The 72,089-nt window shown below is 37.5% G+C and overlaps 1 pseudogene; it reads right to left on the bottom strand.

Moving 5' to 3' along the window:
• Positions 1 to 18,486: 18,486 nt before the first annotated feature.
• Positions 18,487 to 23,887, bottom strand: LOC133073011 (large ribosomal subunit protein eL6-like; annotated as a pseudogene).
• Positions 23,888 to 72,089: the final 48,202 nt, after the last annotated feature.

The following is a 72,089-nucleotide window of genomic DNA, read 5'->3' on the forward strand; positions in this document are numbered from 1 at the left end:
CACTGTACACTTTACTTGCATGTCTGGTGTGCCACAGTCCATGAGGTTGCACAATCAGACACGACTCAGTGACTGAACAATGTTTATCTGCTATTCTCAAAGGAAATCCTATTTTTCTTTGTATAACACTGAACTGGCATACTAGAATAGCTATCCATATTTCTGGTTTACCAGAAGGTATAGTTGAATGGGCTTCCGTGGTGGCTCAGATAGTAAAGAATCTGCCTGCAATGATCCCTGGGTTTGATCCCTGAAGATCCCCTGGATGAGGGCACGGCAACCAACTCCAATTTTCTTGCCTGGAGAATCCCCATGGACAGAGGAGCCTGATGGGCTACAGTCCACGGGGTCGCAGAGTCGGACATGACCAGGTGACTAAGCACAGCACATGGCATAGTTGCAGGAATGAGTCACTTGCATCACACAGGAGGGCATGGCAACGCACTCCAGTATTCTTGCATGAAGAATCCCATGCATGATTCTATTTACATAGAATAGATACATATTTAAGGCCCTTTATGCTCGAGGTTCAACATATACTTTCATGAATTTTCCAGGGTTGTTAACTTTGAACTCTCATGTTGAAGAACTGAAGTTATGATCATCTATCTATATAATGTATTTATTAGTGCATTTTCAGTTACAAGTAACAGAAACTCAAATGAGACAGGGTTATGCAATCAATCAAAATATTGGCTCATTTTACTAAAGTGCAGAAGTAAAGTTGGCTACAACTGGTGTGAAGAAATGCTATTAGGAACCTATATCACTCCATTTCTTAGCTTTCCTTTTCTCTGTGTTGACTTCATCAAGCTCTCTCCATCTGGTAGCAAGATGGACCCATTCGCTACAGGCTAGGTTTCCTCCACTTTGTTGTTTCTGTCACTTAGTTGTGTTCGACTCTTTGTGACCTCATGAGCTGCAGCACACCAGGCTTCCCTGTCCTTCATCATTTCCCAGAGCTTGCTCAAACTCATGTCCATTGAGTCGGTGATGCCATCCGACCATCTCATTCTTTGTTGTCCACTTCTCCTCCTGCCTTCAATCTTTCCCAGCATTAGGGTCTTTCTTACTGAGTCGGCTCTTAGCACCAGGTGGTCAAACTACTGGAGCTTCAGCATCAGTTGTTCCAGTGAATATTCAGGGCTGATTTCCTTTAGGATTGACTGGTTTGATTTTCTTGCAGTTCAAGACACTCTCAAGAGTCTTCTCCAACACCACAGTTCAAAAGCATCAATTCTTTGGCACTCAGCTTTCTTTATGGTCCACCTCTCATATCCATACATGACTACTGGAAAAAACGTATCTTTAACTATACGGGACATTTGTGGGCAAAGTAATGTCTCTGCTTTTTAATATGCTGTCTGGGTTTGTCAGAGCTTTTCTTCCAAGGAGCAAGTGTCTTTTAATTTCATGGCTACAGTCACCATCTTCAGTGATTTTGGAGCCCAAGAAAATAATCTCAGTGTTTCCATTGTTTCCCCACCTATTTGCCATAAAGTGATAGGAACGGATGCCATGATCTTAGTTTTCTGAATCTTGGTTTTAAGCCAGCTTTTTCACTCTCCTTTTTCACCTGCACCAAGAGGCTTCCTCTTTGCTTTTTGCCATAAGGGTGGTGTCATCTGCATATCTGAGGTTATTGATATTTCTCCTGGCAATCCTGATTCCAGCTTGTGCTTCATTCATCCTTCAGTTCAGTTCAGTTCAGTCGCTCAGTCGTGTCTAACTCTTTGCGACCCCATGAATCGCAGCACGCCAGGCCTCCCAGTCCATCACCAACTCCCGGAGTTTACTCAAACTCATGCCCATCAAGTCGGTGATGCCATTCAGCCATCTCATCCTCTGTCATCCCCTTCTCCTTCTGCCCCCGATCCCTCCCAGCATCGGGGTCTTTTCCAATGAGTCAACTCTTCGCATGAGGTGGCCAAAGTATTGGAGTTTCAGCTTCAGCATCAGTCCTTCCAATGAACCCCCAGGACTGATCTCCTTTAGGATGGACTGCTTGGATCTCCTTGCAGTCCAAGGGACTCTCAAGAGTCTTCTCCAACAACACAGTTCAAAAGCATCAATTCTTCATTAGCAAACCCCAAATGAGAAACAGCTCTTCATTCCTAATAATACCTAGAGCTTAGACTAAAAGTAGGGACATGTGGCTCCCCAAAATAAAGTCAAGATGTTGTTACACCAAAAGAAAGGGATATGGATACCAGGTAGGCAGAAATGTAATGACTGTCTGTTATGCCTATATTCTAACTTCTTGTGGAATTAGTCAGAAATCAGGGTAATTAAATTATATATGAATTATTCACAGTTCATTGAGGTTTTTTTTCTTTCAAATACTATTAAAAGTTCCTTTTTTTAACCTAGAAAATAATTGGGTATTTTAGTTCGTAAAAATTTACCATTAAAATGAAATGGTAAAAAAAATAAATAAATAAAATGAAATGGTATTACTGATATAGCTCCATTTTTCAGTTATTAACAGTGACTCAAAGATGAGGTATTCTCATTTAAGGCATAAATATATGAAATGTAGGTTTGTTAAATATGAATATTTATGAGTATAAGCAATAAACTGCTGGCTAGACAGTAAATCTGAACCTAATCCCCCACCCAAATTACTTGAAAAACATAAATTTTCAAAATTATTTCAAAAGTTGAATAATCCTTTGGTTAAGTAATCTCAGTTCTGTGTGCTTTTGGTTATATACAATACAGAAAAAAGATCAGTAAATACAAAGTCAGAATGTTTTTGTTTCAATAAAAAACTTTAGCATATTAAAACCATGCAATCCCAGGCAAGTAACTTCTTTCAAAAGTCACACTATAGCCCAAAGGATATTTATGTGAAAAGTAGTTCTAAAACTTACAGAAGTCAACATAGATTTATAAAACAAAGGGTTATCTCCATAATACATTTATAATTCTGCTCCTCACAGATAATTCTTATTTAGCTAGTGTTCTTTTGTCATTATTCAGTTACTTTGTTCTGATTAATTTATTTCTGTTTATGTCTTACAAGCCCATTACAACTGTTTTATTATGGAACTTGTACATACACAAAGTAGAAAATGCCCTCTATATAATGCTATGGTTTGTCCTTTTTGAATGCAAAAAGAATGAGATGGTAGTAACAAGTATGATGAGGGAAGCTATTATTTTTGTAACTTATTTAGAAGATAACTATATGTGAGGTTTAATTTCTTATTTAAGCTACATTTGAATGAATCAAACTATATTATTTTAAATACCAATGGTTACATTTCTATCATTTTATATGAAATAAACAATTTTTCAGGCAAGATTTTAAATTATGCAAGATAATTCTTTAGTTAAATATGAAAAATAAGTTCTTGGAAATTAAAAGATCTCACATGAACGCATCTATTTAACTAAAAATAATGACATTGCCAACACATCTTGACATCCAACAATATACTGACTCTAAAATCAGAATAATTATACCTGCAGGTAGACAGGTAGAGTTAACATAGAAAAGTAGATCTCTTGTTGGATCTCTTTGGCTTTGTGCCATGACACATCTGTACATTATCTTCTAATTCAAAATTTGGAAGATATGCTGCTATCAACACTTTCACAAGACAATGTGTGAATATTTCTATGCTCATTTTTTAAAGAATATATGGCTTAATTATTATGCTTTATTTTCTTAAGAGTTTTACTTTCTTGTTTTCAAAAAAGATGTATTTGTTTAAGTATGATATGTGTTTATATGTTATTTATTATCTCTGATTTTGAATATCCAATTGGAAATAGACACTCTCTGTAGAAGAATAATTCATAACATTATTTTCATCATGAAAAAAACTCACTTTAATTTGTATTGTGAATAATTTTACAGAGCTGGAGTCCCTGGAGCTTCAAGTCTATTTGGACATCTGCTTAATTCCTCTGCTTAATAACAAGGCATGATGAAACAGTTGCACTATCAAAAAAAAAAAGATCAGTAGTGTAATATTCTTGGTTGCATTGCCTTCTGTTTCCCACCTTCTAGACTTGCATAGAAATCTAACAAAAAACAGAAACAAGAAACTGAAATGCAGGATCATAAAGTACCTTCTGCATTATCTGGCCATTTGTTTAGCTGTATCTTTAAAATGTCAAACATCTGGATAAAATGAAAAAGGTTCGGCCTATGATCTCAGTCTTTCTTTTCTCTTAAGCTAAGGTTATGCAATACCTATCTTTAGGTACACCTCATGAATGGAGTACTACCATTAATATTTATTTAGTTGAGTTATTACTCATTTTATGGGAGAATTTCAATAAAAGTTGGGTTTCAAAACAAATAACATTTATGGAGTTCTATTCTGTACCAGGTATTCTATATGCCTCAATTTATAAATTTTCATTTGAACATCATAACAAACCAATGTAGTTGCTATTATAACCATTTTTATCTTCTAGATCATTGTCTTTTTAGACAATCTTCTGATTGTCTCAGGCACCAAGCTGGTGAATTAAGTTTAGGGAATTAAACTTCAGGAATCTGAAGTTTATCCAATTAAAGTTGGAATCAACTTTAAAACTAGCATTCTTTTTATTATACTACATTTAATATAATAAGTAATAGCAATCAGGCATATTAGATATAAGCAGCAATTATATGCCATACAGTTTTCCTATCTGTCATAATCCCATAAGATTATTTCTGTTTTTTCCAGATATGTAAATTGATGATCAAAAAACCTATGCAGTTAGTTGCCCATTGTCACCCAGCAGGTAAGGAGTGAAACTCAGATTCAAATTCAAGCCATGTACCTGACTTCAACAATTAAATTCTCCCTAAGATAGCATGCTGACTTTCAATTGTAAGGAAAACTTGAAAAAACTACAGTCAATCTATGTGAGATGATTAGATGATAATTTAGGAGTTATCATTTTAAAGTCACCATTAAAGACTTCTTTTCCATTGTTTCACATATGTGAGGTGCTAATTTAAGAGGCTTTTTTGGTTAATAGAAAATTAATAAATATTATTAGTTAATTGAAATTTTCATTTTACTTAAGCCTGAATATTTGACACTATGCACTGTATTTTGAAAATTATCGCAGGGTATATACAGTTTTTTACATAATCAAATTAATAAAAGGCGTTATAATTGATTCAGTCAGCAAAAGAAGAATAAACAGACAAATATAAGAAAAAAACAGAAAAATACATAGAATTCAATTTTGTGAAGTGATCTAGTCTATAAGCAAGTTGGTACACAATCTCATAAATAAATTGATGCAAACTACTCTACGTATATACATACTCACATAAACATGTTGGAATGGGCAGGAAGTTCAAAGAAATAGTCTCGGAATCCCTAGGCAATAGAGACTTTTAATAGAGATATTTTAAAATCAATTTTATTCTGAGATAATTTATATAAAATATGATACACTCATTTTAAGTGCACTGTTCAATAAGTTTTGACAAATCCATAAACCTGTGTGACCACCACCACAATGAAGATAAAGAAATTTGTATTATTCAAAATTTCGCTGGTATCCCTATTAAGTTAATTCTACTTTCTCAGTCCTAGTTAACCACTTTATATCACCTCGGATTAGTTCTGCCTATTCTAGAACTTCACATACATGAAATCATACACTATGTGCAATTTTTTTGTCTGTCTTTTTCTCACTATTACACTTTTAAGACTTACCCATATAGTTGCAAATATCAATAGTCTATTCCTTTTTATTGCTGATTAATATTCCCCTTGGTAGCTCAGACTGTAATGCATCTGCCTACAATGCGGGAGACCCAGGTTCGATCCCTGGGTCGGGAAGATTCCCCTGGAGAAGGAAATAGCAACCCACTCCAGTATTCATGCCTGGAAATTCCCATGGACTGAGGAGCCTGAGGGCTACAGTCCATGGGGCCGCAAAGAGTCAGACACGACTGAGCGACTTCACTTACTTACTTATGTATTATCACAAATAGTCTATCCATTCACAAGTTAATAGACATTTGGATTATTTTCAGTTTTTGAATACTATAAATAAAGTTGATATTAACATTAAATATAGGTAGATTTTCATTTCTCTTGGTAAATACCTAAGAAATTAATTATAGGGTTACGTAAGTGTATGCAAACTATACCTGCAACACTCAAACTGTTCTCCAAATAGTTTGTACCCTTCTATACTATACCAGCGGTATATAAGAATTTCAGTTGCACCATATGTCAGTCTTTTTAAATTTTAGTCATTTCAGCAAGTATGTAGTGATTTACATTGTTGTTCTAATTTGCATTCGGGCAACAGTTTTGAAGAGGACTAGACTAGCAACTGAGAATCCTAGTTAAAATGATTGGCAGTAGAATCTCCAAAAATACAAGTAGCTCATGCAGGTCAATATCAGAAAAGCAAACAACCTGGTCAAAAAGTAGGCAGAAGACCTAAGCAGAAATTTCTCCAAAGATATACAGATGGCTAAGAAACATGAAAATATACTCAACATTGCTTATTATTAGAGAAATGCAAATCAAAACCACAATGAGGTATCACCACACACTGGTCAGAATGGCCATTATCAAAAAAATTTATGAACAATAAATGTTGGAGAGAGTGTGAAGAAATGGGAACCTTCTTGCATTATTGGTGGGAATGTATATTGATACAGCTACTATGGAGAACAGTATAGAGATTTCTTTAAAAAATTAGGAATAAAACTACCATGCTGCTGCTGCTGCTAAGTCTCTTCAGTCGTGTCTGACTTTGTGTGACCCCATAGACAGCAGCCCACCAGTCTCCACCGTCCTGGGGATTCTCCAGGCAAGAACACTGGAGTGGGTTGCCATTTCCTTCTCCAATGCATGAAAGTGAAGTCGCTCAGTCGTGTCTGACTCTTCGCGACCCCATGGACTGCAGCCTACCAGGCTCCTCCGTCCGTGGGATTTTCCAGGCAAGAGTACTGGAGTGGGGGTGCCACTGCCTTCTCCAAAACTACCATATGACCCAACAATCCCACTAATGATCATATACCCTGAGGAAACTAGAATTGAAAAAGACACTTGTACCATAATGTTCACTGCAGCACTATTTACAGTTGCTCAGACATGGAAGCTACTTAGATGCCCATCGACTATGAATGGATAAAGAAGTTGTTGTACATACATACAATGAAATATTCAGTTCAGTTCAGTTCAGTCACTCAGTCGTGTCCGGCTCTCTGTGACCCCATGAACCTCAGCACACCAGGCCTCCCCCTGTTCATCACCAACTCCTAGAGTCCACCCAGACCCATGTTCATCAAGTCAGTGATGCCATCCAACCAATCTCATCCTCTGTCATCCCCTTCTCCTCCTGCCCACAATCCTTCCCAGCATCAGGGTCTTTTCAAATGAGTCAGCTCTTTGCATCAGGTGGCCAAAGTACTGGAGTTTCAGCTTCAGCATCAGTCCTTCCAATGAACACCCAGGACTGATCTCCTTTAGGATGGACTGGTTGGATCTCCTTGCAGTCCAAGGGATGCTCAAGAGTCTTATCCAACACCACAGTTCAAATGCATCAATTCTTCGGTGCTCAGCTTTCTTTATAGTCCAATTCTCACATCCATACACGACCACTGGAACAACCATAGCCTTGATTAGACGGACCTTTGTTGGCAAAGTAATGTCTCTGCTTTTTAATATGCTGTCTAGGTTGGTCATAACTTTCCTTCCAAGGAGTAAGCGTCTTTTAATTCCATGGCTGAAATCACCATCTGCAGTAATTTTGGAGCCCCCAAAATAAACAGTCAGCCACTGTTTCCACTATTTCCCCGTCTATTTCCTATGAAGTGATGGGACCAGATGCCGTGATCTTAGTTTTCTGAATGTGGAGCTTTAAGCCAACTTTTTCACTCTTTTCTTTCACTTTCATCAAGAGGCTTTTTAGCTCTTCTTCACTCTCTGCCATAAGGATGGTGTCATTTGCATATCTGAGGTTATTGATATTTCTACCAGCAATCTTGATTCCAGCTTGTGCTTTCTCCAGCCCAGCGTTTCTCATGAGGTACTCTGCATATAAGTTAAATAAGCAGGGTGACAATATACAGCCTTGACGTACTCCTTTTCCTATTTGGAACCAGTGTGTTGTTCCATGTCCAGTTCTAATTGTTGCCTCCTGACCTGCATACAGGTTTCTCAAGAGGCAGGTCAGGCGGTCTGGTATCCCCATCTTTCAGAATTTTCCACAGTTTATTGTGATCCACACAGTCAAAGGCTTTGGCATAGTCAATAATGCGGAAGTAGATGTTTTCCTGGAGCTCTCTTGCTTTTTTGATGATCCAGTGGATGTTGGCAACTTTATCTCTGGTTCCTCTGCCTTTTCTAAAACCAGCTTGAACATCTGGAAGTTCACGGTTCACATATTGCTGAAGCCTGGCTTGGAGAATTTTGAGCATTACTTTACTAGGGTGTAAGATGAGTGTAATTGTGCGGTAGTTTGAGCATTCTTTGGGATTGCCTTTCTCTGGGATTGAAATGAAAACTGACCTTTTCCGGTCCTGTGGCCACTGCTGAGTTTTCCAAATTTGCTGGCATGTTGAGTGCAGCACTTTCACAGCATCATCTTTCCGGATTTGAAATAGCTCAGCTGGAATTCCATCACCTCCACTAGCTTTGTTCATAGTGATGCTTCCTATGCATCAAGGCCCACTTGACTTCACATTCCAGCATGTCTGGCTCTAGGTGAGTGATCACACCATCGTGGTTATCTGGGTCGTGAAGATCTTTTTTTGTACTCAGCCATAAAAAGGAACACATTTGAGTCAGTTCTAATGAGGTGGATGAACCTAGAACCTATCATACAAAGTGAAGTAAGTCATAAAGAGACAATCAAATATTGTATATTAACACATACACATGGAATGTGGATAGATGGTACTGATAAACCTTTTTGTAGGGCAGCAGTGGAGACGAAGTCATAGAGACCAGACTAGTGGACACATGAGAGAAACAGGGAGGGACAAATTGAAACAGTAACATTGAAGCATATACACTACCATATGTAAAACAGATAGCCACTGGTAATTTTCTGTGTGACACAGGGAGCTCACACCCTGTGCTCCGTGGCAACCTAGAGGGGTGGGGTGTGCTAGGAGGAAGGAGGGAGGTTCAAGAGGGAGGGCACCTATGTATACCTGTGACTGACTGATGTTGATGTATGGCAGAAACTAACACAGTATCCTCCAATTATAAAAAGATTGACAGTAGAGTCACACATAGATCTGAATCCCAGATCTGATACCTACTATGGGCATACCTGGAGATACTGAGGCTTTGGTTCCATACCAAGGCATTAAGGAGAGTACTGCATTAGAACAAGTCACACAAATTTTGTTTTGTTTCAAAAAAGTTATGTCTACTCTATATTATAGTCTATGAAGTGTGTAATAACATTATGCATTAGTTTTACCTTAATTAAAAATACATTATTGCTAAAAAATACTAACCATTATCTGGGCGATTGGTAATCTTTTTGTGATAGTATCATAAAAGATTACTGATCACAGCTCACCATAACAAATATAATAATAATGAAAAAGTTTGAAATCTTAGGAGAATTACTAAAATGTGACACAAACATGATGTGAGCAAATGCTGTTGGAAAAAATGTCGCTATGTATTTGCCTAATGCAGGGCTGCCATGAATCTATTTGTAATAAGAGCAGTATCAATGAACTGTAGTGCAATAAAATGAGGTATGCCTGTATATGCGTGACTGTGAACAAGTCGTCTTAGCTTCTCTATGCCTCGAGTTTCTCCTCTGCAAGCCACAATACAAACAGCGCCTTGCTCTGATTTTGTTTTGAACTTTAAACTTAAAGCACCACACACTGTGCCTGGATCAGAGTGAGCGTTCAATGAAAATTAACTGTTATTATTATTCCTATTTCACAGAATATGTAGGGTTGTACATTTTTTGCTTTATATTGCACTTACTTCTAATGACCATAACAATAATGCTATGCCATTATAGGATCTATCTCACCCAGCATATGAAAGTGCTTTAAAGTAATTTTTAAATAGATAAATCTAATTTCTCCAAAGTTAACCATAATATAAACAAACTTATTCAAGAAAGTATCTTTGCATCTAATTCTATTTTTTTTAATGTTCTGGTGTTTTTTCTAAGTTAGGACTTGATCCCAACAAAATATTCAGATAGCATTACCTTACGTGGCCTCAATCCTAGAAAGTAGTAGTATCAAGTATTTAAAGCAACCTAGAATAGATCACAAGCATTCTGCCTACACTACTCCTTCCTCATCCACAAGCAATCTTCGTAGTTTCAATAACTCCCTAAAATGCCAACTTCCATTTTATCCTGACATCAAGTGGACCAACATGTTCTCTCTTCCCTCGACGGGTCAAATTCCCAGCCCAGCTGCTCCCACCCAGGGTGTAGGCAGTTCACCAGCACTGCCTGCAACCACTCCACTGTGGCCTAGTGACACCACAGTCAACTTCCCTTTCACTCATACTATTGCCTATGCCAAATTTTCCTCAGGTCTGAGAGCGCTGCCAAATCATCTAGCTTTTGCTTCTGTGTGGTCTGAGAGAGTTGGCACAAAGAGAAGTAGTAACTTCCTGTTTGGTTTTCTTTCACAATTAGGAAAGAGGATTAGAAGCAGCCAAGAGAGACTTATTTTTGAAGAAAAGTGTCATTCTGAGAAACATAAAGAGATGCCTTAAAAGTCTGAAAAGTTAAGAGTTTGAACTAATCACTGTTCAGTCATTGACTTACTCAGTGACCCTAATATATATACTTCTTGAATATTTAGCTTTTTATGAACTATTACAGAATACTATTTAAAAATCTTACTATTATTGATGTCTGTTAACATCACATATACAACTAACAAATTTATATAGTGGTGTTGTTTTCCATTTCTCTAATGTAAAAATCGCATGTGAATGTTGTAACCACTATGAGTTTGAAAGCATTAGGTAACGGCATGCCACCATCACCACTATCAATACCCAGAACAAACCACTTTGAGGGCCAGGATAAAGGTACTGGGGAGAGTTACAGTAAGAACGAAATAGAATCCTGGCACAAGGCAGCTGGCATGGATAGTTATCAATGAGAGTCTCCAGGCACAGCAAACAAGTGGAACCCTATTAATCAGTATTGGGAATAAATATAAGGCAAGAACCAGTCAACAACCAGGGTACCTAAGGATAACAATCATACAGATTTATCTGCCCAGTGGATTACGTTGGTCCTGAAAGGTAAAGAGGTCTATCTTACCATTCATGGCTCTAGACATGCCTTGTTTGAGGAAAAAAAAAAAAAAACAGAAACCATTCACCATGCCACAGGGTTCATTTATTCAGCTGCAGTCAATCGTTTTCAACTCTTTGTGACCCCATGGACTGCATGCAGCGTACCCAGTTTCCCTGTCCTTCACCATCTCCTGGAGCTTGCTCAAACTCATGTCCATTGGGTCGGTGATACCATTCAACCATCTCGTCCTCTGTCATCCCCTTCTCCTGCCTTCAATCTTTCCCAGCATGAGGATCTTTCCTAATAAGTCGACTCTTCCCATCAGATGGCCAAACTACTAGAGCTTCAGCATCAGTTGTGCCAATGAACACCCAGGACTGATCTCCTTTAGGATGGACTGCTTGGATCTCCTTGCAGTCCAAGGGACTCTCAAGAGTCTTCTCCAACACCACAGTTCAAAAGCATCAATTCTTTGGTGCTCAGCTTTCTTTATGGTCCAACTCTCACATCCATACATGACTACTGGAAAAACCATAGCTTTGACTATACGGACCTTTGTGGGCAAAGTAAAGTTGCTGCTTTTTAATATGCTGTCTACGTTTGTCAGAGATTTTCTTACAAGGAGCAAGTGTCGTTTAATTTCATGAGTGTACTCACCATCCGCAGTGATTTTGGAGCCCAAGAAAATAAAGTCTGTCACTGTTTCCATTGTTTCCCCATCTATTTGCCATGAAGTGATGGGACTGGATGACATGATCTTAGTACTCCCTTCTTTATGCCTCATTTCTGGTATTTTTTTTTTTTTTTTCTCGCAGGCCCATCCTTACTTATTCTATTTCTAGAAGTGAGAAAGAAGCATATTGGGGTTTACTGTCTCCCCCAGGCTTTTGCTTAAATTAAGTCAAAATCAAAACCTCTTACCTGGAGTTGGACATACTAAAGAACAGGCCTCCCTCATGCTTGGCTACTTCTTCAAGTCTAATAACAGCTTTCTGGACTTCACCTTCCCTACCTACCTAAGCATGTTATATTCCAGACCCTCTGTGTCTAACTAGAACTCAATTATTGACTCCTCCTAAATTCAGTCCTGTGACCATCCATGCATTACACTTACAATCACCCTTGGCTTTTCCTCTATAACCACTCAGGAGACTATGGCTAGAGAAGGTTGATTAGAGAAGAGTCCACCATTGCCATGAAGATGATAAGGAAAAGGCCTCCATGAATAAGCAATATGAAAAAGGCTTCAAGACTGAGCAGATATGAGCTATACGAGATTCCACAAATGAAGTTCTTAGAGTGTTTCCACAGACTATAATGTTGGCATCAGAATTTTCTCACTATGATTCCCACAAGCTCACATGCAGCCTATAGAGACAATAATCTCCTTTGAAAAACTCAGGCCTCAGCTACCCTGACACACAGAGGATAATTTTAAACTTTCAAGGAGGAAACAAAACAAATCAGTTACAAACTATCCTAATCATTTTTAGTTAACTTTCCATATTTTAAGATTTTTATTCCCAGATAAATGAATTGTATCCTAAAAGATCTTACTCAGCTTCACAGCTCTCTTGCCTACTAGACAGATATGAATTTAATAAACATACATTCGAATATCAAAAATGCATATTAGTTTTACAAGCATTATGTGTTCTATCTATTCTAGACATCCCTTATCACAGAAGTCAGAATATATATTTTTATCTTGTATTTAAGATTCTCTCATGGTTTAAATTCTTTCCATTCTCCTTCCAAATATAGTATCTGGTTGCAGAATGAAGGTGACATGTCTGCACAAGTGGAGGTGGAGCATCCAAGCCTCCAGGTGGTATATCACATCCTGCTTGGTCTCTGAGCTGCCCTCTGGTTGTCGCTGCTTCTATAGCGTTGTAACCACGTGGCCACCGAGTATACTTCTGACTTGTGCTGTCCAGCTTGGTCTTTGGCGTGCATCCTGTTACCACTGCAAATGCACATGGACTTGGTTGTAGCCTCCAGTTACAAAGAAATCCTATATTCCCTGCTTTATATGGCTACAGTCATCTTCCTGCTGATTACCAGAATATATAGCACATATAGATGGTCTTGGGGACCTAGGGCTTTTTATTTGTTTTCTCCACACCATTTCAAAGTGAACCTTCACTCAGGCCCACCCTATATGATACGTCCTCAATTACTACTATGTAAATACTCCTGGTATTTCATATGCATGGGACCTCTTTGCAAAATTTTCCACTGTCCTAGGCTATGTCCAGAAAAGCAGGACATCAGATCCTCTGGTCTCTGGCATCCTCAAACTCACTTGGTTGTTGCTAACACCTTCTCTGGGATTCACTCTTAAGGGGAGAATCAGAATACTAGGGCCCAATCTTTGGTTCTTCTCTTCATCTCATTCCCAGGCTATATCTCTCTATATCCACATGAGCTTTCCTCTTCCTATGTGTCAAAACATTTCCTTGCATTGCAACTTTCTTCTCCCAGTCTGTAGTCCCATCATATAAATTGCCTGATCCTCTCCAAGCTGAATATCTGCTTCAGAAGGTTCTGAAAAAATCATTTCCTTCTCAAGCAAATCAGGCATTCTCAACAATCAGAAGTCTTTACTTTCAGACTATTAAAAAAATTCCCACTTTAAAATTCTATGCCAATATAACCCTGATTTTAAGAGGGCTATGCTTTCTCCCATAAAGCCAGGCATGCTATTGATTCAGTGATTTGGAGAACTGGATTCCTAGGAACGGGAACTGACTGAAAACTAAAGCACCCTGATTTGACACCTCAAAACTAGTGTCTCTATAATACTTCCATCTCCCCATTTACCCCTCGATGCTACATATTTACCACCATGTAAACATAATTGCTGGACACACTTGGCCTTCAAGGCAAGGATAAACAATCAAAATCCAGCATCCACAGATGCTCCCTCTCAGTGAATAACTGGCGAAGTTATAGAAGCTGATATCAGAGACACTATCTCATCTAAAGCATATGACCTTGTCTATTACAAGAGCACAGTTTACTAATACCTTAACTGGACAATAACCATAACAGCTAATTACATATAGCACATATGTATTAAAAACAGAATAGTTTTTCTGTTACACGTAGTAGAGTAAAACGAAAATAAAATTCATACTTGAATAATAAGTATATGAAGTAAGAATCTTAAGTATTTATATAAAATATAAATGAACTAATCAAGAAAGAGTTGCTACATAAATCACTGGGAAAACCTCTAAGAATTACATCTTTCTATTGTCAAAGGGCAGTTATGATAGATTTCAGAGCTGCCCCAAGATCAGGACTGAAATGTGTTATCTGATGAACCCTGTGAATCAAGGAAAACTCAAGGCTACCATGTATTGAGTGGATGCTAAGGGCCTTTGGTTGAATCTATATTACCTCATTTAGTTCTCACAACAACTCTGCAAAGGCAGCAGAATTTCATATTTAGAGATGAAGAAATGGGGGCCACAATCACAAGCAGAGGTACAACCGGACTCAATTCTGGCGGTCAACAAATCCCTCAAATTAGGACCAAAGCAAGTTCATGAAATTGCTCCACAGTCTTCCTCTGGGGGCTGAGGAATTAGAAGCAAGTTCCAACACTGCCAAACATAGTACCAATACAAATTACACTTTTACCTCTAAACTTACACTTTAAATTCAGCTTTTGCTTCTTGTTATCTGAGATTTAGCACTGGTTGACTTCTATTCAAGCCAACTGATACTTCAGTCAGTTCATCAATGAATAGACAACTTGTATTTAAAAAGTAGTCTCTTTAGAGAAAGTATCTCAGCAGGACTTGAATAGGTTCTGGAAAGAAGCACTCTCCTTTCAGTAGAATAAATTTACTCCAGGTGACCCCTCTCTTCAGTCCTCACACAATCTTTGAAAGACACAGCAAGAACTAACAACAACAACAAAAAAAAGGTGGAACTTCTCTCCTCTGGTCCTTCTCTCTCATAGCTACGCGCAAGTATACATCTCTGTCTCTTACTTCGCTAAAGTTCCTTTTAAATGCACTGCAGGAGTTTTAGTATAATTTAGAATCTGATTTTTTTTTTTCAAGTGATTTAAAAAGTAGCGCTAGGAAATGTTGCTCTGTGGCATGTTACTATTGAAGATCCAATAGAGAGCAAGGGTAACATCTGCTTTTCATATTTTGCTGTATATATTTTATTCAGTTTTACAATATTCCCTCAGAGGTTGGGGAAGGTCAGGTTTTATTTTCATTTACAGGCTGGAAAGTAGAGTAAAGCTTGGTTAGGTGCTGAATGTCATACCAGAAGCAAGTAAAACACACAGGATAGTAGGATTTAGGCCTCTGTTAAGGGTAAAATACACTAAACCAGAATTTTTCGAAGAATTACTTTTGTAAAAACAGTTCCTTAGTGGGCTCCAAGAGATACTTTTGTAAAAAACAGTTTCTTAGTGTATATATTTGAGCAATCTCCCATACTAAATGTGCCTCCATAGATAAACCATGCATACATTACAGGTTTTGCGAAATCCTGTAATTAAAAACAGTAGCAAAAATTTTGTTTATTTAACTCAACATCATTTCCTGTAGCATCTTTTGTTTGTTAGTTTAGTATTAGCTTATATCGATAAAATACATTTTGGGAAATGCTCCATTAAACCAAAACATCTCTCTTTTACCGTATAATATATGAGAAGGAAATGGCAACCCACTCCAGTATTTTTGCCTGGAGAATCCCATGGACAGAGAAACCTGGTAGGCTACAGTCCATGGGGTCGCAAAGAGTCGGGACACAACTGAGCAACATTTACTTACTTATACGAGCAGAAAACCACTTATCTCAGTCAAGGGCACATCTAAGTTACCACCAAGAAGAGAGAGAGAAAGTGAGGGAGGGAGGGAAGGGAAGAGAGGAAAAAAAGAGGGATACAGGGAGAGAGAGAGGGAGAGTCTCTTACCTGACTTTACTACTTCTGTCAATGGTTATTTTCAACAATATCATGTCTCCCTAGGCCAGCCCCTCTATTCCAATTGGTTTATCTCATTAATTGGATTAAGTTTTTTCTTTTAGTGACAAAAAGAGCTCCTATTAAACAGTAGGCACTACATCAGTCATAAATAGAAATTAAAGCATAGTTCTTATCCTGGAAGAGCTACCTTGTAAAAAGGGCAATGAGCAAGTACAAAACAATATGTCTTGATAAGGTGAGCATGGAGGTGGAATATCCCCGAGGGAAGAGAGGCAAGTCTTGCTGAGAGAGTTAGGACATGGCTTCCTCTTACTTCTTCAGCAGGAAACATTTTAGAAAATAGTGCTTAATGATATAGGTGCTTATTGATATTAGCAAAGCAAATTATGGAGAATAAGAGAGCCTAAAGAGAATACTCTCTAGAAGTGCATATAAATGAGGAAACCAGGGCTCACTTGAAACAGTGCATGATCAGATCATAGGACACATATTCAGAGGTACTAGTGGAAGAGCCATGGAGATTATCTTTCTAACTATCTATCCATACACACACACACATATATACTAATACACACACACACACACACACAAACCAGTAAGGCATTTAAACTTAATCCTAGAGAGAATATAATTAGTCACTTTAAATCCCAAAGAGTCTTCCAACTTTTGCAACTGCTTATTCTGAAACCTCAAGGATGTTTTCTCTTTCTGTGGACACAACCAATGTCTATCCACACAACCAGGCCAAAATATGAAGCCTGTTATACCATAACTTCCCTGACTGCCTCAAACAGACTTCCTCCTAAGAACATCTCTACTATCCACTAACTCTATGATCTACTCACTGCCTTGTAAGTTACTCTTTTGCAAATGTTTACTTTCTACAGCTGTCAAATGCCTTAAGGCAAGGAACCACATTGTGCATCCTTGGGACAGCACTGTGGTGGCTCCCAGTGATCCCTACTTCTGCTATTCATTCCCTTGTATAATTCTCTTCTCGTGAACCTGGGCTGGACCTAGTATCACCTCTTACAAATTGAATAAAGTAAAAATGACACGGTGTTGTTTCCAAAAACAAGTTACAGAAGACTCTGGCTTCTGTCTTTCTCTTTTTCTCTTGCTCTCTCCCTTGCTCGCTTTTCCTGGAGTAGGAAATGGCAACCCACTCCAATATTCATGGGGAATTCCATGAACAGAGGAGACTGGAGGGCTACAGTCTATGGAGTAGCAAAGAGTCAGACACGACTGAGTGACTAACATACTTGCTCATTTTGAGGAAAGTCACCTGCCATGTTGGGAGTGACTTATGGAGAAGTCCGTGTGACAAGAAAGTGTTACTTCCAGCCAACAGCCACATGAGCCGTGACTGAGCTTGAGAGCTCCCAATCCTACTCCTAGAGAACCCTGAGATGACTGCAGGCCAGGGGACACTGGATTACAATCTTGTGAGAGACTCTGAACCAGAGATCCCCCACTAAACTGCATCGAGACCCCTGAAATGAAGATAATAAATGTCTATTTTTATAAGCTGCTATACTTGGAGGAAATTTATTGTACAGTCCCATATAACTAAGAATAATACCTAAAGTAACAGACTACAAAATAAGTATGAATTACTTCAGAAGACAGGTAGATGGATAAATGGAAAAATATACAGGAAACAATTGATTTAATATTTATTGAATGAAGGAATCCAAGGGTGGGTATTCATTAAAGTTCCTTCAGGTTTATTTTGGATTAAAATAAAGCCAAAAACGTATTTTATATTATCCAAGCTCTCTTGCTTTTCTTCCCTTGTTTATTTCAACTGAAAAAGTGTGTCAGCACAGTGAACTTCTACATAAATATTTTCTGAGTTTTTATGAAAAATGGAGAATTGCTAAACACAGAAGATACACCCAACAATAAGGATGCTGCTGCTTATTCACATTTTACATCACTTATGATCTTCTCCCACACAGGAATGCTTATTTCCATGGAATGATGAGAACATCTATCAGGAAGGCTTCTCTGAACTCAAAGTGCCTGGGACCGATAATACAGAGGGGACAGCAGGGCATCTGTTTAGAGAAACAGGATGAAGCATCTTTTCCACAAGTGGTAACCATGGAAAGTCCTGTTGATTGAAAGATTTCTCACATGTTCCCTTAAACTATTAAGCTCTTAGTCACAAAGGCATTCCACCTAACTTCCTTTCCTGAGACTTCTTTCTTATTCCAGTAAAGTAAAAAATGAATGAACCTGCTGGATACTACAGTATAATGTATCAGTTATTTTATTAGGTTTTTGTAAGAAATTTAGAACACCAATTTGTGAGAATAAACTCCATTTGGGAGACAAAACGCAGAGCAGAGATAGCCCTGGAGCTGAGAAACACCTTTGTTTTGGCAGAATTTTCGAGTCCACAGCCTTCTGATTAGCCTGGAACTGCTCAGTAAACTCTTATTTCTCCTCTGTGAGGATCTTGTTTTCCTGGTGCCTGAGCTTCAGAAGTTTCTTCTTCTCTGAAGTAAGCATGGGTGAGATGCTTTGGGCTTTTCACATCACTGATGAAGGCGGTGATGACAATTTCTGGTATGTTCTATGCAGAGAAACTAGATTGAAGATCAGAGGTCCAGTCACAAGCAGCAGGTCACTCTTCAATTTCTTCAGGAAAATCACTCCCGTTGTTATAAGGATGGTCAAAATGGTCCTAAGAGTGATGCTAACTCAGAATTGTCTAACATGCTGACTGAAGAGATTTTTGTTAGATGTGGCCCAATAGCTTTCCAGGAACATCTTCAGGAGGATAATATATAGGTGTTTTGTGAAGTTTAATTACTCAAGTACCATCATTCTTGTCATTACCAACTGGAAAGAGTGCCTATGAGTTTTTTATAACTTAGGAAAGAGAGTGAGAATTTACATAATTTAAATAACATGCCTAATTCTATCATGAAATTGTATGGTATACATATAACTTTAAAGAACTTCGGTGCTGTGCTGTGCTTATCTGCTCAGTTGAATCCTGTGAAACCAGACACCTCTGAATACTAACCACTCTTTCAGATGGTGCAGGGGTGGCTGCAGGGTATGAAATTTCATATTAAAAACAACTTCAGTGAAACAAGGTAAGTCAATAGTAAAGATGAGTGTAAAGTTTTGAGAGTTGATTCATTAATATGCCGTGCTTAGTCGCTCAGTCACGTCTGATTCTTTTCGACCCCACAGACTGCAGCCCACCAGGCTCCTTCATCCCTGGGGATTCTCCAGGCAAGAATACTAGAGTGGGTCGCCATGCCCTCTTCCAGGGGATCTTCCTAACTCAGGGATAAAACCCATGTCTCCTGCCTTGCAGTCAGATTCTTTACTGTCTGCGTCACCAGGGAAGCCATCAAAGAACTTCTAGTTTGAGTTTGAAAAGAAAAAAAAAAAAGATACATGGGGCAGAAAGAAGAAAAAAACAACAACAGAACTCACTTCCCCCAAAAGCAGAGATTCCTGCTGAAAATTGCTAACCATTATTCTCATTATTCTTAATCTCATCAACTAATATTTACTTTATTTCACAGTTAACACAGTGTATTTTGGATTACACAAAATCAGCCCTGTGCATTAACAGGTAAGTTGGCAAACATTTTGTTCTTATGATGATAATGTTAACACAGGTTAAGTTTGTTGGCCAAGGTCAAATAACCAGTAAATGGCAGAATAAGACTAGCACCAATACTTCCTAACAGTTAAAATTCCACTGAGATGATAAGAACTGAGTAATAGCTGAATGACTTGTCACAAGGGGGAATTCTTTTAATTTAGTGCCACTATTATGAAATAACTGTAGCACAAGGGGAATGAAAAGCAAGGCAGAATGAGACAAACTTTTTAGAGACAGAATCCATTTCAAAAGAAAGATACAAAAATTTCCGCAGCTACTTGTACAGTACTAGTCAAAACAAATTCGCTTTTCCAACATCTCTCACTTTCATTCCTCTGCAAAGTATTGGTATGAGATGACAGAGAAACTTGAAGAAAAAGTCTTCAGTATGGACTGGTTCAATGAATGAGGGATTAAAAACCTCAAAAGAAAGAGGAAAATGTTAATAATTAAAGAATGTCAATGATTTATTGGGAATCTTTCCTCTAATCAGAGCAGCAAATGAATTGTTTAATGTATGGGTAGATAAAGGATAATTTTAGGTTGCTAAATAGTCCAGGATTGCAAATAGTCACGTTAACCCATTTCCTTGAACTCATTCCTTTATTCATTACATTTCCAGCTAACTGAATAATCATCATCCAGAGAGCTTATAAAAATAAATATTCCAGGCTTCCCTGGTGGTTCAGTGGTAAAGAATCCACCTGTCAATGTAGGAGACAGAGGTTTGACCCCTGAGCAGGAAGATCCCACAGGCCAAGGAGCAACTAAGCCCGTGGGCCACAACTATCTAGCTGGTGCTCTAGAGCCTGGGAGTCGCAACTACTGAGTCTATTTGTTCCAACTGTTAAAGCGCACAGAGCGCGCGTGCTCCAGAGCCCATGCTCTGCAACAAAATAAGAAGCCACCATAATGGGAAGGCCCCGGGTGCTGTGACAACCTAGAGGGCTGGGAGGGGGTGGGTGGTGGGAGGGAGGCTCACGAGGGAGGGGACATATGTATATCCATGGCTGATCCAAGTTGATTTATGGCAGAAACCAACACAATATGGTAACTATCCTTCAATTAAAAATAAAAAGAAAGAAAAAAGTGGAGTGAGATCCAATAATCCACATTTTTAAGTTAGCACTTGAGATAATTGTGATGTGCTGCTATATTTGGCAACCACTTGACTCCACAGTACAATACTTGTACAGAAGTTACAGGACATTTTTAAATAATTTCTTTTTGATAAAGCATTACTCAATTACTGTGACATTTCTAGGAGTTGTGGGAGTTAGAGGAACACTAAGTATCTGTCCATTTTGTGTCCCACACCCACTTCCCCACACAGACTTGATTAAACAGATTTACCCCTGTGTCTGAATTCTCTACTCATTTCCACATCCTATCTATCCTGGACACTCTCTGTTTCCATTGAAAGCCCATCAACACTGTGGCCTTACAGCTTCTGGATCTCCTCAGTATCAGCAACTTCCATCATTATTCCACTGCTCTATAGACATTTGTGTTGCCTGGAATGGAAATAAACAACCCTAAAATTGCTTTCAGCAGTTCAGTGTGAACCCCACCCTTCACAACCCTTTGAGCCTAGGGACTTAAGCCTCCAGCACTAAAGGAGTCTGTAGTCAATCTTCATGCAAAGGCTCCGAGGTCCCTAATAATAAAATGCCCAGGTTTGTACTCTGTTCTAATCTGTACTAGAATCAGTGGAAAATGGCTTTCACAGCTAGAAGCACCACACTGATATGCAAATATCTATTGGGGGTGACACTGTAAACTATTATTAATGAGGCTAGCATTTTAGGATGGAAGAAACATTATTAGAAAGCCATTATTCTGGATCCTGGCTCTCTCAGGATTCTGATTCAGTAATTCTAGAATAGGATCCAGGAATCTACATTTTTATATTGGGTTGGCCAAAAAGTTTGTTCAGGTTTTTTTCTGTACAACGTTATGGAAAAACCCAAAGGAACTTTTTTTTGCCAATCCAATACATTGTATACTGATCCCATTCAAAGAAATTTTAACCTGAAGATTTAAATGCAGATAATCTAGAGCAGATACTACAGATATAAGAAATACCTGACAGTTTGACAAATAAACAGGAGACAGTATGACAGATAGCCTGTGAATACGAGATTTCAAAAGATGTACTTACCTAGAGAGACTACAGGAAGTAAAGTGAAGGACTTGAAAGAAGACAGTTCACAACAGAAAAGGACAGAAGGGGACGAAGACTTTATGTCTTTATGTAACAAAGTTCCTCAACACTGACTTTGTTTTTGGGCAGGAGTGGCATGGAGATGGAGTTTTGGGAAACAGTCTCTCCCAACTACAGATTAGTCTCTTTCCTACACAGAGATGGACCAGGAGAGAAGGAAAGATGTCATAATATTCTCATGGAATGATACAAAGAACTCTGGCCCATATGTAAGAACTAAGAGATAAAGCAGAACTCAAACAAGATTTTCAACACAGAAGACCAAAGCTAGAAAACTTCCATGTATGCCCTTGCTATCTCTAGGTACTGAGAGAATTAGGAATGCTTTCTTGGCCCCACTGTTATTGTTCACAGTAATTCCCAGAAGTACTCTCATGTACCAAAGGGATCATATTCAGAAGTAGAAAATGATTCAGTAACTTCATTTAAAGTCTTTTCCAAAAGTCTATTCAATTCCTGGACTCTTTGTACTTGCAAAAACTGAATTTGCCTACCAGATAAAATGTTTTTTCTTAGTTCTCTAGAGTATTAGTTACCTTCCAATCAGAAGACAGAAACTACACAGTATTTGAAAGTGGGAAAATTTAGTATAAAGAAATAGCAACAGAAGACTGAAGGAACAGGGAATTGGTTAAAGGTCAGGGGGTGGGTATGTGGACTCTAAGGGATACTCAAGTGCTACTGAGGGAGAGTACTCAAGGAAAGGACAAACTTGGAGGGAAAGAATCCTTCCCCAAAGCCAGGACTCAGATCTCACTACAGAGGGTACAGCTGAATTCCACTGGCTTCTGGAAAAGTTGGCTGGGTTATTCCAACCCAAAGAGGGTAGCTGAGAAGCTACCAGCTTAGGTTGTTACTGACTTACTGGAAAGCCAGTTTGGGTTCTATCTGGACTCATAGAAAGTCACCTGGAAGTAGCAGGGCTGTGAGAAAGGGTTGCTGATGATTCACTGGGAAACAGCAGGTGAATCCATAGCACTTGCTAGCTGCCCTTATGAGTGCCATCAGACTTACTGCTGGAAACCACCTAAGATGTGGCTGGTGTGGAGGAAAGTTGGGGAGGTGCCACTTGCTGTTTGATGCTAGAAAACCACTAAAAAAAAAGTCAATTCACTCTTCAGGAGTTCAACTAAATGAGTACACCTGAACCTGGAAGAAGGCCACTCTTTCCTCTATTGTCCCCTCAACACTCTCTATTACAGCGTTCAACCAGGCCCACTTTTATCACAGAGTAGAAGAAAAAAAAGGATGAATTTGGAGCTGAGGGGCAATAAACATAACTGGCCTATGTGCCTATTAACTAAATAAAAAATTTTATTTTCTAAAGGATATTTTTCAAATATATTAATATATTTTATGGTGTGTGTATACATATATATATATCCCTGAAGAAGGGAATGGCTACCCATATTCAACATATGAGAAAATATCATTTTCTTGAGAACTAAGTAAAGAAAATATTACCTGATTCAGTAAAGGACACCTTTTGTACTTTCCTCAGTGTGTTCCAGGTTTTAATATAGCAAATACTGCACTATCAGAAAACAAGTAGCTCCTATTAGTGCCCATCTATGCCTGAGCCCCACCCAAATACAGAATATCTAGAAGTGGGATCCAGGTGTGGGTTATTTTTTTTTTTTTTTCCAAAAGCTTCCAGGTGATTATACATTGTTAAGAACAAGGACTCATTGGTTTATGCCAGAAATGTAGAAATCAACCCAACACCTTTATTTCCTCACCCACTGCCCTCTGCTAATACATCACTGAAAACCATACAGTTTATGAATCTCTCCACATTATACTCACAATACTGCTGCCTCCTAGTCCAGGTCCCCGTCATCCCTTACATGGATTAACGCAACAGTCTCCTTGTGGCCTTCGTCCTCTCTTGTCCATCTCTAAGCAATTATACTAAGAAATGGATTTTGCCTGTAGTGTCCCTGCCACTTCAGACTCTTCCTCTACTTTTTCACCTGGCTTGTTCCTATTCATCATATCAAGTTCTAGTTAAAAAAATACTTTTCTTTCTCCAGAAAACCTGCCCAAATCCTTAAACTAGATTCATTCAGCCCTGTTCCTTTATTCATTACCATAGTATCTTAAATGTTTAACTTATTGCATTATTAAAATGAGTCAAATAATAATTTATGTAATTATTTGGTTAATTTTGACTTACTAGACTTGAAGGGTAAAACTGATGAGAATAACAATGATAAATGTGGAGAAGAAAAAATAGTTCCAAACATCTGGGTCTATGCTTTTACATATAAATCATAATTAGAGCTAACAATGAACATTTAGTGTATTTAATTAGCACACTATCTACATATCCCTTTTAAGTCTCACAACAGTTTTAATAAGTGCATGTATTCCCTCATCCATCCAACAATCTGCAAAGTGCTACATGTGCAAAAATTTAGGACCACATTTCTTAAAATGTGCTAAGAGAATGTGAAACACAAGTTGACCATGTCACTTACTTAAAATGCAGATTTGGCTGCTTCGTCTTGGAACTATTTCATTAGGTTCACTGAGGATAGGGCCTGGGTATCCATGTCGTTAATAAGTTCCACAGGTAATTAGTATTCAGTTTAAGTTTAATGAAGCCCTGTTCTAGGAAAAGATTATAACAAAGATGTTATACCATCCAGATTGAGGGCAGGAGGAGAAGTGGGAGACAGAGGACGAGACAGTTGACTCAATGGACGTGAATTTGAACAAACTCTAGGAGATAATGAAAGACAGAGAAGTCTGATGCGTGCTGAAGTCCATGGGGTCACAAAGAGTCAGATACGACTTGGCAACTGAACAACAACATGCCATCTATGTTTAGATACTTGGACCCCCTTCCTATACCTACTGAGTCACAATTTCCATTTGATTGAGCCTAGCAGGTGTAATTTCTTTAAATTCTACAAATGATTATGAAACTAGACAACTCTGAATACTAACCACTCTTTTAAATGGTCCAGGGGTGGCTGCAGGGTATGGAATTTTGTATTAAAAACAACCTCAGTGAAACAAAATAAAGCAATAGTAAAGGTGAGTGTAAAATTTTGAGAGTTGATTCATTAATGTGCTGTGCTTAGTCGCTCAGTCATGTCTGACTCTTTGCGTCCCCATGGACTGTAGCCCACCGGGCTCTTTTGTCCATGGGGATTATTCAGGCAAGAATACTTGAGTGGGTTGCCATGCCCTCTTCCAGAGGATCTTCCCAACGCAGGGATCGAACCCAGGTCTCCTGCATCGCAGGCCAATTCTTTACTGTCTGAGCCACTGGGGAAGCCCCAACTGCTTTGTTTTCTCAAAAGCTTGAAAAATACTCCCTGGTCTACCACACGGAATACCGGTTTTAACAAGCTATGAATCAGTGAATACTGCAATGCCATCATCACCCTTACATGATGCACAGAGAGATGTGATACTGCCCAAGATAAACATGCTTCAAGAAGACTGATGTGGCCGTTGTGGCCAAGGAACCATGGGACTCTTTGTAAGAGAGAATGTGGCTAAAACCTTAAGATACTAGATGGTTTCTTGGAACTGTGTCTATTTGCAATGGAAACCTGCCTAGTTACAGATATTTTTGAAGAAAATTTAATCTCCCACAGTCTAGAGTAGAAATACTAAAGAGAAAAGGGGAAGTGAACTTATTTATTTATTCATTTACTAAACAATTTACACAGTGTTATATGCACAAAAGAATTAGGGCCACATTTCTCAAAGTGTGGTATGAGAGTCTGACACACAAATTCACCAGGATCAGAGAGAAGTTTAAACTAATGAAAATGAACCAAAAAATGTATTTTCAAAGTGAAGATGAAAATACATGAAAAATAAACAACTTCTGAAATTTATCTGGAATCTTTTTTTTCTGTTTGAATTAATAATAATCACAGCTAACATTTAACATTTACTATATATACTTAGGACTTTAACATACATAACCTTACTGAAGCTTTATAGCAAGTCCATGAGATAAATGCTATTGTTCTCCATGAATTCATTCATTCAACAAATGTTCAAAATATATTGGCCACTACCACTCTGGTCAACATTGTCTAATGAATGGGAATGGAACTATAAAAAACTAGGTAAGTTCCCTGCTGCTGTAAAGACAAATAAAATATGCTTATTCAATAAATGTGCAAACTGAAGGCTCCAGGCACTGAGATTTAAACAGGTTATACAATGGTCTCAAGTTCAGAAGCAAGAAGATGTAGAACCACAATCTGAACAACTAACAAGTTAATGCAGAGCCACTATGCCTTATATGTTCAAGTACCAAAGCTAATTTAGGTCTAATTATGTGAAATTGCCATATTTATAGAGGAAAACATCAATTTTTGACTATTGCATATGCATCAATTTATACTCATATATACCTTTTCCATACTTCTTAGTTCTTTTTTTCATTCCCAATAACTCTTCCTTCAGAGTTGTTTATGGTTGTTGATGACTCCCACTGCAAATACGAACCTGATTTCAGGAAATTTACATTACTAGAAATTTGACAGGCCAGAGGGCACTGCAATTTGATGATGACTTGGTCCTTTTGAATTGTGAACTGTGGTCTGCTGTAGCCAATTAAGGGAATGGAGATGGCCTCAAGCCATTTGAAAGCAGTAAATGACTGTGTAGAGAAGACTTGTTTATTTACTGCTGGCTATTTCACCTCATTCTCAACACAATATAGGTCAAATAATACCAGATAGACTAAGATAAAGATCAATTCATGACAGGTTTCTTGCACATGCTTGAAGTTTCTTGGTTTTCTTTTTGTTTTTAATGAGCATAGTCGACAACACTAAGTCAAGATATTTGGGAAATATAACACAGTTCAGTATCAAGGATAACGTGGCAATACTATTCTCTGAATTAGAAATAAAGTTATGTGTTTTGTGGGTCAAAATAACCTGTTCAGAGAATTCTAAAACATTTTAAAGGCCATTGTCTTCTAACAACTCAAAGAGTCCTCTAAAGTAACATAATTATGTAAAAATACACATATAAACATTTACATTTCTCTTCAAATATTTATCTCTCCAGTTGAGGGTTTCTCAATCTTGTCACTATTAACATATTGGGTCAGGAAATTCTTTGCTATGTGTGTGTCAGGGTGGGGAGCTAGTCTGTGTATTTTAGGACAGTCACAATATCCTTGGCCTCTGCCAATAATACCCTCTCAGATATAATAATGAAAATAGTCTCCAGATATTGCTGATTATATCAGAGGGGCAAAATTACCCCCATTAACTACTACTCTTGACAGACATAGAAATAGATAGACATAGGAGCATACTGTGATATGGAGACATGAATCTGTGTCTAGGTATGAAAATGGTGAAGACTGTCTTTGTGTGGGTCATAAGGTACAATGGTTAAGAATAGCCAGAATCACACTGTCAATAGCCAGAAGTTCACATTGTGAACTTAACTTCTACCACATATTAGCTTTGAGATCTTTCAAATGATGGTAACAATAGGATTTCAAACATTTATGAACATTTAGAAAGAAAAGCATTTAAAGACTTGGCATATTGCTTAGCACTCAGTAAATACTCAGCAACTGTCAAGTCTTACTATATTAGAAGATCCAGCTAATAACAACCCCTCTCTCTCTGTATTAAATATGAAGTGAAGTCGCTCAGTCGTGTCCGACTCTTTGCGACCCCATGGACTGTAGCCTACCAGGATCCTCATTCCATGGAATTCTCCAGGCAAGAATACTGGAGTGGGTTGCCATTTCCTTCTCCAGGGGATCTTCCCGACCCAGGGATCGAACCTGGGTCTCCCACATTGTAGGCAGACGCTTTACCGTCTGAGCTACCAGGGAAGCCCAGTATTAAATATAGATACACATAAATATTATACAAGTATTTGCATATGCAGCTATACATGTATATACATATATGTGTATATATGGCACAAGCAAAATACAACAGTGGTGTGCACTAGTGTGAGTTCTTGACTCTGGGCATACTGAGGGCAGAGGCCCATAAAGAGAGTGAGCCACTCGATAATGCAAAACAGATGTTAGTTTGTTAGATAATTTTTTTTGGCAGATTTAAAAAAGAGGAGCTAAGTTAGCTTTATCTGGCATATTTCAAGAATAAGGTTCAAATCAAATGTTCTAATTAATAGAGTGTTAGTGTAAAAAACCAAACATGGATTATTCATTTAAAAACATTTAAAATACTACAAAATCCATTTAAGACTAAAACTTACCAAGGTGATTAATTCATTTTTATTTCAACAATTATTTATAAGTAACTTACTCTTTTCTTAGCTCTCTGCTAAGTACTGATTTATTTTTTTGGTTAAATTTTAGGAACTTATAATTCTTTAAGACAGTACTTATAAATATTTTTTTTCCCTTCAGAGATGTGACAGATGTAAGAGTTTATACTAACTCCATATCATGATCTGAAGGTGTTTTGGAAAGTAATTTATTGACAATCATTTGTTTCCATTGTATTTGCCACTTTCTCATATAAATCTAAAATACAGAGTGTCACATAAGATATCTACCCCACTTCTCCACAAATCGAACTCGTAAGTCAAAAACTAGGAGGCTCTTTTGTAAATTTAAATGGTTTTCTTTCCTATCATTACAGGAATTGAGAAAATATCTAATTCTTCTCTTACATATCCTCAATAAAAATGAATTATGCCTCAGCATCTAGTTAGAGAGGCATTTGTCAACAAAGTATCATATCTATGTCAGTTGAGATGCTGAAAAATGCCTCCTTATATTAAAGCAAAGCCTGTTGCTCAGTTGCTAAGCTGCAAAATCGTGTCTGACTCCTTACAACTTCACGGATTGCAGCACTCCAGGCTCCTCTGTCCTCCACTCTCTCCTGGAATTTGCTCTAATTCATGTTCATTGAGTCGGACATGAAAGCCCACCTCAAAGTTGTACACAATATATTGATTATCTGATCACTATAAGCCAAAGAACATAAGCTTTGAATTTTTCCATATAGAAATCCTATATACACTTGACAACTCTTACATCCTCATACATATATATATGTATACATACATACTTATATAAATATACATACATAAAGAGTATATGTATCTATATAGATATACATGTATATACATATATACATGTATGTACACATATAAATTCAATGTGTGTTTCTTTATATGTGTATATACATGTATATGTATATATCTATACACACACACAGAAACAGAAGCAAAAGAAAGTTATAAATAGGGCAAAATATAAACAATTTGTAAATTTTGCACTAGTATTACAATATTTGGAAGTGTGAAACAATATCTAAATTAAAAGTTTTATAAAAGTACTAAGTTATATTGGAAAATCCAAACTATTGTCTACTCTCAAAAAATCAAATTTTCTTATCCTAAGGACCTACTATGCTATATTCATTATTTGGTAGCTACAAGAATGTGCATAAAACATACAGTCATAAGGCTAGGAACTTTAAACTTACAAATACGCAACAATGAGTTATTTACAGTAATAGTTATATCAATGGCATTTTCTTCCCAACATTTTACTTCAAAGGGAAAAACATCTGAAGAAATGGTACTCTAGTTAAGCACAGGGAATTTTTAGTTGAATAATTTTGTTTATACAAATACTTAGGAATGTGTCTATTTATCTGCCAAATGAATACAAAACATACAGCATTTATTGGTTTCAAGATCTCTAAACCAGATCTGTGAGAAAGTATTTCATTTTTAAACCTGAAACAAGATGAAATGCAGCTAATTTGGGGTCAAAAATACACTTGCTGTATGTCTCTTAAGTCTCTGACAAATTATAAAATGCATTTCTACTTTTGTTTTTGGCTAGGTCATATTGTATATAGTGGTTTCATTTTTCTTCTGTGGTGTGTTATTCTTTCTTGTTTCCATTTCTGGTTTTTAAATGAAAACTCACAATCCTGCTGAGAACCCTCACTTTCATACTGTTTTTGAAACCAGACTTTCATGATGAAGCCACAAAACAACTCAGCAATAATGTACATTAAAGCAACACACTATTTTTAATTCATATTTTGGGGATTTGGCAAAGAAACCATAATAACTTGACAAGTTAGAGGCAGCCTAGCACACAAAATCTAAACATACATATGAACTCAGATTGCTCATCATCTCCTTACTCACTGATTATTAACTTTCTTTACCCCTTCCTTCCTTCCATCCTTGTTTTTTTCTTTTTTTCTTTCTTGAGTCTTTGAGGAAGTAGAAACTAAGATGTAGACCAAAGCTGGGAACTTCATGTCTCACAACCGTAGGGCGGAAGGAGAAAATAAATACTAGTCAACTCTACAATCAGGAACTTTGCCATCTGAAGTCATAATCAGACTTTGGCAACATGGAGCAGTTAGGCACCATCACAAGTTCAAGAAAACCTTATGTATATCCACATACACCCCACTGGTTTAGAATTGGGCGAGTAACACCCCAGGTATTCCCCAGGTGGAAAGGGACACTCCCTTGGAAGGGGGTGAATTCCCACTGGATGTCCCCATTTCTGTTGGGGATCTTAGCTCACATTCCCTCCATGGGGAGCCCCATGGGTTTCTTAATTGCCTTCTTCAGGGTTGGAAACAAAAATTGAGAACACTGCCAAGGTGGGGAAATCTAGAAATCTCTTCATTGCTTAACAAAATAAAGGAGAAATTAAAGATTGAAAAATCTCTAGGACATTTCCATTTATAGCTTCTATCTCTTAACTCACAAGAATGACAAGATTTAATTTGTGTTACACTGAAGAGACTCAGGAACTATCATCATGAACTTTTCACTGGATATCCTGTAAGTATAGCCCAGTGGTTATCTGTGTCTGCCATTCTTCAGATATATCTTCAGAAGTTGGTACTTTATTGATTGGTACTATATCTATATTTCCTCATACCATCACCACAGAAAGTTTACCTGTTTTGTTTGTCATACTGTTTTTTAATTCAAACACAGTCTCTTTCAGGATACAATGGAGAAAAGGTAGTCTTTTCAACAACAGATGTTGGAACAACTAACTGTACATCCATACACAAAGACACGCAAACACATACACATGAATCTAGATACAGATCTTACACCCTTCACAAAAATTAACTCAAAGTGGATTATAAACCTAAATGTAAAACACAAAGCTACAAAACTCCTTAGAGATAACATAACAGAAAATCTAGATAACCTTGGGTTTGATGATGACTTTTTAGACATAACACCAAAGACATGATTCATGAAGGAAAGAATTGATAAGCTGGACTTCATAAAAATTAAAATTTTCTGCTCTGCAAAAGACAGGTTAACAAGACGATAAAACAAGTCAAATGCTGGGGGGAAAATGTTTACAAAAAATCCATGTAAGTTATCTATATCTGCAAAAAATACGCAATCCTAAAAATTAGTTACACAACTATGATCTTTTCTTTCTTTCAATTCTGTGGGTTGATTTTCTGCTCCACTTACTTTTGACTGGGATCATTCATGTGGCATTTTAGTTGGCAAATTAGCTGGCAATTCAGTTAGGGCTGGGACATCCAAGATGTCTTCATTTACATCTTAGTAGTTGCTGCTGGCTTCAGCTAAGATCCCTCCTTTTCTCTTCTATTTGGCCTTTATCCTCAAGGGCCTCTTTCTAACTCCCTTTCACATAGAGTATCTTCAATTTCTCTAGATGGTGACTGGCTTCTAAATGAATGAAAAAGAATCCACAAGTTCTCTTAAGTACTAAGCTTAAAAGTTGCATCCTATTGGCCAAAATAAATCCAAAGGCTGAGGTCAAGAAAAAAGTACGTAGACTATCTCTTGATGTGTGAAGGGCCAAAGTCGCATTGCAAAGAGTACAGAGGATACCAGGGGCTGCTGTGATCATGGTGAGAAACAATCTCCCACAAACATATAATATGTTTCCACTGAACTTGTTTTAAACTTAGATTGTTTCTGAAATTTTAAATATTTGCAAATTGTAATAAACAAGTGTCCTATATAAGTCGAAAATATAACTTTAAGTTCCAAGTTTTTTATCAAAGGCCATATTATTAAATTACTAAAATCACACACACACAAAAAAAGAATACATATTCCATTTATGTTCCCCAAATAAAGATCTTCTTGATAATTTTTCAAGTGCTTCCAGCAGGGAGTGGGTATGGATTACAAGTCCTGAAAAACTAGGTGTTTAATAAACTAATAATAATGACAATTATATGTAAACTATTAGGGTTCAGTCTTTGCCTTGACTACAGAGAAGCAATGGTAACTTCATTGATAAGGTCATTCAAACATAATAATCATTCCTTTACTTGTTTCTTTTATTCTATATTCATGTGTTGTTAACTATTTTTGCCCACCTATTTTCACTTAGATTTTTCAGGATGTAAGAAATACATTGATTTTAAGTAGTTTTATGTTAGTATCTAAAAAAAGAACTCAAGAATGATGGACAATAAAGTTACTGTCTTACAGATCAAGAAGCCAGAGCTGTGTAAAGTACCACATCTCACCCAAGGCTTTTCATCTCCTCCAACACAAATATCAGGAAGGAGAGGGAGGCACTTACTCCGTGAGTCTCAAAACCCAAATTAGTTTTATTCATATCATAGAGTAAAAGTTCTCAAAAGGACTCAGATTGGTAAATCTAAATCTAATGTATAGATAAAATATTTTTTCCCCCAAGATTAGCGAGGTACAAATTTTTCTGCCCTTCCTGATACGCATTTACTCAATCTTACTCTTATAAACATATTCCTTTAAAAATAGCCAACAACTTTTTACCAAAAGATGTTTAAACACATGGTGGAGGAATCTTAGGGAAAATCCAAAGGTTGAAACCAATGTATTCCAAGAAAGGGACAGGAAATCAGATCACTAAATAAACTTACTATGTGTGTACTTGAAGTGCTGTTGGCTTTGTGGATGATTTGCTTATTGGTGATGTTATGGATTGAAAATTGAAAGTAGGTGTTGGCAACAAAGTAAGGGCTTCAAGCGGACTACAGTCCATGGGGTCACAAAGAGCTGGACACGACTAGCACACACGCATGGATATGAAGTCTTTATTTGCAGGGCACCAAGCAAGAAGAATGTTCATGCTCAAAAGACTCAAACTCCCCACTGGCTTTCAGGCTATGGTTTTTAAAGACAGTGTGAGGGTAGAGGGTTGGAGGATATGTAACCAGCTCATGGACTTTCTTCTGGTTGGTGGTGAGGTAATGGGGTGATGTTCTGGGAATCTCAGCCTTCTGGTTCCAAGCACTCAGGGGTCTAAGTGCTTGAGGTCAGCATATAGTGACCATCTTCCACATGGGTGGAATCTTAGTTTCTACAGAACAACGCAAAGATATACATCAGATTGCCATCTATATCCCTTCAGGAGGAATTAGGAGTTCTGTGACTCTAGTGTTCTAATTATTAAGTGCTTGAGCCTGCTCTTTGGAACTCGAAGAAGGACTAGGAAGACTTTTATTTTTTTTCTCCAAACAAGTAATGTGGGACAGGAGGAGCTTTTATACCTGGGAAGACCTCACAATGTCTTGATTGGTTTTAGTACCCCTCCCTTCTCCTTGTTAATCCTCAATCCAGAGGGGAACAGGCAAGACAGGAAAGTGAACAAAGTTCTGGATAGAGATTAATCATAAACTCAGCTGGGAACTCAGTTTCAGGTGGACTTGGTTTCAATGATATAGGCATGTTTCATCAATAATAGTTGCTAAAATTTTCTACGTGTTCTGAGAGAGGAATATTTTGCTTTTCAACATTCTAGACAATCCTCATTTTATTATGTATGTCTCAGTATGTATAATTTCCTAAGAAATAATTTCAAAGAATATATACTGAAGCATGAATGATTCTAACAGCTCCATAACTTACCCAATTCTTCTTTATGGGTAAAACAGGAAACAATAAAAGAGAAACAAAAAATATGATATCACTTGTGGATTTTTAAATATATAGGCTTGCTTTTATTGCTGGATCCAGTTAAATATTATTTTCTTTAAAAAAAAATATTATTTAGTTGGCTCTGTTGGGTCTTAGTTGTGGTTCTTAGTTGCAACACACAGACTCTCTAGTTGTGGCACTCAAGCTCCAGAGTATGCAGGCTCAGTAGTTGCAGCACTTGGATTAGGGACTCTGTAACATGTGGAATCTTGGTTTCATAACTAAGGATTAAGCCTGAATCCCCTGCTTTGTAAGGCAAATTCTTAACCACTAGACCACCAAGGAAGTCCCTTATTTATTATTTAATTTTTGAAAGCATCAATTCTTCGGTGCTCAGTCTTCCTTAGGGTCCAACTCTCACATCCTTACATGACTATTGGAAAAACCACAGCATTGACTAGACGGACCTTTGTCAGCAAAGAAATGTCTCTGCTTTTTAATATACTGTCTGCAGCTTTGACTATACAGATCTTTGTTGGCGAAATAATGTCTCTGCTTCTTAATATGCTGTCTAAGTTTGTCATAGCTTTTCTTCCAAGGAGCAAGTGTCTTTTAATCTCATGGTGACAGTCACCATCCACACTGATTTTGGAGACCAAGAAAATAAAATCCATCACTGTTTCCACTTTTTCCCCTTTTATTTGCCATGAAGTGATGGAATGATCATGATCTTAGTTTTTTGAATGTTGACTTTTAAGCCAGCTTTTTCACTCTTCTCATTCACTCTCAAGAGGCCCTTTAGATCCTCTTCAATTTCTGCCATTAGAATGGTATCATCTCCATATCTGAGATTGCTGATATTTCTCCAAGCAATCTTGATTCCAGCTTGTGATTCACCCAGTCCTACATTTCACAGGATGTACTCTACATAGAAGTTAAACAAGCAGGGTGACAATATATTGCCTTAACATACTTCTTTCTTAATTTTGAACCAGTCTGTTGTTCCATGTCTGGTTCTAACTGTTGCTTCTTCACCCACATGCAGGTTTCTAAGCAGACAGGTAAAGCCATCTGGTATTCCCATTTTTAACAACTTCCCACAGTTCGTTGTGATCCACACAGTCAAAGGCTTTAGAATAATTAATAAAGCAGAAGTAGACATTTTTCTAGAATTCTCTTGCGTTCTCTATGACACAACAGGAATATTGACAATTTAATCATTTGTTTCTCTGCCTTTTCCAAACCCACCTTATACATCTGGAAGTTCTCAGTTCATGTACTGCTGAAGTCTAGCTTGAACTCTACCTTGCTACCATGTTAAATGAGTGCAATTGTACCATAGTTTGAACATTCTCTGGCATTGCCTTTCTTTGGGATTGGGACGAAAACTGAATTTTCCAGTCCTGTGGCCACTGCTGAGTTTTCCAAATTTGCTGACATATTGAATGCCGCACTTTATCAGCATCATCTTTTAGGATTTGAAATAGCTCAGCTGGAATTCCATTACCTCCACTAGCTTAGTTTGCAGTAATGCTTCCTAATGCCCCCTTGCCTTCACACTCCAGGATGTCTGACTCTAGGTCAGTGACCACACCATTGTGGTTATCCTGGTCATTATACCTTTTTTGTATAGTTCTTCTGGGTATTCTTGCCACCTCTTCTTAAACTCTTTTGCTTCTGTTTGGTCCTTACAGTTTCTGTCCTTTATCATGCCCATTCTTGCATGAAATATTCCCTTGATACCTCCAATTTTCTTGAAGAGATATCTAGTCTTTCCCATCTAATTTTTCCCTCTGTTTCTTTGCATTGCTCAGTTGAGAAGACCTTCTTATCTCTTCTTGCTATTCTCTGGAACTCTACATTCAGTTGAGTATATCTTTTCCTTTCTCCATTGCTTTTTGCTTCTCTTCTTTCCTCAGCTATTTGTAAAGCCTCCTCAGACTACCACTCTGCCTTCCTGCACTTCTTTTTCTTTGGAATGGTTTTGGTCACTGCTTCCTGTACAATGTTACAAACCTTTATCCATAGTTCTTCAGGCACTCTGTCTGCCAGATTTAATTTCTTGAATCTATTGGTCATCTCATTGCTCCTTTTTAATATGTAATATTGCTTGTCTTCATCACCTTCATCACCAACACTTATCCAGTGATGTTGTTACTAGCATTGGATAATCAGATCATTGCTGCCAACCAGGTTCCTTTATTTGCAAGAAGCAAATCATATTCAAACTAACAAAATTCAAAAATAGGTCAATTAGACAATATGAAATATCTCAGAATACTAAGACAGAAATGAAGTATAGCTGGGCTTACAAGATTAGAAACTAAAATTACTCCCTCTTTCAGAACTGTGTACACTATGTATTTACTTTATTCTATGAATATGTTCAATCTGTAATATTTTTATCATCTTCCTCTGCTTACCCATCTTTACCACAGCCTAACATGGCTAAAAGTCCAGCTCTGTATAATCACCAATAAATTCTTGGCTGAATTCTGACTGACCCAGTTTCCTCAGTACTTTAATTCCAAACTTTTAATTGATTATTCCTCTCTTTTACTCTTCCCAGAGTCTGTCTGTAACTGCAGATTATCATAAACATCTGGCCAGCCAACTGTGACTGTAGTAAAATAGAATCATCAACTGGAGCTGTGAGTAAGTAGAAAATAATTAGCATGTCTGCTATAATTTGTTAAATATATACCTTGGAATACTTTGTAATATAGAATAATTTATTTCCTCATGCATAAAATCTAATAAAGTTTACTTGCTATTTGCCTAGCCTACCCTTAAGTTCTGTCTATAGTAACAAACGAGTTAATAAAAAAGAAAGCAATGGGCAACCTAAAAACACCTGGATGCAGCCGATAATTAACAAACCATATCTACTACCAATCAAATTATCGAGGAGAGGACAAACTACAGATAAAAAAATCACAGTCTCTCAAGACAATAGAAACTTTGTAGAAAAAACTCATTTTCAATTGTAACTTAAAGAATATCAAGAGTCTAATATAATTCAACTATTTTCTCTCTTCCTTGGACATTCAAGTTATAGTGCTTGTTCTAAAGAAACTGAAGAAATAACTTTTTCACCTTGATATAAATGGTCTGGGGAATATACATTGATTTTATATCTTGTTTAAACATTCTTATTATTGCAAGTATGTTTATTTGGCTTTGGAATTTGGGTACTTTCTTTGACTTTTTTGGGTTCTTTATTTCTATTTTATTTTTCTTCAGATGCTGATGGTCTCACGGTGGTGAGGACTTGAAGATAACTGGAAGACTAGAAAAGAAGGAAAGTAGTAGAGTCCAAGCTCTGAGAGCAAATGGGGTTCATTCAGCAGTTTGTAAAAGCAAAACGAGCTTTATAGACAGAAGGGAGATGGAATAAAATCGACAGAGAAACCAAAATAGAGCAACCCAGTCTAAAGGAAAAACTACTGAGGTGAGAACTGTCTTTCTAATGGAGACTCAGAAAAACTCCAATCTTGGATTGAATGAGCACAGGAAAGAGGCATGAACTGAGTAGCTATTATCCAATTAACCAAATTAATTTATAACTAATTATACTCTATATTTATATATGAACTAATTAAGTAAAGATAATTTAATTAAAGGTATCTTTACTAGATAGCTGGAGTAGAAATACCTCCTCCCAGCTCATCATACTGAGCTATCAGTAGTAGTAGTTTGCCTGTAGGGACAGTGTTTGTAATCTGCTCTAAAATTAAAATGCAAAGTCTTTTCTAATAGGACTCATGGGGTGGGGTACCATGCCAGATATGAAAATCCTGAAAAAAAAAAAAGTTGGAGGGGGAAGGTAAAGTCCACAATGGGTGAGGAAGAATAACTTTAAAAAGGAAAGAAACTTGCTTACAAGTGATAAATACTGAAGCTCTCTACCTTCAGATTAAAGTCCTTTTTTTTTTTTTACTAATTGTGAGATGCTCAAGACTTCCACTCTACTTTATGTTTACGAGAAAGGAACTCTGCAAGGCTATACTTTGCCCTCATTGACACAGTGCTCATAACAGCCCTCAGGTAAGAGGCCAACTGGGGAAACGTACTTATAGAATTGTAGACAAAATTTGTGTCAGCTGATTACCAACCAACCTAGTAAATCAGTGAAAAGTATGAAGAGGTAATGAAAAATCACAGAATATTTAAGAAAAACCAAGAATATGATCAAGATTAATACATTAGACTCCTGGACTTAATCTCAATGTGTGTGTTTGTTTATCCCCATGTGGTGTGCCTACTAAGTCACTTCAGTAGTGTCCAACTCTGTGACCCTATGGACTGCAGCCCTCCAGGCTCCTCTGTCCAGGGGATTCTCCAGGCAGGAATACCAGAGTGGGTTGCCGTGCCCTCCTCCAGGGGATCTTCCTGACTCCGGGATTGAACCTGTGTCTCCTGTGGCTCCTGCATTGCAGGTGGATTCTTTACCATTAAGCCACAACAGGAAGCCCATATATCCCCATATCAACAAGCAATTCTTGGACTGATATCAACCAGGTGTCTGAGAGTTCAACTCAGTTCTGACACTATCCACCCGGAGACTGAATCAAGATTACACAAGTGAAAGGCTCACGCCAAGTCCACCCTCTACTTCAGACCCCAATAGCAAGCCCAGGTTACCTGTACTTCTGACTGAAGTCTGTACTTCAGAGATTCCCATGGTCCCTTCCCTGGGTTAGACTAATTTGCTAGAACAGCTGAGACAGCTCAAGAACTCAGGAAAACCCATCTACTAATTAAATAACCGATTTATTACAAAGGATATTAAAGGATAGTAATCAACAGCCAAATGAAACACAGATAAAGTGAAACCTTAGACAAAGGCACCTCTGTCCTTGTGGAGCTTGGGGCCTGGCACTGAGGCACATATAAGTGTTCTTATATGGAAACTCTCAGAATCCTCTACTTTTTGGGTTTTTATGGAGACTTCATTACATAAGCATGATTGATTAACTCATTGGCCACTGGTGATTGATTCAACCTCTAGCCTGTTTCCCCTCCCCTGAGGTCGGAGGTAGGAGGACCACCCTCTAAACACAAGGCTGGTTTCTTTGGCAACCCATCCTAAGATGCTTATCAAAAGACACTCTAATCACTCTTAAAACTGAGGAAATTCCAAGGGTTTGGGGAGCTATAAGCAAGGAATTATGGATAAAGACCAAAGAAGAAATATATATTTTGGTCATCTGGACCAAATGTATATTTTTTATAAATCATATGATTTATATAAATTATAATATTGCAATAAATAACTAGCAACATCTAACAAATGTTAAAGAAATAGAAAAACATCTCTAACATCTAAATCTGAAGGCAAGGTCCACGGACATTTTTAGTGGGGGCATTAATGTCTATGGACATTTTTATGGGCAGTGGGGGTGGAAGAGCTCCTGGCATCTAGTGAGTACAGTCCAAAGAGGTTAGCAAAAATCCTATAATGCACAAAACAGTCCACCACAACAAAAATACACCCAGTCTAAAATTTCAATAGCAAAGAAGCTGAAAAACTGTGCCTTTTCTACTTTTCTTTTACTTGAGTCTTTAATGGTATTCTGAACATGCTTTTCTTATCTTCCTCCATCCCTGCTTCTATAAGATCCTCCTTTTTTCTTCCCCCTAGAAGATTCTCACTGTTTCTATAATGCTGTTCTCCCAGGATTTTGAGATCCAGAGAGTAAATGCTATCTTGTTCTTGGTAACTACAAGCTTGAAATTTCTCTAGGATGCACTGGGGGAAAAAAACCCACTAACTGTTACTTTTCTTTAGCAGTACTTTCCTGTCTTTACTGGAGAATGTATTTGCTCTGGTTTCTTCTTGTAACTAAATCCAAATCCTTTCTAATCTGCAGAAATTTTTGACTGTTGGCCCTCTACTCCATCCTAGAGTGGTTATAGATTTACTCCCTTGTTTATAGCTTTTCATTTTGTCATTTCAATGCCCTGTAGGAAAACTGGAGAAGCATATATTCTTAGATTGCCATTTTTATCTGAAAGTTGCTGATTAATTTTGCAAACTTACATCCATAATATTTAGGCTACAAAAAATTACCAGTAATTGGAATCTGTGAATATGTTCAGTTTTATTGTTACAAAAGTCACTGAAAACTATTTCCTGTGTATTTTTGAAAGTTTAATTTTGACACTGATATTTTTACTAGAGGAAAACTTTTTTGGGGGGGATCATTTCTTGAAGTGGAGAGCTGTTTTAAAGCTAGATATAAATAAATATTATTACAATAATACTTCATGGTTTATAGCCTTTCAGATATGATACAATTTCATAAACACATTATCCTGCTTGAACTTCACAATCCTAGGGGTAAATATTGTTTTGCTTGAGCTGTGGGAGAAAGTGACTTTTGAGTGAAACCACACAGTTGAGTCTAAGAAAGTCTTCTAACTCTATATCTAATATATGTGCTGGTTTTCTACATTGTCTTCTTAATTAGAGGAAGCAGAGTGTTTGACATTTTACCAATTGCTCTATTCCATAATGGGGAAGAAGTTTTACTATGATTCAAGAAGATTAGATCTCTCCAGACATGGGTCAGTAAATGCCAGGGGTAGAGTCCTATTAATTTGAATGCACCACTAGCTCATGGTGAAAAAAAAATAAAGGAAAGAAAGAAAAGAAAAATAAATAAATAACAATGATAACAATGCTCATTATTTGAACAAAAACTTGTAAGAAACTTTAGGTGTAAGAAGCACAGTCAAGGTTAATTGTAGATAAATGAATTTCCAAGTGTTGCTCAGGTCATGTTATCTTGAATGTACTTCTCACTGTACAAAACTTCACCTCTGTGCCTTCTGGTTCATTATTTGTTTTCTACTACATTCCATTCAGTACGTGAGAAGTTAAGAAAACTGACTTTTATTCTCGGCTCTCCTACTCTTATAGAAAGCCAAAGCTCTACTCATTGACCTACTGATTTTTCTGCTGTTCAGTAATTCAGTCTGTCCGACTCCTTGCAATCCAAAGGACTGCTGCACACCAGGCTTCCCTGTCCTTCACCATCACCCAGGAGTTGCTCAAACTCATGTCCACTGAGTCAGTGATGCCATCCAACCATCTCATCCTCTGTTGTCCCGTTATCCTCCTGCCTTTGGTCTTTCCCAGCATCACTCATTTCTAGCAAATTAAAATTATGGGTTCACCATGAATCTTTTTTCCCTTTGAAATCCATGCAAGTACTGTGATTTATCTTTAAGGAAGTGGACGAGGAAGTTTTTCCTTCCTTCTTCTTCCTTATCGGCCCCTGCATCTAGCCCAAAGGAAAATATCACTTTCTATTGTCATACTTGGTGTTAGACTTTCCATAATGTAACAAATGTTAGAACATAGCAAGAACAAAGGAAATACTATTTGGATGAACCTCTCAGTAGAGGACAAAGATTTCTGTCCTCATTTTTCCTTAGAACTGATATTAGGAAAAAATTTTAAATAACTAAAATTCATTCAACATTTATTATGTCAACTATTATTTTTTTAAAAAGCATTTTGCATTATTTCATAGGTCTCAAAAAACCCACTGAAGATGGCATTTTTTTTTAACTCTTGCAGATACAAGGAGAAGAGCAATGACAAGGTTTGCCTAACAATTACTGAAGCTTCAAATTCAAATTCGGTCTGTCAAAAATAAATGACCCAATCAAAAAATGGGCCAAAGAACTAAACAGACATTTCTCCAAAGAAGACATACAGATGGCTAACAAACACATGAAAAGATGCTCAACATCACTCATTATTAGAGAAATGCAAATCAAAACCACAATGAGGTACCATTACACGCCAGTCAGGATGGCTGCTATCCAAAAGTCTACAAGCAATAAATGCTGGAAAGGGTGTGGAGAAAAGGGAACCCTCTTACACTGTTGGTGGGAATGCAAACTAGTACAGCCGCTATGGAAAACAGTGTGGAGATTTCTTAAAAAACTGGAAATAGAACTGCCATATGACCCAGCAATCCCACTTCTGGGCATACACACTGAGGAAACCAGATCTGAAAGAGACACGTGCACCCCAATGTTCATCGCAGCACTGTTTATAATAGCCAGGACATGGAAGCAACCTAGATGCCCATCAGCAGACGAATGGATAAGGAAGCTGTGGTACATATACACCATGGAATATTACTCAGCTGTTAAAAAGAATTCATTTGAACCAGTCCTAATGAGATGGATGAAGCTGGAGCCCCTTATACAGAGTGAAGTAAGCCAGAAAGATAAAGAACATTACAGCATACTATCACATATATATGGAATTTAGAAAGATGGTAACGACAACCCTATATGCAAAACAGAAAAAGAGACACAGATGTACAGAACAGACTTTTGAACTCTGTGGGAGAAGGTGAGGGTGGGATGTTTCGAAAGAACAGCATGTATATTATCTATGGTGAAACAGATCACCAGCCCAGGTGGGATGCATGAGACAAGTGCTCGGGCCTGGTGCACTGGGAAGACCCAGAGGAATCGGGTGGAGAGGGAGGTGGGAGGGGGGATCGGGATGGGGAATACGTGTAAATCTATTGCTGATTCATGTCAATGTATGACAAAACCCACTGAAAAAATAAATAAATTAAAAAAAAAAAAAAATTCGGTCTGTCCATCTACAGAGCTTGCTTCTAAATTAATTATTTCAGTTAATTTTATTTTTCAGGAATTAAGAGATTGTCAACACATCTACTCTTATATTTTCCATTTCTGCCATTTTTTTTTTCATGGTGGGCAAATATGCCACTGACTTTTCATATAATGTGGGTCAGAGTTGTAGATAGAAACATCAATATGACTTAAATAAAGCATATTGTATATGTTACTAAAAAGAATTTTTCATATTCCAAATCTATTGAGTTTTTTCAGTGTAGCAGAAGTGCTTGCCTTTTCAAATTAGTTTTTGATAGATGATTGTAACTTAGAAACATGATAGTTTTCATCATCAATGCTTTCATTTTCATTTGTCTTATTCCTGGTAAACTCCCTTTCACATTCTCTGAGGGACTGTCCCAAATCTCTAGCACTGTTTGAGGATCATGACTCTCACTCTCATCTTCAGCAAAAACTTCTGTTTCCCATTTCACAGACATCTATAGGCCATCACATATGAGGATCTTCAAGCTTCCCCCTCTACACATCTAACTTTCCAGTAATGACACCCATTTTCATAATCTTGCAACCTACCTTGTAAGAAAGAGTACTCTATCTGTGGTGGGCTAATCTGTGTTCTAAATCTAAATATTCTTATCTCTTCTGAGATGTTAGTCTAGCCATTTATCCTATCACCTCTATTTTAAATATGGCTTTTTCCAGTGTCAGCTTCCCTCATCCCACAAATGTTAAATTTTTGTACTCAGATAAAGAAAATCCTTCCTCCTACACACTATAAAAACTATTGTTGATTTCCTTCCTTGTCTTTACCATTGACCTTCTTGAAAGGGTTACATAATTTATCTTCATTACTTCTTAGGTTCCTTCATTCCTCAATCCATTGAGTTTGACTTCTGTCACCACTCCTCTAAAAGTCATCTTCTATAGCTCACCAATTACCTTGTGACAATCTTATATACAATCAGTTTTCCATTTCCAACTTATTTAATTTGTAGAACGTCGATAATATTTACAACAGCTCTTTCTTGAAGGTATTATTCTTTGGTTTATTATACTTTGGTTTATAAGGGTCATCCTTCCTTTTGATAAAACATGTTGCTCCCCCCAAAAAACAAAAAAACAAAAATATATTTCCCAGAATTTTTTAGAGATTGGTATATATAAATATACAATATATTTTAAAATATAGACATAAATATAAGTGCTGATATTAACATAGCTATAGACATACCCAAGGCTGCAGAGATATACCCAAGGCTGCAGAGATATATGTATAACTTGTATAAATACTGTAATATGAATTTTATTGAAAGTTAGTTTTCAGGAATAAACTAAGCACATATGTAAAAAGAGAACATGTAGCCGTATTAGGCTATATATATTTCCTATGTATGATTATTTCATATATATGATTTTACTGAGCTTACTAAAGCCATCTCTTTTTCTCCAGGCTTGCCTGCCACTATCTATTGCCCAGTAGTCTTCTTCCTTTACCTCTGGTAATTATTTTTCAGATATTTGCAGAAGCTTCTCTTTCTCAATTGGACTGTGAAAACCTTGGTTCATGCTCTGCTTTCTCACTGTACCTCCTCTCTCCAAGTGACCTAATTCAATAAGTGGCTTCCACAGTTCATCTACTCAATGACTCTAAAACATTATGTCTAACTCAGAACTATTCTTTTTTTTAGTAAAAAAAAGCATTCAATATTATTAAGCACATTCATATCGGTGTGCAATGATCACCACCATCCATCTCCAGACGATTTTCTTCTTGCAAAACAGAAATTTTATACCCATTAAACAACATCTTGCCATCACAGTTCCCTATACTTTAGTCCCTGGTTACCATCTAGTTCATCTACTCAATGACTCTAAAACATTATGTCTAACTCAGAACTAATCTTTTTTTTAGTAAAAAAAAGCATTCAATATTATTAAGCACATTCATATCGGTGTGCAATGATCACCACCATCCATCTCCAGACGATTTTCTTCTTGCAAAACAGAAACTTTATACCCATTAAACAACATCTTGCCATCACAGTTCCCTATACTTTAGTCCCTGGTTACCATCTTTCTATTTTCCTTCACTATAATTTTTGATTACTCTAAGTAACTCACATAAGTGGAATCATACACTATTTCTCTTTTTGTGATTGGTTTATTTCACTAAGCGTAGTGTCGTCAGGATTGATTGCATGCTGGAACTGTGCGGGAACACGCTGGAATGTGTTGGAATGTGTGCCAGAACAGCCTTTCTTTTTGAGGTTGAACTGAATACCCCATTGTATGGATATAACACATTGTACATATCCATTCATACATTGATGGACTGTTTCTTTCCTGTTTTAGCTGATATGAATACTGTTGCCATGAACATGAGGGTACAAATAACTCCTCAAGACTTTTCTTTCATTTACTTTGTATGTATACCCAGAAATAGGATTACTGAATCATTGTTGTTCTTGTTCAGTCGCAAAGTTATGTCCAACTCTTTGCAACCCCATGGAATGCAGCATGCCAGGTTCCCCTGTCCTTCAGTATCTCCCAGAGTTTGCTCAAATTCATGTCCACTATGTCAGTGATGCTATCTAACCATCTCATCCTCTGTCACTCCCTTCTTCTTTTGCCTTCAATCTTTCCCAGCATCAGGGTCTTTTCCAATGAGTTGGCTCTTCACATCAGATAGCCAAAGTATTGGAACTTCAGCTTCAGCATCAGTTCTGCCAATGAATATTCAGGATTAATTTCCTTTAGGACTGACTGGTTTGATCTCCTTGCAGTCCAAAGGACTCTCAAGAGTCTTCTCCAGTTCGAAAACATCATTTACTCGGCACTCAGCCTTCTTTACTGTCCACCTCTCACATCTGTACATGACCACTGGAAAAAACTATGGCTTTGACTATATGGACCTGTGTCGGCAAACTGATGTCTCTGCTTTTTAATACACTGTCTAGGTGTGGCATAGCTTTTCTTCCAAGGAGCGAGCATCTTGTAATTTCATGGTTGCAGTCACCATCTGCACTAATTTTGGAGACCAAGAAAATAAAATTTGTCACTGTTTCCACTTTTTTCCCTTCTCTTTGCCATGAAGTGATGGGACCAGATGCCATGATCTTAGTTTTTTGAATGTTGAATTTTAAGCCAGCTTTTATACTTTCCTCTTTCACCCTCATCAAGTGGTTCTTTAGTTTCTCTTCACTTTCTGCCATAAGAGTGGTATCATCTGCATATCTGAGGTTCTTGATATTTCTCCAGGCAATCTTGATTCCAGCTTGTGAGTCATCCAGCCCAGTATTTCACGTGATGTACTCTGCATGTAAGTTAAATAAGCAGGGTGACAATATACAGCCTTGACATACTCCTTTCCCAATTTTGAACCAGTCCATTGTTTCATGTCTAGTTCTAACTGTTGCTTCTTGTCCTGCATACAGGTTTCTCAGGAGATAAGTAAGGTGGTTTTGTATTCCATCTTTTTAAGAATCTTCCACAGTTTGTTGTAATCCACACAGTCAAAGGCTTTAATATAGTCAATGAAGCAGAAGTAGATTTTTTAAAATTCCTTTTCTTTTTCTATGATCCAACGAATTTTGGCAATTTTATCTTTTGTTCCTCTGGCATTTTTTAAACCCAGCTTGTACAGCTGGGAATTTTCAGCTCATGCACTGTTGAAGACTAGCTTGAAGGATTTTGAGCATTAACTTGCTACCATGGGAAATGAGTGCAATCATACTGTAGTCTGAACATTCTTTGGCATTGCCTTTCTTTGGGATTGGAGTGAAAACTGACCTTTTCCATTCCTGTGGCCACTGCTTAGTTTTCCAAATTTGCTGGCATATTGAGCTCAGCACTTTAACACCATCATCTTTTAGGATTTGAAATAGTTCAGCTGAAATTTTATCCCTCCAGAAGCTTTGCTCGTAGTAATGCTTCCTGACACCTACTTGTCTTCACACTCTGGGGTGTCTGGCTCTAGATGAGTCACCACACTATTGTGGTTATCCCAGTCATTAAGACCTTTTTTGTATAGTTCGTCTCTGTATTCTTGTCACTTCTTCTTAATCTCTTCTGCTTCTGTTAGGTCCTTGCCATTTCTGTCCTTTATTGTGCCCATGTTTGCATGAAACGTTCCCTTGGTATCTTCAATTTTCTTGAAGAGATCTCTAGTCTTTCCCATTCTACTGTTTTCCTCTATTTCTTTGCATTGTTCACTTAAGAAGACTTTCTTATCTCCCCTTGCTATTCTCTGGAACTCTGGGCGTGCATGGCGGCTTTCTAATTTTCCCTATATACACGGTTGCTTTTGAATAGTCTTATCTTTAATCTTTGGCTTCTAAAATGTGAAGAAAAGAAAAATAAAGTGTAGAGCAGGGGGATGCTGGCCCTTTAATTCTCCTGGAATTCACTTCATCTGGAAGCAGGAGGGGCTTCCAACAATAAGATGTGGTGCAACAAATACAGCTGCCCACCTCTGTGTCTGCACATCCATGATCAGAAATAGCAATCAGCAACCAGAATATAAATCCCTGATATTTGAGGGACAGAGTTCTTATCGCCACTCTGGCTCCTGCAAGCTATGCGTAAGCTGCTTCAAAAACACGTGCACAGCTATCTGCCATTGGGCTGAGGAGTGTGGGATGGGTAGTTCTTAAATGCTGAAATTGCAACAAAGCATGATTTAATGTCCAAGCCTTCCCCTAAAAGCAGCAAGCCTTCATTAGACTCCAGGGTTTCAAAACAGTTACATCAGCCAAATTCTGTCTGTGTAACTACTGCCTGGGTGGGATGATCCCTTGGTGCCTCCTACTTCACCATTTCCCCAGAATCATATTATGCCCAGGTAAAGCTTCTTAGTGGTCATCAATAGCACTGAACTTGCTGTCAATACAATGCCTCATTAAAATGCAAATATAATTTTCCTAAAAGAATTTCTAAATTGAAGATGAAATATGATGCTGGAACATATTGTCCTACTCTTTTCACAATACATTTGTACGATTTTGATTCTTTTTTCAGTGGTTTCAAAATATGTTCTAATAGATACATTGAATAATTGATATTGAAGAATTTTCAATAATTTTCATTTCCAGTATTCTTTCTTATGGATTATTCTTTACTTAGTCAGTCTTCATCTCAAATACAATAGGAGTATACATCCCCTGTGTGTTCCATAAATGCCTATTGACAAGAATAATTATCCTAACTTGGCAATATGCCTTCAGAATCCAAAATATTTACTCTCATAGTCACAACTTAGATATTGGGGGAAAACAAGAAGTAAAAATCAAGAATTAAATATACTTTGAATCATATTTAAAAAAAAAATATGTCCAAAAAACTGTTTTTAAGAGAGTTATAATCGGTTAGGTAAGAATGAAATGAATGCACAAAACTGCAATAAGATACAAACACCCAGATGTAGTTGCTGAGATGATAGGACGTGGATTATAAAAATACATGCCCTGTGAAGTTCTAGTACTGCTGCTGCTACTGCTAAGTCACTTCAGTCGTGTCCGACTCTGTGCGACCCCATAGATGGCAGCCCACCAGGCTCCCCCGTCCCTGGAATTTTCCAGGCAAGAACACTGGAGTGGGTTGCCATTGCCTTCTCTGGAATTTCTAGTGAGAGGCATGAAAATACATACAGTGACCTCAGGAATTTTGTCCCTTTGTTTATGATAATAAAGAATAGTGGGACTGAGTCTGGGGATTCTCCTTTCTCCTGGAAAATCCCTACTTCTTCCCTCTTAGAACTGAAAGGGACTAACTCTGTGCTATGAGGCCACTGGGGAATTTCAGCTAACTCCTATGAGGAAAGAGATGGAAACAAGCATTCCTCAACAATCCCACTGATGAACCACAGGTTTCCCATAAGCATCTCTCAGATTCCAAAATATCCTGCTGAGGGCTAAGTGAGAATAATGGAATCACTACATTTAGTCATGCTTCCTATAATGACTGCCACTGACTATAACAACTATTCATTCCTCCTAAAGTTTAGACCCATCTGACACATGCTAGAGGCTAAGAAGCAACAACAGGCCTTAATTGATCACCATGGCTTCCTGGCAGGCTAGATCATCTTAGGATCTATACGAAGCAAGCTATCTATGAAATCAGATAACTGGAAACTTGGGTTCAAGCCACTATCAAAATTACTAGAAATCAAATTTCCATTAATAAATGGAATCCCAACTATGTCACTTTTGGCAAACCTACAACTTTTTACCCCCCTCTCCATCTTAGATATCACAGGTAAGACCATTAGCCCTAGTGGCCCATCTTCCTTCTGCTCCTTTCCCTCCAGTTCTGCCCTCATTCCACATCCTTCCATAGGTCTTTGGAACTCTTCACTCTGAAAAAGAAGCAAGCAAATCCAAATCCTCTATATCTTTACATCTTTAACCTCTCCCAGGACATGTCCTGAATGGCGGTTTTTTTGTTTTTGTTTTTTTTTTAAATAGCAACCTAACCTCAAAGGGAGGTCAATTCTTCTCGTGCTGACTTCTGTAGCAGCAACTCTGCATTCTCCCATATGTCAACATAAACATCTCAGCCCTTATGGCAGCGCTGGCATCCTCCTGGCTACCTACTGCCACTATTTGTCACACATTTATTTTCATTCAAGAAGCCCCTCTTGTTTTAAGCTCATGCTGTGTGGTTTTACATCCATTTACCTGAACCTGCAGCTCTCATCTTCTAACCCTTGGGTAATTCCCTGCCATGTAATGATAATATTGTTATGTGACCTACATTCTTCATCCCTTCCTATACAACATCCTATTCCACATCTGAGCTATACAACTGACCTCCTCTATCCCAAAGATCTTTACCATCATTTAACTTCCACAAGTCATAGCCTGGGTCTAGTCAAACTCTAAAATTAACTCACCTCAAGGGTTTCCCAGGCGGCGCTAATGGTAAAGAGCTTGCCTGCCAATGCAGGAGATCTAAGAGATGGGGGTTAGATCTCTGGTTTGGGAAGATGTCCTGGAGGAGGGGATGGCAACCCACTCCAGTATTCTTGACTAGAGAATCTCATAGACAGAGGAGCCTGACAGACTACAATCCATAGGGTTGCAGAGCCAGACATGGCTGAAGCGACTTAGCACACAAGAATATTAAACTCTGAGTACAAAGCACTATTTTAACTCTTTTGTTCCATTAAACACACACACACACACACACACACAAGAGAAGATAAAGGAAGAAGGGAGGGAGGGAGGGGGAGAGGGAGGGAGGGAGAAAGTTCCATTCATCCTCTCCAGCTGCTGCTGCATTTCCTTTTTTTCACAGCCACACTTCTTAACAGAATTATCTGCCCACAGTCTCCAGTTCCTCACTTCACACTCTTTCTTCAGCCTGTTATAGTTCAGTTTCCACCTCAACACTGGAAACTGTTCTCACTAAGGTTAACTTCTTATCACTTGATAATACTTCATATTTGAAGTCCTTTCTTAGTTTCGCTTTCTTGAGTCCTCTTATTTTTTAGTTTATCTCTCACTTCTCTGAGCATTCCTCATTTAGTTCTCTGTACACTCTTTAAATATTAGTGGCTCCCAAAGTTTAATGTGTGTTTGCTTTCTTTCAGCACACTCTTTGAAAACAGCCCTTACATGGCCATTATTACATCCATCATTGGCGTACAATGACTGTCCAATCTATAAACAACAATCCCACAATGCTCTTCCAAGATTCAAGAAGATTTTCCTTTGCTCCTCAACTATCTCCTATTCAATGTATTATAGGTACATCATTATCAACATGTTCTTCCTCCATTTATTGAGTCCATTGTAACACACAAGCAAGAAATAGGTGAGACTGCTAGACTAAATCAAAGCTCTGTTTTTCACTTCTATAGCTGCATACTTGGACACCAATTATTTCTCACCTGAATTACTGCAACCACCATCTAGGTAGTATAGCAAATACTATTTCTTTACAACTTTATACACAGACATATTTTTTACTCTGAACATAATAAAGTATATAATACACAATAATTTTTTCCTAAAAACCTGAAAATAGTCACACCATGTAACATAAAATTTAATAGGATAGTACATTCATTTAAACTGACAATAAATTTCAATACTACTCTTACTGGTTAATAAAAACCACACTAGTGCTTATGACACAAGCCTCCTTATGTTACCCTAGTCTAAAGAGAAACTATTCTAGCAAAGATCATTAGAAAATCATTTTAGAAACCACTAGATCATTACTATGCTTTTTAAAAAATAAAATGTTTTAATAAATTTTATAAATACAAATAAAAGCATTTTATAAATAAGATGTTTTTTAAACATAAAGCTTGTTTTTATTTTTTTTATGTTTTCATTTTAAACATAAAAACATTTTATAAATAAAATGTTACAATATTGCTCAAGCTAAACTGGAATAATAACAATAGAAAAGACATTGCCAAAATAATGGTAAAATCATGATAAATGAGTTAGTGGTATGTGCAGAACATCTTCCATTTGCCTCTTCAGATCCATTTTTCATTCTTTTCCATATTGTTTTGGAGGCTGTTTCACCAAAGGAAGAGAAGAGGGAGAGAAAGAAGTTGGGCTACTTTTCTAATCCCTCTCTTTGTGACCATTAACTTCATGTATCAATTTGGCAACAGTGCCCAGATATGTTGACAAACATTTTCTGGATGTTTCTGTGAGATGGTTTTTAGATGAGGTCAACATTTAAATTAGGCTTCCCTGATAGCTCAGTTGGTAAAGAATCCGCCTGCAACGCAGGAGATCCTGGTTTGATTCCTGGGTCAGGAAGATCCCCTGGAGAAGGGGTAGGCTACCCACTCCAGTATTCTTGGGCTTCCCTGGTGGCTAAGCTGGTAAAGAATTCACCTGCAACGTGGGACACCTGGGTTCGATCCCTGGGTTGGGAAGATCCCCTGGAGAAGGGAAAGGCTACCCACTCCAGTATTCTGGCCCAGAGAGTTCCATGGACTCTATAGTCCATGGGGTCACAAAGAGTAGGACACGACTGAGCAACTTTCACTTTCACTTAACATTTAAATTGGTGGGCTTTGATTAAAGCATACCACCCTCCACAATGTGGGTGGACTTCATCCAATCAACTGAAAGCCTAAATAGAATAAGAGACTGATCTCTCCCTAATAAAAGGGGATTCAGCCAGCTGACAGACTTCAGATTTGAACAGCAACACAGGCTCTTCCAGGTCTACAGGCTGGAGACCCACTTTTTGTTATTCAGTAACCACGTCATGCCTGACTCTTCATGACCCCACGGACTGCAGCATGCCAGGCTTCCCTGTCCCTCGCCATCTCCCAGAGTGTGCTCAAATTCATAGCCATTAAATTTGTGATGCTGTCCAACCATCTCATCCTCTGTCACCCTCTTCTCCTTCTGCCCTTAATCTGTCCCATCATCAGGGTCTTCTTTTCCAATGAGTCATTTGTTCACATCATGTGGCCAAAGTATTAGAGTATTGGAGACTCACTTATTGGCCTCCATAATCACAAATCAATTTCTTAAAATAAATCTGTATGTGTGTATATACTGGGGTAGAGACAGAGACATAGAGATCCTATTAGTATTGTTTCTCTGGAAAACCTTGACAAATACGCTCTGCTTCAGCAATGTGTCTAGAAGTAGCTGTATCTTCCTCAAACTACACTCTGGAAAAACGGCCCCTTTTCCACAAGTCCAACTCTCACTGGGTCATCATGTTTCGATTATGTTCTTTGTCCCTTGGCTATAAGGGTAGTAATGATTCTTCCTCCTCCTCACTACTAGTCTCTGGTGTGTTACCATCCTTTCTTGATACAACTCACACCTCTGAAAGCAGTCCTTTCATTAAAGCGGAGATTCTCAATTTGAAGTGCATATTAGAATCAGCTGGAAAGATTTTAAAATTACCAATGGCCAGTCCATAAACCAGACGAACTAAACCAGAACCTTTGGGGTCAGCATACAGGCATCAGTTTTCTTAAAGCTCCCTAAGTGTTTTAAACACAGCCAAGGTCAAGAACCACTGCATCAACGTCTCTTCATTTGAATCATTTGAGAGGAATTTTGTTTCCAGCCATGACCCAACTAACACACAGTCATCATCCAATATTCCCTTCAATACATTCCACCCAAAGTTTAAAGAAAAAAAAATTTCTTGAAATCTTACAAGCATTAATTACCTGTATTTTTCTTACAGCTATCTTCTATACTGTCAAGGATTATTTTACCTTTAAGACTATCTTGTTGCTCTGATTGTCTCCAATTCATTAATTTCCACCTAGCCAAAAACTTGTCTCCCAACTACCACTCAGACTATTTTTTAATCCCTTACCCCCACTTCTGGCGCTGCGGAGATGGGAAAGAAAGTTCTGAATGCTTACATAAAAGCCCAAAGATGAGACAGCATCCATAGCACATGCATTGTGAACTGCAATTATATCTGTATGGATAAACAAAGTTTCCCTGGTAGTTCAGATGGAAAAGAATCTGCTTGCAATGTGGAAGACCTGGATTTGATCCCTGGCTTGGGAATATCCCCTGGAGAAGGAAATGGCTAATGAAGACACAGGAGCACTGCATTTAAACAGACCTATGTTGGGCTTTCCTGGTGGCTCAGATGGTAAAGGATCTGCCCACAAGCAAAGGAGACTGATGAACAATGAGCCTTGTAAAGATTTTTGTTTTAATCCTAATAGCAATGTATTATGACCTTTTCTGGCTCAGACGGTAAAGCGTCTGCCTACGATGCGGGAGACCAGAGTTCGATCCCTGGGTCGGGAGGATTCCCTGGAGAAGGAAATGGCAACCCACTCCAGTACTCTTGCCTGGAAAATCCCATGGATGGAGGAGCCTGGTAGGCTACAGTCCATAGGGTCGCAAAGAGTCACACACAACTGAGTTACTTCACCTAATAGCAATGTATTGCAAAACATCACTCACAGAGTCATGGAGAATAAATCATAGGAGGGAAATATTAGAGACAGAAAGATGACTATGAGACTGTCACAGAAACCCAGAAGTTTGTCATCTGAGCCAGGTCAGTGAGAGAGAAAAAGAAGGCATGTGCCATTTTCTAGAGTGTCCTTAAACACAACAATTATGTCTTTTCCATGCAGATCTGTTAAGATTCAGAGTAAGAATCCAACACTTCTCAGATTCTTTTGATTTAAACATCATATGAAAATGCACATTATTTTAAAAGTCAGTCAAGTATGCTTAATAGAATACATGTAAACAAATTTTTTCCCATCAGCCATGGCACTGAAATCAACCAATTCTATGTTTTCTTCCAAAAGTCACTCTCTGCAACAGCTTTTTCTCATTCCACTATGATAGGTTTCATTTGATAGCCTTGCTGTTCATTTGGTTATCTTTGCCTTTATAGGTATATATGTAAGTCTTGAACAATCTTTTGTCAGTGTACATAACAGAACTTTCATGAATACAGCAAAGATTAAATATTAAACATTGTTAAAATGATGGTAAATGGGAACAAGGGTGGGATCTCCATTACTAGATCTGTTGTCATGAAAGAAGAATATAATGTGACCTCTAGAATAAATCAGAATTAGGATTCCATTAAAGGATTTTGCTTCATATTAATATATGAAGAAGATATTTACTACAAAAAATTAAGAACCTGAAAATTCTATTTCATAATAATTCTAATTCATAATAATGTCTAATGATGGCATGTACATCACAGATTATCAAATATGCACTAATATAAATCATAACTCTACATATTAACATCTGAAATATTACATGGCCATGTATAAAGCCAGTGTTACCTGAGACTCTCACACACAGAGACCCAAATGAGTCTCAGTCAAACCATTGGTTTCAGTTTGATGCTCCAAATCCTCCTTGTGAAGATTATTACTATACCTATAAATCTCTTGTGCATGCTAAATCGCTTCAGTCATGTCCGACTCTTTGCGATTCTATGGACTGTAGCCCACCAGACTCTCTTGACCGTGGGATCTCCCAGCAAGAATACTGGAGTGGGCTGCCATTGCCCTCCTCCAGGGGGTTGTCCTGATCCAGAGATCAAACCCGTGTCTCATGTCTCTTGCACTGGCAGGCAGATTCCTCACCACTAGCATCTACTTTGGAAGCCCATAAATCTCTTAGGGTTTACTTTTTTAAGTCCCTGTTGCTTCCATTCTTAAATCCATACAGCCTGTTGGCCTACCATAGATTTAGGCATGTCACTTTTCTGATATCCACAAAAAAACACACACAATAAACATTCTGGGAGTATAGTAACTTCACTGGTTTTGAGGAAAGTAATATTATTCACAGAATGACTTTCTTCTATCTCCTGTTTCCTCTGCTTTGTTCCCATTCTCATCCCTCTCATCTCTTCATTCTGTCCTCTGCTCCCTTTTATTCAAACAACCTTATCTCTCTATCACACACATTACTCCTAAACCCCTGGTAAGGCCAACACTATGCCTGCAAAAACTTACCTCATATAAGAACTTCTCAAGAACTGTCCAAACTGTGTTCTACATCTACTAAGCAAATAAAAACTGTTCTGTCTCATATGTGTAATACATGTGAATGCAGGAAACAGTCTTGCCTAATAGGGTCTGATATTTCACCCAGATCATAATCTGCTTGCTTTTTGCCATTATCTGTCATTACTTACCATTCATCTTCACAGATTTTAATGTATCATCTTCTATCAAGAAATGGGTGACACTGAGAAGAAAAATATTTTCTCTCTCTTTCAAGGAAGGAATGAGGGACAAGACAGGTGATTTGGGAAAATAAAAAACAACTATATGCCAGGTGATATCTAAGGCACTTTACAAATATTACTATATTCAACAAACTTTTTATCGAACCTTCACAACAAATGAATGGGACAAGAATCCTGAAACTGAAAGATAACTAACTTTCTCGACTTCACAACATCTATTAAGTTGGGTAGGTGAAGTTTACATTTATTCTGCTAAAATGCTGGACTACAGATTGGCATAGATATATGAGTTTTCTTTAACATCTCTTTTGTTAGAGCTATGACACCATTCTTCAACCTAAATTCTTGGTCCATCATGTTCAAACTAGCCAAAATTTAAGCAAGGAAGCTATGCCTTTGTAAGAATTTAAGCTCATTACAGTCTCATGTAAGAGAATTTCAGAAACTCAAAACTTGAGATATCACCTGTTTCTAGTGGATATGGTAACATGGGAAAGAGTTAAATTGTTATGTACTAAGTCAGTTATTAGTACATAACAACACCAAAATCAGATTAATTATATTCTTTATAGCCAAAAATGGAGAAGCTCTATACAGTCAGTAAAAACAAGACAGGGAGCTGACTGTGGCTCAGATCATGAACTCCTTATTGCCAAATTCAGATTTAAATTTAAAAAAGTAGGGAAAACCACTAGACCATTCAGGTATGACCTAAATCAAATCCCTAACAATTATACAGTGGAAGTGAGAAATAGATTTAAGGGACTAGATCTGATAGAGAGCCTGATGAACTATGGATGGAGGTTCATGACATTGTACAGGAGACAGGGAGCAAGACCATCCCCAAGGAAATGAAATGCAAAAAGGCAAAATGTTTGTATGAAGGAGCCTTACAAATAGCTGTGAAAAGAAGAGAAGCAAAAAAGGAAAGATATACTCATTTGGATGCAGAGTTCCAAAGAAGAGCAAGCAGAGATAAGAAAGCCTTCCTCAGAAATGGACAAATTCTTAGAAAAGTATAACCTTCCAAAACTGAACCAGGAAGAAATAGAAGATCTTAACAGACCCATCACAAGCAAGGAAATCAAAACTGTAATCAGAAATCTTCCAGCAAACAAAAGCCCAGGACCAGATGGCTTCACAGCTGAATTCTACCAAAAATTTAGAGAAGAGCTAACACCTATCTTACTCAAACTCTTCCAGAAAATTGCAGAAGAAGGTAAACTTCCAAACTCATTCTATGAAGCCCCGATCACCCTAATTCCAAAACCAGACAAAGATGCCACAATAAAAGAAAACTACAGGCCAATATCACTGATGAACATAGATGCAAAAATCCTTAACAAAATTCTAGCAAACAGAATCCAACAACATATTAAAAAATCATACACCATGACCAAGTGGGCTTTATCCCAGGAATGCAAAAATTCTTTAATATCTGCAAATCAATCAATGTAATACACCACATTAACAAACTGAAAGATAAAAACCATATGATTATCTCAATAGATGCAGAGAAAGCCTTTGACAAAATTCAACACTCATTTATGATTAAAACTCTCCAGAAAGCAGGAATAGAAGGAACATACCTCAACATAATAAAAGCTATATATGACAAACCCACAGCAAGCATCACCCTCAATGGTGAAAAATTGAAGGCATTTCCCCTGAAATCAGGAACAAGACAAGGGTGCCCACTCTCACCACTACTATTCAACATAGTGTTGGAAGTTCTGGCCACAGCAATAAGAGCAGAAAAAGAAGTAAAAGGAATCCAGATAGGAAAAGAAGAAGTGAAACTCTCGCTGTTTGCAGATGACATGATCCTCTACATAGAAAACCCTAAAGACTCTACCAGAAATTTACTAGAGCTAATCAACGAATAGAGTAAAGTTGCAGGATATAAAATTAACACACAGAAATCCCTTGCATTCCTATACACTAACAATGAGAAAACAGAAAGAGAAATTAAGGAAACAATACCATTCACCATTGCAACAAAAAGAATAAAATACTTAGGAGTATATCTACCTAAAGAAACAAAAGACCTATACATAGAAAACTATAAAACACTGATGAAAGAAATCAAAGAGGACACAAACAGATGGAGAAACATACTGTGTTCATGGATTGGAAGAATCAATATTATCAAAATGGCTATTCTACCCAAAGCAATCTATAGATTCAGTGCAATCCCTATCAAGCTACCAAGGGTATTTTTCACAGAACTAGAACAAATAATTTCTCAATTTGTATGGAAATACAAAAAACTCGAATAGCCAAAGTAATCTTGAGAAAGAAGAATGGAACTGCAGGAATCAACCTGCCTGACTTCAGACTATACTACAAAGCCACAGTCATCAAGACAGTATGGTACTGGCACAAAGACAGAAATATAGATCAATGGAACAGAATAGAAAGCCCTGAGATAAATCCACGAACCTATAGACACCTTATCTTCAACAAAGGAGGCAAGGATATACAATGGAAAAAAGACAACCTCTTTAACAAGTGGTGCTGGGAAAACTGGTCAACCACTTGTAAAATAATGAAACTAGAACACTTTCTAACACCATTTTTTTGTTGTGTTTCTAACAACATTATTTTTCTAACACAAAAATAAACTCAAAATGGATTAAAGATCTAAATGTAAGACAAGAAACTATAAAACCCCTAGAGGAGAATATAGGGAAAACATTCTCCGACATAAATCACAGCAGGATCCTCTATGACCCACCTCCCAGAATATTGGAAATAAAAGCAAAAATAAACAAATGGGACCTAATGAAATGTAAAAGCTTTTGCACAACAAAGGAAACTATAAGCAAGGTGAAAAGACAGCCCTCAGGTTGGGAGAAAATAATAGCAAATGAAGAAACAGACAAAGGATTAATCTCAAAAATATACAAGCAACTCTTGCAGCTCAATTCCAGAAAAATAAATGACCCAATCAAAAAATGGGCCAAAGAACTAAACAGACATTTCTCCAAAGAAGACATACAGATGGCTAACAAACACATGAAAAGATGCTCAACATCACTCGTCATCAGAGAAATGCAAATCAAAACCACAATGAGGTACCATTACAAGTCAGTCAGGATGGCTGCTATCCAAAAGTCTACAAGCAATAAATGCTGGAAAGGGTGTGGAGAAAAGGGAACCCTCTTACACTGTTGGTGGGAATGCAAACTAGTACAGCCGCTATGGAGAACAGTGTGGAGATTTCTTAAAAAACTGGAAATAGAACTGCCATATGACCCAGCAATACCACTTCTGGGCATACACACCAAGGAAACCAGATCTGAAAGAGACACATGCACCCCAATGTTCATCGCAGCACTGTTTATAATAGCCAGGACATGGAAGCAACCTAGATGCCCATCAGCAGACGAATGGATAAAGAAGCTGTGGTACATATACACCATGGAATATTACTCAGCCATTAAAAAGAACTCATTTGAATCAGTTCTAATGAGATGGATGAAACTGGAGCCCATTATACAGAGTGAAGTAAGCTAGAAAGATAAAGAACATTACAGTATACTAACACATATATATGGAATTTAGAAAGATGGTAATGATAACCCTATATGCAAAACAGAAAAAGAGACACAGATGTACAGAACAGACTTTTGGACTCTGTGGGAGAAGGCGAGGGTGGGATGTTTCGAGAGAACAGCATTGAAACACGTATATTATCTAGGGTGAAAGAGATCACCAGCCCAGGTGGGATGCATGAGACAAGTGCTCGGGCCTGGTGCACTGGGAAGACCCAGAGGGACTGGGTAGAGAGGGAGGTGGGAGGGGGGATAGGGATGGGGAATACATGTAAATCCATGGCTGATTCATGTCAATGTATGACAAGACCCACTGTGGTACTGTAAAGTGATTAGCCTCCAACTAATAAAAATAAATGAAAAAAAAAAAAGAAAGCCTTCCTCAGTAATCAATGCAAAGAAATAGAGGAAAACAACAGAATGGGAAAGACTAGAGATCTCTTCAAGAAAATTAGAGATACCAAGGGAATATTTCCTGCAAAGATGGGTTCAATAAAGGACAGAAATGGTATGGACCTAACAGAAGCAGATGATATTAAGAAGAGGTGGGAAGAATACACAGAAAAACTGTACAAAAAATATCTTCATGACCCAGATAATCACAATGGTGTGATCACTCACCTAAAGTCAGACATTCTGGAATGTGAAGTCAGGTGGGCCTTAGGAAGCATCACTACAAACAAAGCTAGTGGAGGTGATGGAATTCCAGTTGAGCTATTTCAAATCCTGAAAGATGATGCTGTGAAAGTGCTGCACTCAATATGCCAGCAAATTTGGAAAACTCAGCAGTGGCCACAGGACTGGAAAAGGTCAGTTTTCATTCCAATCCTTAAGAAAGGCAATGCCAAGGAATGCTCAAACTACCGCATAATTGAACTCACCTCACATGCTAGCAAAGTAATGCTCAAAATTCTCCAACCCAGGCTTCAACAATACATGAACCATGAACTTCCAGATGTTCAAGCTGGATTTAGAAAAGGCAGAGGAATCAGAGATCAAATAGCCAACATCCGGTGGATCATCGAAAAAGTAAGAGAATTCCAGAAAAACATCTATTTCTGCATTATTGACTATGCCAAAGCCTTTGACTGTGTGGATCACAACAAACCATGGAAAATTCTGAAAGAGATGTTCTAATGGTGGTCAGGTGGAATACCAGACCATCTGACATGCCTCTTAAGAAATCTGGATGTAGATCAGGAAGCAACAGTTAGAACTGGACATGGAACAACAGACTGATTCCAAATAGGAAAAGGAGTACGTCAAGGCTGTATATTGTCACCATGCTTATTTAACTTATATGCAGAGTACATCATGAGAAATGCTGGGCTGGATGAAGCACAAGCTGGAATCAAGATTCCTGGGAGAAATATCAATAACCTCAGATATGCAGATGACACCACCTTAATGGCAGAAAGTGAAGAAGTAAAGAGCCTACTGATGAAAGTGAAAGAGGAGAGTGAAAAAGTTGGCTTAAAGCTCAGCATTCAGAAAACTAAGATCATGGTATTTGGTCCCATCACTTCAGGGCAAATAGATGGGGAAACAGTGGAAACAGTGGCTGACTTTATTTTTCTGGGCTCCAAAATCACTGCAGATGGTGATTGCAGCCATGAAATTAAAAGACGCTTACTCCTTAGAAGGAAAGTTAAGACAAACCTAGATAGCATATTAAAAAGCAGAGACATTACTTTGCCAACAAAAGTTCGTATAGTCAAGGCTATAGTCTTTCCAATAGTCATGAACAGATGTGAGAGCTGGACTATAAAGAAAGCTGAGCACTGAAGAATTGATGCTTTTGAACTATGGTGTTGGAGAAGACTCTTGAGAGTCCCTTGGACTGCAAGGAGATCCAACCAGTCCATCCTAAAGGAAATCAGTCCTGAGTGTTCATTGGAAGGACTGATGTTGAAGTTGAAACTTCAATGCTTTGGCCACCTCATGCAAAGAACTGACTCTTTTTTTTTTTTTTTCTTCCAGTGGGTTTTGTCATACATTGATATGAATCAGCCATGGAGAACTGACTTTTTTGAAGAGACCCTGATGCTGGGAATGATTGAAGGAAGGAGGAGGAGGGGACGACAGAGGATGAGATGGTGGGATGGCATCACCGACTCAGTGGACATGAGTTTGGGTAAACTCCGGGAGTTGGTGATAGACAGGGAGGCCTGGCGTGCTGCAGTCCATGGGGTCGCAAAGGGTTGGACACGACTGAGCGACTAAACTGAACTGAACTGAAGTCAGTTATTCCTTCAATGATTTATCTTAATAACAGCATCACCTTATTTTAAGTCAAGATGAAATTGGAAATTGAACTTGGATCCTGTACTCTGACAAATGTCTGTGACCTTAATATAGTTATCCAGACCTTTACCACTCAGTCATCCTCCAGACAGAGGAAATGACTCATCTATTTAAAAAGTGGAAGTGTTAAAGTTAACGTAAAATATGTCAAGACGAAATATTTCTTTACATATGTTTCAGGAAGTATGTACTTGTGTTTTTACAAGTCTTATCTATTTTCAGGCCTTTAATTCTTATGTACCTATGTCAATATTTCAGTAGAAGTAAGCCCATAATTGAAAAATAAGCAGCAGAAAGGAGCATCTATTATTGGGTTTAATTATACTTATAAGTTTCATATGAAAATTTAAAACTTATTTTAAAATGTGCATGTATTACCTTATCTCCAAATGTAACAAAATTTCCAAAAATGTTGAAAATGAGAAACCACGAAGTACTTAATTTGATTACAAAAAGAATTTAAAATATAACTGTGTGAATTTTTCATTTAAAGTCTTAGCTAATCTAAGACTCAGTTTGAAGGGGCCCATTTAAACTAAAAGGCATGCTGACCTCACCACAGCAATTCAGCAAAGAAAAGTCATCTTCAAGGTGATGACAGCCATATATGATATGTGTTTTTATATGATAAAACACAGCATCTCAGAAGACAGAGAGAATAGCTTTAGAAACATGCCTCAAAGAGAAACTCAAAAGAAAAAGAAATCTATTTCAAAACAAAGAAAAAAAATTTGAGGTCTTGCTCCCAACAGAGATTTTGCTTTAAACTACTGCCCCCCCTAAAAAATAAGAAAAGAAAATGGCTGATATCCAAAGATGAAGAAAACTTTGGCATTCTTTACCCCAGATACCTTAATGAATAACACACAAAAAGCTATGTGTTACAAAGTTCCACTACTAAGCTGGCATGCAAGAGGGAGGGATCATCCTGTAACACAGAGCACACATATACAAGACAGTATTTTACTGCAGGAGAACGAGTGCCAGGATCTGATATACAAAGCTTCAAAGCTTGGCTAGGGACAGTATTCAGAAATGCCCCAAAGTGAAAGTGGTAAAATAAGGACCAAAGAAAATCTTAAAGTTTAAGGCCAAAGTACACTAGAAACCAAAGACATAGTCTAGACTTAATGCCTGGCAGAAAGAAAAATTACCTGAGCATGATGTAGGTAAAGCAAAGTAGTGAGAAGGCAGGTTTTGCAATAAGGCTGTTTTCATGGCTTGCTTTTATTGACTGTATAGCAAAGAATGTGAGGGTATGTTGGCTCTCATCTTAAAGCAATGGGACCTTGGAAGACAACAGGTCTAAATAAATTTTTTTGGACGTCGAGTAACAACTGGCAAGACATTTCTTATTCTTGGTTTTGAAATAAATTTTCTTTATTTCACACTGGTCATTTTTCTGTAATTTCTATCTTAGTTAATGAATGACATCACCATTCTCTCCCTTGAGCAATTCCAAGAAAAGGAATACATCTTGACTCTTCCTTCTGCTAGTGTATTTAATATTTGCCTTTCAATGGACTCAGCATTTTTAACTGGTAAGTATTTAAAAAGCAGTCTTCAAAAAAAAAAAAAAGCAATCTTCATGTTATTAATATGAAAACCTCCACTAGTTACTATAAAAGAAATTACCTTTAAAAATTCAATGAAAATAAAATCAAAACCACAATGAGGTACCATTACACGTCAGTCAAGATGGCTGCTATCCAAAAGTCTACAAGCAATAAATGCTGGAGAGGGTGTGGAGAAAAGGGAACCCTCTTACACTGTTGGTGGGAATGCAAACTAGTACAGCCACTATGGAGAACAGTGTGGAGATTTCTTAAAAATCTGGAAATAGAACTGCCATATGACCCAGCAATACCACTTCTGGGCATACACACCAAGGAAACCAGATCTGAAAGAGACACGTGCACCCCAATGTTCATCGCAGCACTGTTTATAATAGCCAGGACATGGAAGCAACCTAGATGCCCATCAGCAGACGAATGGATAAGGAAGCTGTGGTACATATACACCATGGACTATTACTCAGCTAAAAAGAATTCATTTGAATCAGTTCTAATGAGATGGATGAAACTGGAGCCCATTATAAGAGTGAAGTAAGACAGAAAGATAAAAAACATTACAGTATACTAACACATATATATGGAATTTAGAAAGATGGTAATGATAACCCTATATGCAAAACAGAAAAAGAGACACAGATGTACAGAACAGACTTTTGGACTCTGTTGGAGAAGGCGAGGGTGGGATGTTTCAAGAGAACAGCATCGAAACATGTATATTATCTATAGTGAAAGAGATCACCAGCCCAGGTTGGATGCATGAGACAAGTGCTCGGGCCTGGTGCACTGGGAAGACCCAGAGGGACTGGGTAGAGAGGGAGGTGGGAGGGGGGATAGGGATGGGGAATACATGTAAATCCATGGCTGATTCATGTCAATGTGTGACAAAAACCACTACAATATTGTAAAGTGATTAGCCTCCAACTAATAAAAATAAACGGAAAAAAAAATAATGTAAAAAAAAATTCAATGAAAATAAAGCAATGCCAATAGATTTTTCGTAGAAATCCACTCCTTTTTCAAAATGACGATTAGCAAATACCATTTGACACAGATTAGTATCAACCTAAGTTCTCCTCCTTAGAGAGATTAAATGATAATTGCAAAGGAAATTATTTTTTCATTGTGTGACTTAATTATGATTTAATGCAGCACCCCTGTACCATCAAAAGGTCATTTGTAGACCAGCCCCACCCTTTGGGAAGCACTCGACTATGGGATAAAATCCCAACTCTTGATATTATCTCACTCCTGATTACCTTTCAACCTAATTTCCTGCCACTCCACAAGCCACCTGCCCTGACTAAATTTGGCCCCATTAATTTCCCCACTGTGTCTCTTGTCAAAATTAATGCCTCACTCTAGCGGTTTCAGACATGGAGTCTTGAGGGACCTCCCAGGCACATTTCTCCCTAGCACAGACGTTTCTCATTGACTCAGTTCTAGTCAGGTTCCTCTGAGTCCTCTGCTCAATGAGGTTTCAACCTTGGCCTATAGGACTTGAATAAACACTAGTATAGTTTCTAACAGCTCAAGGCCGCATCCCTGGGATGACCCTAGTTTCCTCAAAGTACCTGCCCAAAAAAGCTCAATACTGCCAAAGGAAATCACTACTTGTTCCAGCCAACAGCTGAAAACAGGGGCCCCATCTCCCTGTCTCTGTGGGAGGGCAGGACCCTAATTTTGATAAGTGCCAGGTAGCAAACCCAAATGGATTTCACATGGACCATTGCTCCCTTCTTTCTTCTATAATTTTTCTTTACTTCCCTGAAAAAATTCTATCACTCTCTTCCCTACTCCCTCATTCTCCATTTAAAACCCTGAACCACTTGTGTACAAATTAAAGTTGAGTGCAGTGCATGCCAGAGAAGGCAATGGCACCCCACTCCAGTACTCTTGCCTGGAAAATCCCATGGACAGAGGAGCCTGGTAGGCTGCAGTCCATGAGGTCGCTAAGAGTAGGACATGACTGAGCGACTTCACTTTCACTTTTCACTTTCATGCTCTGGAGAAGGAAATGGCAGCCTACGCCAGTGTTCTTGCCTGGAGAATCCCAGGGACGGGGGAGCCTGGTGGGCTGCCGTCTGTGGGGTCGCACAGAGTCGGACACGACTGAAGTGACTTAGCAGCAGCAGTGCATGCTGGACTGCTTTCCCTATTGGAATAGCTATTACTGGTTAAAATCTATGTTTACCCCTGAGTGTCTGCCTTTGTTTATTTCTGACAGCACTTCATATCTGCTTCTAATTCAACTTTGTAAATCTTGAACTATCCTTCTTACTTGCTATGTTGTACTCATTTATATATTCCAAGTGCCCAGATCAGTACCTGTACAGTGTTGCCCATGTTAGAAATGGCAAACTATTTTTTGCTCACAGGTTAATAAAGTAAAATGATTAAACAGTATTTTGTCATATTTCTGTACAGATATATATATATATATATATATATACACACACACATATATATACTATGTATGAAATCACTAAATAGTATTTTGTCACACAGATACTTATCCACCACTGAGGCAACAATTCTTTGAAAGAAATCTTTAAATAACTGCATACAGAGAAAAGGAGAACATTGTTATCTGACTACAGTGAACAGGCAGGGCCATGAGGAAAAAGGATCTAACACATTGCGTTGGTTTTTGTCTCAACCTACATATCATAAGAGGGACATCACACAATATATTAAGCTTTACAATTTAAAAATAATTTTTAATCTTCATCAGCTTATTTTCATTCTTTCTTAGCTTTGCCAGTATCATTTTTAATTCCAATGTTTCCTTTAACCTCACATCTTCCTCTTTTGGATGTTCACTTCCTTTAAAAATAACAATTGTCTATTACTTTCCACATTTTTTTTTTTGTTTTATATTAGTAAGAGGATTTTTCTAACTGTGGCATGGGGAATTTACATGCAAGTTATGTGAGACACTGGATTTTACTTAAAAATTAGGTTTTTTTTTGTTTTTTTTTTTACTGCTACTAGCTTATAGGTGAAAATGCTACTTTACATAGAAACCTGCTTTATTCCACAAAATTAAATGAACCATAACCTCAAAGTGCAATGAGGCACACACAGCGTGACTACATTACTTCAGAAAGCTTTAGAGTTGAGTTGACAGTCTGTTGATCCCAGACTTCATGAACCAAGGTGTGCTCACACTGATTACCTGCAGTAGCTTTGAGATTCTGCTAAATAGCTACCGTAGGACTGGAAAATACAAGGTTAAGGAGATGGTACCTAAGCATATGTTTAGAAAGTCAACTCTTTCACTAAAGTTTATTTTGTTACTTATTAAAGGGGTCATTGTCACATCAGATATTTTGCTTACTTAAAGGTAATATAAAATTATTGCTGGGATAACATACCACTGAAAACATGAAACTATATGTGGGGTCTGTGTGAACATTCTCCTTTTGCCACTGAATTACAAATGCTTCCTACACACAGTTGTACTAACATTAAATCGTGAATGTACAATTCTTATTATGGGTTGATTCGCAGCATATCAAGTCTCATCTTGTTTTCAATCACTGTATCTGCCTCTCTAGTTGCCTAAAACTTTGCTGTTTCAGTCTCTGCCCCTCTCAGTCTCCAAGTCAATCCTAAAGCAACCAGGCAAATTATTAAGAGCTCTGTTCAAAACCATTAAGTAGAGGCTGGAATTAAACATGAATTACTGAGCCCAGGATCCAGAGTGTCTGTGGAGTGTCCTAGGCATTCATGCTCCCAGAAAGCTGCAGCCACTCTCCCACTCAACAATTCTGTTGTCCAGTCTGCATTATGGGACTCCTGTCCCTGCTAACATCCTCCACACCTGGGGTTGCAACCAGTGTTCTAAGCTAAATTACCGCTGGTTTAACAAGGGACCTGCCCTTGACTAGAATCCGGCCTGGCATCTCACACCCGCTCCCTGGACACTGACCAGAGTTCTGCTCTCCAACTAAATGAGCTCCTTCCTTCCCTTGCCTGGAGCTAAGAGTTAGCACTGCCAGGAACTGTTGCCATGTTCTCTTCCACCAGATTCCAACCCCTTATAAATCATTTCTGGACTACAATCCTAGTTTTCCTAACCTCCGATATTACAATTAGGAATGCTGGTCACCTACCTACTTTAGATCCTTGATCCCAGCCCCCTCTTCTCCTGCTTACTTTTCTCACCCTGATCTGAGGTCTGGCATACTTCACCATGGATGTGGTGTGGGATGACAATGTCAGTGTACAAAAAACACTCATAAAGAAAATCTTTGAAGGCATCTTTTTTATTCAGTGAAAATAATCACCACAATTAATCTGTTTGACAGTTACTATTTTTTAATGAAAAATAAATCTTCATATTTTTTCTAATAAGAAAAGAGTAAAATTTCCTCTTATTTTATTTTTACAAATTTTGATAAGCCATAGGAACAAATTATTATTTCTGAGATGCCATAATCTGTTAAGTGTTAAAAGTATTTGCATTATGTAGCTTACTGTGTGTTAGGAGCTTGATTCTTCCTACAAAGCTTTCTGTACTATCTATATTCTGGGCTGTCCAGTTTCCCTGGCAACACAGTTGTTCCCATGGAGAAATAAAAATGAACACCTAAACAGAGATGAACTTGAAGATATAAAACTTCACAGGATGGATAGTTTGTTGTTCAGTGGCTATTAAAGAGCAAAATGAAAAGACAGAAAAGCAGAAAATATATCTAGGTTTCAAGTTGCAGTTAAAAGCTAACAAACTACTTCTGATCTCTTTTGACCTGCTAATAACAAATCATTCTTGGTATCCTTAATTGCAACCTTAAGTAGACTTTTTTCCCCAAATCAGTTTTTAAAACTCACTACCTGGGCAAAAGGCCTTTTAAAATAGTGACTGGATGGTTTGTTTTATTTTAACAATTTGGCTGGCTCTCATAGTGACAATTTGTATTACATGTTTCAAGAATTTGGGGAATTTTCATGAAACTGCCTAAATTTAAGTCAACTTGATTTGAGAAACAACCAACCAACCCAACCTATACACTAACAATCAGACTGAGCAAATGAGCATACAACTATCTTTTTAATACAAACAGATCATTTTTTGTTCTTTATTTTAATGTCCAGAATTTGACTAGTCAACCTACTGCCAGTTTATGCCATTTGAATAGAGCTTGTAAACAGCAAGTAGACAGAAATTTGACAGCTTTGGTTGAATGTGAAGGGAAGTTGATAGCCTCAGTTAAGGCTCACACCCCTATGCCAAATCCCTAACATCATTATAACAGGACTTGGAATGATAAATGATACCAGTAAAATAATTCACATGCATCTGCAAGTTCCATTCAAGTGGCATGAAGTCCACTAATAAAAAGACAAAGGAAAACCACTGGCTCTGGTGGCTTTCCGTTTTGCAACCTCCAGCCTTCCTGTCTGCCTTCTTTTCTCCCAACTTTATAATCCAGACAACTGCACCTTCTCCATTTGCTTCTCACTTCTTTGCCTGCTGTCCTCTAGCCCATTTTGTGCTTTTGCTCTTAAGCTTTGACCTCCTTTTCCCCATTTTGTTCTGCTGTTCCTGCTCTACATTTTTGTCACTTTTTTCACTGGCTTTATTCTTGTTTCTTATTGTCTTTCCTCTTCAATCTTTACCTATTCTGTATTATCCTTATTTTCAGCCTCCTTACCTGCCTTTATTTTCATTTTTGCTACCCTTTCTTTTTCTCTTTGTTCCTCCTCTTCTCCTAGAAATTTGTAAATTTTGCTCTATCTTTTTTTTTTATTATTATGTATTGTTTCTGGATTAATTCTTTTTCTCCCTCTTTCCATGTATTACTTTTTCCTGATTCTTTGAATCCCAGACTTTCTGCCAAAGATTATGACTGGAGCAATTTATTATGATAAAAGTGGAAGAAAAACTCAGCTTTAGGAAATAGCATCTTAAATAGTAGACTGCTTTCTTGTTAACCAGTCTCTTTGTCCTTCCTGTAAGTTCGCAGTGAGTAGAATCAATGAGATTTGTCACTTTTATTTGCCTAGGTCAGGCATTATTCACCCTAATCATGTAAAGAAGAACAGAACTTTGAAATTAGTAAGTCCAGCATGCTGAGTTGCTGCCACTCAAGATAAAATAACTTTCATATACGGTTGGTCGACTGACAAAGCAGAATAAAGATGTAACCAACTGAGGCTATCAACTTTCCTTCCCATTCAACCAAAGTAGCCAAATTTCTATCCACTTGCAGTTTACAATATATCTGTTAGCACAGTGGCAGATTATTCATGTATGCTTGCTTTGTCATACTTGAAATTAATTTTTAATGTAAATTATATTTATTAAGCACCTACAAGTCACAGTCAGTCACTGATTAATTTTCAGCCTTTTAAGCCCATCAGAAAACACTCATGCCCCATGATATCTACTGGTTTTATAGCACTCAAAACCTTGGTCAATCATTATCACTCACCATAGGTAAAGTATCTGCCCTTTCTGTTTTCTTCAGGTTACTGCTTTTGCATTTAACAGTTTTTATCTTGCTTAAAGACTTCAGATTCTAAAAAGGACCATGACTTGGAAACAAAACCAAATTTATAAAATTCTATATTCTGCTATAATAAAATTTTTACTGCAGAGGAATTTTCTATACCTTCTTTTCCTTATTATTGATATAAAGCCAACATACAAGTCATGCAGGCTGAACATTGCACAATGCTAGGGAGTCATTCTTGACCTATGCATGGGTACTATACACAGTTAGATTTATTTTGCAGTTCTCACTGAAACAATGCCATGCTTTTACTCATGAGATGGAAAAAAATTTCTACTTTGATAATGTTGAATTATGTTTGGGTTTTATTCTCTAAAAATCCTTGAATGTAACATTTTAGAGTTAAGAGGAAATTTAGAGACATAGTTTTCCTCTTTCATGTTACATAGAAAGAAGATACTTCCAGAGAAATGATGTACTCTGACCACAACTTTATCACCATATTCACCATGAGAGACAGTGTAAGAGCCAACTCTCGGATTTCTAGCTTCAAGAATATAATTTTGAATACATTCATAGTGATATAGAAAATATTTCTATAAATCCCATACATTCAATTTTCAGATTTTTAGCGTAATTTTACTCCTAGACAGTTTTACATTGCAAACTGCTAAAGGACTAAAATAATTTCTGAGTAATCCTCCTTGTGCAGCTTTCTATGTAATCCAGCCACATACTAAACGCTTTTTTGAGTGGGGCTGTCACCATCTCCTTTTTCCTTCTCTTCATGGGGTTCTTATATTGAAAGCTCATAAAGAAAGCTGAGCACCGAAGAATTGATGCTTTGAACTGTGGTGTTGGAGAAGACTCTTGAGAGTCCCTTGGACTACAAGGAGATCCAACCAGTCCATCCTAAAGGAAATCAGTCCTGAATATTCACTGGAAGGACTGATGCTGAAGCTGAAACTCCAATACTTTGGCCACTTGATATGAAGAACTGACTCACTGGAAAAGACCCTGATGCTGGGAAAGATTGAAGACAGGAGAAGGAGACGACAGAGGATGAGATGGTTGGATGATATTACCAACTCGATGGACATGAGTTTGAGTAAGTTCCGGGAGTTGGTGATGAACAGGGAAGCCTGGCGTGCTTCCATGGGGTCACAAAGAGTTGGACAAGACTGAGCAACTGAACTGTCACCATCTCCATTGACTAACACAGTGAAGAATATTTAGAAAAGAAACTGTTCAATGCTATTGTTACATCTACATTACTACAGTACAATTTTGGAATATTAACATTAAGTAATTGAAATAAAGTTTCTTATGAATTAAAATATTTACTTTCCCAATAATGTACTGGGAAACTATTAATACCAGTTTAATTTTATCTTCTCTATAGAGCTTTTCTTAAATAATATCAACTCATATTTTTCCTTCTCTCCTTTCTTATTGCTCAAAAGCAATGTATGGTTTTTGCTATATTGTTTTTACTTGTTTCTGTTCTCTTGTTGCATCTGAAAAGCTTATCAATTTCCATGGATATTGAATCTGTCTTTTGTTTTCTCTCCTCCATGCTTCTGTGCATACTGTTGATGTTAAATGTGTGCTACTGAGGTGGATAAGAACTGAATTAGAGACAATTCATCACCAAAGTTCTGATTAAATGAAAGCAAATATCTAAAGTCTATGTTGCCAAAAACATTGTCAAAAATGTACATAATGAATCTAAATGCTAACAGAACTAATCATTAATGTAAAAACTTTAAAATTATACCTTATATACAGCAATATCTAATAGCGATGTTTAAAACTGTTTCTTCTTTAACTTAGTGCATACTGAAGAAATGAATAAGCAGAGAAGAAAAACTAGTGCACACCATCAGAAAATCATAATGCTTTAAAAAAATGTATTTCAGTTTTCCTTCTTTTTTTCTAGAACTGAAAGAGGTGTCTAATGGATTTGGTCACCTCTTTATTTGAGAGAGCAGCAAAAGAAGAAAAAAGAATACATTATGCTCCAAGAAGCCATTGCTTGGCAGATGTTGCAAGAATGAATTAGCTCATTGACCTCTTTTTTTTTTTTTTTTTTTGAGACTTTTTGTCAAATTTGAGTGGAGTTTCCAAATGCACAATGAGCATCTGGACAGTTCTGACATCTTTATTACACTCTCTGAGTTCTTAAAAGGCTACCATTTTGTTTGAAGATGATTTCTTTCAAAATTAAAACATTTAACTGCCAAGAATAATAAATTCCATGACTCAATACCAATACAATTATCTTTCCTAATATTCATAATCAAAATACCAACTTTTTAATCAAAATTAGAGATTTGATTGATTGATTGCAATATTCTCATTCAAATCCATTCCTTTCAGGCCTATTTTTATTTCTTGTACTTGCTTTGCACTGAATTTTTGTGGTTTAACATGACCACTTTCAAACAAGATCATAAATTCTCATAAAAGCAGGCTATGGAATTCATAATCATAGCTCTTGGCCGCCACCTAAAGGTTTCTTTTTTGTTTTATTTTACATAAGACCTACATAAGACAGTAGGTCTTATGTAATAATAAATAATAAAACTTTTGCCTGCAACATCACATACTTTCACATAAGTATAGGGTAAAAAGACTTATTTCACAATGTATTTTCACTTTTGTATACATGCATCAGCAGCCTATATAATTATAACCACTTCTTAATCTATTTGGTACTTAAAGGCAATTTAAACTAGGTCCTCTGAGTGGTTTGAAATTTTCCATTCATTAAAGAAATACTGTGCCCTTATTATGTATCACTTCCACTCCTAAGCTCATCTTACAGATAAAAATATTTAAGTCACGGTTTCTGGCTTCAAGAAAAATGTAGCAGTTATTGATGCTTTAAGAAACTGGCTTCTTTTTGTCATAATGTGTATTAAAATTATCATTAGTTGGATGAC

Source organism: Dama dama, chromosome 18, assembly GCF_033118175.1.
Source record: "Dama dama isolate Ldn47 chromosome 18, ASM3311817v1, whole genome shotgun sequence".
In the NCBI taxonomy this organism is placed as follows: Eukaryota; Metazoa; Chordata; class Mammalia; order Artiodactyla; family Cervidae; genus Dama; species Dama dama.